We start from the raw sequence: 72,089 nt of genomic DNA, 5'->3' as shown, positions 1-72,089 counted from the left end.
AGAGGAATGGTGACTGTTTTATTGCTACTGGTAAATCTTCTAGTAAATTAGCTTTTTTCTTATTTTTCAGATACAGAAGATATGTTCGCTTAAAAATAAAAGATTTTGACAGACTAAGAGTTGATTAAACCAGAGCACAGAGTTACTAGGTTTATAAATCCTGTAGAAAGAAATAGTCTCAGATAACAGAATGATTTGAAGGTTTGTTTTTGAAAACTTTAGAAAGAACAGTAGGCTTTCTCTGGGATTCTTTATCACAATTTGAGAGAATTAGACTATGTTACTGTGAAAGAGGTTGATTGAGGCTGGTCTTACTTCCATCTTACACCACTTTACAGCATTATTTACTTGGAAAAACATCCAGTTTATTCAACTTAATTCATTAAGGGGCCTTCACACCATGGCAATCACCAGTTGCATATCAATGAGAATAATAGCTGTCATAAGTTTTCAAACGCAAAGTGTTTCATTATCGGCAAATGATAATTGTTAGGGTGTGAGGGTGTAATCATTTAAACTTGTCTTTAAGAGAATTCACACGTTTTACAATTTATACAAACTTAAATGTATGGTGAATACATTATCAATAATCACAGTATTGTATTTTGTTGGATTATTAAGTTTGTGGTGGTTTTATGGACTGAAATTTCAATTATGAGCAAAATCGTGTGCTTAGTGTTCCATTAAGGGAATTCACATAGCTTATTATTAATTTGTTATTTGTCTTAGGTTTCTGGTTGAGCAATGAAATTTAATTGTGACAGGAAAGTTTGACAATAGATATAGGAAATGTAGAATTTGACCCAGACAGAAATTGACCCAGTCTATCTGGCGTCTGCTGCGTTCATTACGTTTATTACATATTGTCAATGTATAGTCAATTGATCATTTATTTATTACAACAATATATTCAACTTAGGGTAGGGTAGATACTTTCATCTGACGTAGGATAGTGAGTATATTCAACTTGGAGACTGTTTTTTGGTCCTCGCTTTAAAAGTAATTCGACAGATTTATAGCTTGAATCAGACATGACTGTACGTGATTACATGGGTCACGTATCTTTACTCAACTTAGGGTAGGGCAGTGACTAAATTCAACATAGGATAGGCCTGGTGACTATAATCAAGTATTGTGATATTGTGACAGAATTTGGCATGTGGCGTATGATCTGCCATATCAACATGGTTGTCCAACAGCGATCAATTACAAAATAGAGGATCATCAATATAGACCGGTAAATTTCTGTTGAAAAACTCAAAATTTTTAGTCATTGTGTATAATCCCCAATTTGGCAAGTCTCTTTAGGTTAAAAAAATGTGCATTGTACTCACAGATATACAGTATCGGTACGTCTTTCTTTAAAAAGGTTCAGACAATTTTGAAGAGCAGACGTGACTGTATATTTCATAGCAGAAGACAATTTTCATGAGTTTTATTATACACAACATTTCAACAATTTACATTGTCATCATCAAAATATGTTGCTTAAGGATTAAGGATGCATTGATCATGTATATTGTATAGTATATTTAAGTCTAGGGAATGATTTGTAGTAGTGATTGTTTTCACAATATCTTTTTGGTAAATTTTTGAAAATTGTTTTTGGGACATTTTGACATATGGATCAGAATATGAATAGAAAATTGTGTTATCTTCTTGTTGGCTGGAATAAGTAAATTAGTGACTAGTTAATATAAACCCGTAGATCCGAACTTGTGATAAAATCTGACGCAAGCTTGTTTCTAGGGGTCCTATATTGGCTAGGGTATCTACAGATCATAGAACATTGTTTCTAGGGGTCCTATATTGGCTAGGATATCTACAGATCACAGAACATTGTTTCTAGGGGTCCTATATTGGCTAGGATATCTACAGATCATAGAACATTGTTTTTAGGGGTCCTATATTGGCTAGGATATCTACAGATCATAGAACATTGTTTCTAGGGGTCCTATATTGGCTAGGATATCTACAGATCATAGAATATTGTTTCTAGGGGTCCTATATTGGCTAGGATATCTACAGATCACAGAACATTGTTTCTAGGGATCCTATATTGGCTAGGATATCTACAGATCACAGAACATTGTTTCTAGGGGTCTTATATTGGCTAGGATATCTACAGATCATAGAATATTGTTTCTAGGGGTCCTATATTGGCTAGGATATCTACAGATCATAGAACATTGTTTCTAGGGATCCTATATTGGCTAGGATATATACAGATCATAGAACATTGTTTCTAGGGGTCCTATATTGGCTAGGATATCTACAGATCACAGAATATTGTTTCTAGGGATCCTATATTGGCTAGGATATCTGGCTAGGATATCTACAGATCATAGAACATTGTTTCTAGGAGTCCTATATTGGCTAGGATATCTACAGATCATAGAACATTGTTTCTAGGAGTATAGCAGTCAGACCACAGAACTTTTTCTCCTTGAAGTGATTTATTTGACATCACTTGAGGACAATCAATTGTTCAGTATTTTTGAAATGAAATATAAGAATTCATTCTGCAAAATTATTTTGTAAGGTGAAGATAAGATTGAAGAATTTTGACAGCCAATAGCAGCTTTTAACAATTTACTGATGAAATACTAATGATGTTTATTGGGTTATCTACCCTGAGCTTTTCAATCATTGAACTGTTGCATAAACGTGCCCCAAAACCCACCCACTTGGCTGTTACTCATTTTGATCAGAATTATTATCATTATCATTGTTAACCTATCTTTTCTGGATAAGCTAGATCAGGACAGAGCCTTTCAAACATTGAATCCATAAAAAATAATAATTACTGTGTATAGCTATCCTGGATTTAAACCCATGGCATCTCATTACCTTGTCTATATATCGTAGATGTGTCTGGAGATGAATATTAAAAAGGTTGATTATTCAATTTTTATACTTAATTAAGGACATCTGTGACTGTTTTTTACATTCTTATGCAATTAGCCCAGACTTATCAACACCATTTTTTGTTGATGTCTGGCACTGTCAGGTTAAAGAAAGTCATCTAGAACGTGTCAACTAAATGTAACATAACTCAGTATGTCTTACATATGACAAGTAACCTGCTCGATTTGGATTGTGGTAGTTAATGTGGAATTTGTTTTTAGTCACTCTATTTTGGTTTGAGATTGAGTTTTCTAAATTTTGATTTTGAATGTGTATTGAAAGTTTCGTGTCTAAAAAATCTTGATGTATTTACAATTATTTTGAGTATTTTGGGGAGCATATAGTGACTCAAAGATGATGGAAGTATTTTTGAATCTTTTGTGAATTCGGATTGAGGTAGTAGGTTGTATAGTTGAGAATTACACCTAGACTGGCGAACTGTACAACCTTCTAGCTTTCCCTGAGTCACAAACAACACCAGGAAGACAGCCTTAAGAAGTCCCATAAACATCAGTTGTTTTTCTGAAGTCAACAGGCATTGGAGAGGCAGCAAAACCATTTGATTGTCAAGAGTCAATACTTCTTGTCAATCTTTAACACATGGACTCACAAGAGTCAACACCTAAATATCAGTTTATTGCCTGGAGTCAATACCCAAACACAAATTGATTTGATGGTTGGTTGGTTGGTAGATGACAAGTTATTTTCCCTTTCTAGCTAAAGCTGAAGTCTAGGTAGCTGTTGTAGTTGTAGTGGGGTCTGGAACAATTGGATGGTTTGATACTGTTGGTTGGTAGTTAACAAGTTATTATCTGCTTCTATCTAAATGTGATATCACAGACTAGGTGGTTGATGGTAGATGGATCTGGAACAATTGGATGGTTTGATACTGTTGGTTTGGTAGTTGAGTCACCATTTGAACAGTATTGTATCATTTATAGACATGTCAATCTTTAATGTATTCAGTTATTAGCTGAATATCTGAATGGAAGTCAACTTATCTCTATCTATCGTTCATACTTGTTATAGTGAAGGTAAGGTTTTAAGTTTTCCACAATTATTTCAGTATTTTCAATAAACTTCAAATATAGAATTAGATTTAACATAGCCTTGTCATTCATTTTGAAAACTTTTGCTGGTAAAATTCTGAGCTTATGCACCTGATAAAGTTTTGAATACTTTTTGTGAATTATTAGTATTTGAATTTTGAGCTTATAGAGCCTGAAATAATGAGCTTTATCTACTGTACGCAACTTTTTGTGACTTATTTATCAAGTATTAAAATTTCGAGCTTTTTTGAGCTTATAGTAATTACCTTAACCTCTCATTTTGTGTCTGATGCACTTATATTGTATTAAACTTTGCCAATGTCTGAACAAAGTATTACAGAAGTCTGACATTTCATTCTGGTGTATTATTACAACATGTCATATCATAATTTCACGCCCAAGTTATTCCTTTCATAAGTTAAAATTTTAATTACGGCATCGCCCTTTTCATATTGAATTTATCTTGGTAAGAGGAATGAAATGGATGTCTGCTGCTGGGACAATATTTGCACAAGACAATGTAGTTAAGTTGTATTATGTCACGTATAGCGAAGGTTTGTAATTTGATTGGTATAAATCGCCTACCTCAAGTGGGCCTTATTGATTATTACCGTGTTGATATTTACCTAAATGTCTAGACAATTTTTTCCGTGATCGCTTTGAATACATTATCTCTATTCAAATTGTAACATTTGCATATTGAATTGAGCAACTAGTATCTTAAAGGCTGTGTCCCATTTATATGGTGATTAATTTTTGGTGAGAGATTAGGGTGGTTGAAAGGTAAAAAGTAACTGTTTTACCGAATGGACTGAAGGAACAGTAGTGAGAGTGATTGCTTGAGTCAGGATATGTTTAGTCCATTCAAAGTGTCTGAATTGTATCATAGAGTCAGTGGCTGAAATTTAAAGATGTCGTGTAGCTGTGTTTAGAGTAAAGCTAAGAGATCTAGTGTGTTTAAACTTGCCTTGATAATCATCGAGTGGTGTCGTGTAGCTAGAGTTGTGTTTAGAGTAAAGCTAAGAGATCTAGTGTGTTTAAACTTGCCTTGAGAATCATAGAGTGGTGTCATGTAGCTATAGTTGTGTTTAGAGTGAAGTAAAGCTAAGAAATCTAGTGTGTTACTTGTCTATAGAATCATTTAAGTGGTATCGTGTTGCAAGAGTTGTGTTTAGAGTAAAGCTTAGTGTTTAAAAGTGTTGGTAAGTGTGCATTAAATCATGTGTAGGAGTGTTGATTTTTACAGCCCAGCTAAAAGCGTTAAAGTTTTGAATGGGTCCCTGATGAACAGAATTATTTTGGCTCCTCTCTAGATTCTGATACTGTGTTAGAGTGCATTAGTTAATAGATGGTACTTGTATTAAGAATATGTGGTGGTGATAATCAGAATATAACCACTGATTCATTGACCAGATTTCATATAGACTACAGTCCTGGAAAATTGACAGGATGACAGAATTTAGATGCTTTTCAAAAAACTTTGACTGAGGTTAATATTTACTTCATCTTACTGGCGAATCAACATCTCTCCTCCTATTTTACAATATATTCAAAACTCTGAATTTTATCTTGCTAAGCTATTGGTGATGAAAAATGTTACATTTTTTAAAATTGTTTTGTTCAAACTTTATAATATGTGTCATTTCTAAAAAGTAAATTCTCAGTTTAGTTAGAAATTTTGATCCTTTTGAAGATTGTTTATGAAACTTGGGCAGTCTCCTGTATTTATGTTTGTTTACCAATTTTTGTAAAATGAGAGCATTTTGTCAAATCATGTAAATAGAATAGACCTTGTACAGAAATCCAAACCACAATATTAAAATTAGTATCCAACAAAATACACTACACATAGGTAAAACAAAGATATTAAGTCACATCTGAAACACAAACAATTCATTTTATTTGTAGGTAGAATAAATAGTAATAGAAACTATACAGAATAAACTTATATTGTGTTGATTATTACCTACATTACCTACAAATAAAACATCAACACAAACTGTTCACTTTATAATAAGTATTGTAAGTAGTTAACAACAAAATATCAATATGGTTTATTTAATTTTAAATTATCATTCATTCTCCCCAAATACTTTTAAAAAGACTGGTCGTGTCGTCGTTTCAGACCAGGCTGTGCGCGAGTATCTTCGCTCCTCTATTATGACAAAAGTGTTAAAATACATTAGACAAGTTATAATTCAACATCGTAGACTGTTTACTCAAGATGTGGTCAAAGGGGGGATAATCTACTCTCATTCTAGTTTTCTTGAAATTTTCTGTATTTTAGTCATTTTAGTCTTGCAAAAGTTTAAAATATTTTATAAAAAATTAGTTTTTGAATTTAGGAGATGTAATAGATATACCTAATAGATATATTGTTGTAATTGAATGTTTTTTTTAAATTGTTTAGCTTCTGATATTTATTGATATAGTCCTTCTTGTTTTTTTGATAATCCAAATAAAATTTATAACTTTTTTCTACAATAATTAATTTTACAAAAGCGGAATTTTTCTCTGAAAGAATTGTTAATTTTTGTCTGCGAAGAACTCACATGATTCAGAATCATATCATGATTTAATTTGTTCTACAAAATTTGTTAAAAATATTTTTTGAATTTAAAATTTATTTTTGTCATATTTTTAGTTTGTGAATTGATTTTTTTTTTAAAACTCCAAAAATATATTTGACCTTTGACCCTGCAATGCACACTGCACCTGTGATATGTTTGGTGCATGCATGTAATATCACTTGTAATATATATGCAATATATTAAATATTATGAGATATTAATAAATATTAATTATCTGGTTTAATTCCCACTACTGTCAGATACTGTAGAATAGTTCAATTATATAATATTCGTGACAAAAACCAAACTGGTATTTGTGTTAAGAAAAAGTAATTGATGCATGAACATTGCATAGATTGTATTGAAAGCATGTATTCAATATCATAATGTAATAATATATTTTATGATTTGAATTTTAGTCAACACTGCAAGTTCTTGTAACTTTATTTAACTATCTTAAAGAGATTGTAAAGAGATTTTTTATGTATAAATATATAATGTATCAGAGTCAATGATAGCATTGATTTGCTACATTCATATTTTCTGTGCTTTTGCAATTTCATTAAGACTAAATTTTTTATGATATTACTTTCGCAAAGGCTGCTAAGAACATCAGTGATAGTGGAAAAGCAGGAACCACAGACATCTGACTGACAATTAGAATGGTAAAATTGATGCTCTCGGTTTCCTCAATACCCATAGAAATACTTAAAAAAAACTCATTACAATCCCTTTAAGGATAACTCGTTCATGAGTAACATTATCTAATTTTCTTAACCTTTAACGCACACTTTGTTTTATCATAAAATTTGTTTACTTTGTGCCTTTGGTCAGTGCTTTTATGAGTGTATATTCTCATCACCATCTAACACAAATTAACACAATTGTGACCGATGTTGACAAAATTATCGTTCTCAATTTATTTTTTAAAGTAATAAATTTGAAGGTGAATGTAAAAAAAATTTATATTGGATAAAAAAAAAAAATAAAAAAAAAAATTGTCTAAGTTTGCTAGAAAAATATTTGAAAATGTACTTTATTTTTACTATAATCTAGTTTTCAATTTATTTTTAAATTTATAAACATTTAGGTGAATGTAAAAAAATTCATATTCAATAAAAAATAAAATTGTCTAGGTTTGCCAGAATAATATTTCAAAATGTACTTTTAATTTTATAATCTAATACTTATTCTAACACCTAGACTTATTATAGTTCAAATTGTCTCTACTTTCAGCTCGTTTTGGCAGACAATTAGTTTTATATCATTTTATCGTATTTTTACAGACATTATTTTCTACTGGTCTCAAATTATAATTCAGTAATAATAAGTCAAATTCCATTTTAATTGAATGATTTTTTTGATTAATTGATACCTGGATGTTTTAAGAGTTTAATTATAAATACAAATATCAGTTTTTGTAACTATTTTAACTTTTAAAATCTGAATCTTCAGTCTATTTAAAATTAAACCAACTCTGGGATTTGTGACACAAATAAATGTTTCCCAGAATACACATTTTGTTCACATTTCAAAATCCCAAAGTTCGGAAGGGCATGAATTAAATTGGCTGGCTGTGTCATCAAAGTGACAAACATTCAGGAGGCCCATCTTAAGACATTAAATAAAGTGGCTATACTGAAAATGAAAATTAATAAAAAATGGAACGAAAGTTTGTCTAAATCGTTAACCACTATAAGAATTTAGTCTGTTTCTATGACAATAAAATTCAGTTTCTGTGATTCTATATTTTGAAATAATCTGGAAATAAAGATATGATTTAAGGTTCATTTTTCTTCAAAGAATACCATTTTTTTAAAACTGACATATTTGATGATTAAGCAAATAAGGTTCATTAAAAATCTTCCTTCAAAAAAGTTCAATGTGGAACACTTGACAATGGCTAAATTGGCCTAATTTTTGAGTGAAAAATATTGTTTGGATTATATAGGTCATCAGGCGGCATGTGATTAATTGTAAAAAATATGAGCTCTATTTTGTACAAGGTGAATGTTGCTTTTGTTACTGTTACTCGCTGTTAGTAGCAAGCACAAGATATATAGATATACCAATTCTAAATTTATTAACTCTGGTTCATACAGTGTTATCATATATTATATAGAATCACTAGATATATAGATATACTATTTCTAACATTTATTAATTCTGGTTCATACAGTGTTATCATATATTATATAGAATCACTAGATATATAGATATACTATTTCTGATATTTATTAACTCTGTTTCTAACAGTGTTATCAAATATTATATAGAATCACTAGATATATAGATATACTATTTCTAACATTTATTAACTCTGTTTCTAACAGTGTTATCAAATATTATATAGAATCACTAGATATATAGATATACTATTTCTGACATTTATTAATTCTGTTTCTAACAGTGTTATCAAATATTATATAGAATCACTAGATATATAGATATACTATTTCTAACATTTATTAACTCTGGTTCATACAGTGTTATCAAATATTATATAGAATCACTAGATATATAGATATACTATTTCTAACATTTATTAACTCAACGTTTCACATGCTCATACAGACAGTGTTATCAAATATTATATAGAATCACTAGATATATAGATATACTATTTCTAACATTTATTAACTCTGTTTCTAACAGTGTTATCATATATTATATAGAATCACTAGATATATAGATATACTATTTCTAACATTTATTAATTCTGTTTCTAACAGTGTTATCAAATATTATATAGAATCACTAGATATATAGATATACTATTTCTAACATTTATTAATTCTGTTTCACATGCTCATACAGACAGTGTTATCAAATATTATATAGAATCACTAGATATATAGATATACTATTTCTAACATTTATTAACTCTGTTTCACATGTTCATACAGACAGTGTTATCAAATATTATATAGAATCACTAGATATTTCAACTCAGTAAAAAAAATCATGCCCAATAATAATTTTCTTGAGCCCTCTCAACTCAGTAACTCAACTCAAAAAAGTAATTTTTATCATTTTTATTTTATTTTCAAGTGGGTAAGTACGACCTCAGTCATTATCCTCTATAAAACTTTGAGTTATGTGGAATTAAAAATAGAATTAAACTTGACAAGGTTAGAGTTAATGTTCTGTTCATCTTAATGGAGATTTTATTCGACTTTTATATTTGAAACTTTTGTTTTTAAATTTTATATATTTCTTATTTTAGCATCAGATGACAAATCTACAGGTTGTTTTTTACGTGACGTTCCGTATTTAGAATAATTTATCTGTTTACATATTTTGTGTTGTATTTATTTTATCTTTATAGAGATATATGATGTAAGATGGAGTCACAAGTGAAGCCAACAGTGTTAGTTATTAACAAGAAACGAAACGAATTGAATGAAGATTTGGGCCCTACTTCTCCTGATGGGCTAATGAAGACGGTCAAAGACATGCAGCCTGTATTGAGGGAAATTTTGACAGTACAGCAGCATTAGCCTACACTTTTACGATCTAAGTAGCTTAACGTGTAGGGAGGGGATTCATAGTTCATTTCTAGCACTATTGATATATTATTTTCACTTTTTAAATAGTGCTCAATGCATCACTTGTAGAGCTATGATTTAGGTATCATCTGAATCTCTACCAAGCGTTTCTGAAGTTCTGGGATATTGTATGAACATTGTATTAACAGAATTTATGTTTTATGTCCTTTCAGATGCTTCATCTGGTCTTACGTCAAACTTCTTGCCAAGGACCTGGCTGATCTGTAGAAATCCCTCAAAGCTGGGTAAACTAAGATCACAGACATCATGGTAGAAAAGAGATTCAAACCCACAACAACCTGTTTTCCTGATGCTCCAAGAAATAAGGATCTTGACCCTCTCCCTGAGACCATAATTTTGATGCAGGACATCAAGATTATGAGCTTGGGAACCGGGTTGGGATACAAAATCATCTACCAGCTAATCAGACAAGATCTCCAGCTTCAAGACACAGTCAACTGTTACTGCAAAACTAGTCTACAAGACAAGGTTCTCTTGTCAGTTTCATTGAACAGATAGTGCTTTTCATGGAACAGGTAGTGATTTCTTTATCAGCTATCTCAAGCTGTTTGATTTGATATATAAAGAAATTGATTATGAGCAATTTGTATATCAGTTTTATGTGATTTTTCACTTTGCCATTGGTGAAGCTGACTGCATCTTCATGATTAAGGTATTATCTCTTCATCTTATACCTTGACAACAATGACACACTTTCTTGTTTAACAGTCAGTGAATTGATTATTGGATAGTACACTAGCAAATATGGCCAATCAGAGTCCTCGATTTCATGTGTAATTAATATTTAGTCTCTCTGCATTTGCTGCTTTTATAAACTACCTTCAAACAAGAAAGGTGGCCATTGCAGTCAAGGTATAAGATGAAGATGTAATACCTTGACCATGGTGAAGATGAGATGACTTAACTGTAACGATGCATTTTATTGTTGATTTTGTAAAAAATGATAATTTTAATGGTGTTTTTTTTTAGCTTCATTGACATATAATTGTGATCTTATTGTACCTCTGCTACATTTGTAGCTAAAGGGAGATAATCAGAAATAAAATTTGGCTGGGTTTAAGAAATTTCAGTCTTGTTGGAAAAGAAAAATAATAATTACTTCAATTTGCCACTGAAAAGAGATGACTTTTGTAAAGTTACTTTCGCTTCAACTTGGAAACTTATCCATTGTCCTGTTATCACTGGATTTCCCAGTGCTACTTCATTTTTATATCTATTTTATACCCCTTTATAATTTTAACAGTTTATCCACTAAATGTGCCACTGAATGTCCAACTGAAAATATCCTTTACAGTGGAAAATTTGAAAATCGTTTGTGTGACTACATTCAATTCATCATCTGATATTAAAGAAAAGATAATTTTGTTCCATTCATCTAGAAATTCTATCCACTTAATTACAAATATAATCAGATGGTATGTTACTCCCTTGACAAATTTACAATTCAAGGGAGATAACTCAATTTAAGGAGTAATATTAGAAAATTTACTGACTAAAAAAACAGACTATAGTTCAACAGTTTGGTAATGTCTGTTTTTATGGAAAGGTGATGTCCATTGTTATGGTAAGTTGATGTTATTGTGATATGCAAGTAGGAAGGTGATGTCTGTTGTAGTAGTAATTTGGTTGATACTTCGGCAGTAGTTTAGGTGATATCTAATATTATGATGTGTTGACTGTTGTCATGGTAGGAGTAAGGCTGTGTCTGTAGTAGTAAAGTGATGGCCATTGTTATGGTGGGGGCATGGTGATGACCATTGTTATGTTGGGGGCATGGTGATGGCCATTGTTATGGTGGGGGCATGTTGATGGCCATTGTAATGGTAGGGGCATGGTGATGGCCATTGTTATGGTGGGGGCATGGTGATGACCATTGTTATGTTGGGGGCATGGTGATGGCCATTGTTATGGTGGGGGCATGGTGATGGCCATTGTAATAGTAGGGGCATGGTGATGGCCATTGTAATGGTGGGGGCATGGTGATGGCCATTGTTATGGTGGGGGCATGGTGATGGCCATTCTAATGGTAGGGGCATGGTGATGGCCATTGTAATGGTAGGGGCATGGTGATGGCCATTGTAATGGTAGGGGGCATGGTGATGTCTGTTGTTATGGTGGGGGCATGGTGATGTCTGTTGTTATGGTGGGAGCATTGTGATGTCTGTTGTTATGGTAGGGGGCATGGTGATGGCCATTGTAATGGTAGGGGCTTGGTGATGGCCATTGTCATGGTAGGAGCAAGGTGATGTCTGTTGTTATGTTAGGGGCATGGTGATGTCTGTTGTTATGGTAGAGGGCATGGTGATGGCCATTGTAATGGTAGGGGCATGGTGATGGCCATTGTTATGGTGGGGGGCATGGTGATGGCCATTGTTATGGTAGGAGCAAGGTGATGTCTGTTGTTATGGTGAGGGCATGGTGATGACCATTGTAATGGTAGGAGCATGGTGATGTCTGTTGTTATGGTAGGAGCAAGGTGATGTCTGTTGTTATAGGAAGAGTAGTGGTGTTATAGTAGTAGTATGTTGATGTCTAATTTTATGGTAGCAGTAAAGTAATATCCATTGTTATGCTAGGAGCAAGGTGTTGTCAAATGTTAGGGGCATGGTGATGTAAGATGGTGCCCATTGTTATAGTAGGAGCAAGGTGATGTCTGTAGTAGTAAGATGATGTCCATTGTTATAGTAGGAATAAGGTGGTGTCTGTAGTAGTAAGATGGTGCCCATTGTTATAGTAGGAGCAAGGTGATGTCTGTAGTAGTAAGATGATGTCCATTGTTATAGTAGGAATAAGGTGGTGTCTGTAGTAGTAAGATGGTGCCCATTGTTATAGTAGGAGCAAGATGGTGCCCATTGTTATAGTAGGAGCAAGGTGATGTCTGTAGGAGTAAGATGCCCATTGATATAGTAGGAATAAGGTGATGTCTGTAGTAGTAAGATGGTACCCATTGTTATAGTAAGACCAAGGTGATGTCTGTAGTAGTAAGATGGTACCCATTGTTATAGTAGGAGCAAGGTGGTGTCTGTAGTAGTAAGATGGTGCCCATTGTTATAGTAGGAGCAAGGTGATGTCTGTAGTAGTAAGATGCCCATTGATATAGTAGGAGCAAGGTGATGTCTGTAGTAGTAAGATGCCCATTGATATAGTAGGAGCAAGGTGATGTACTAGATAAAGGTGATGTCTGATAAAAAAGTATATGCACTGATGCACTATAAACAAAACTTTCATTTTGAAAAAAAATATTTTATTTTTAAGATGTACATGAAATTTACAATATGGACGGATTAACAACATTTGATAAATTTTCTTGCTTTACAATGTAAAATAAAACTAGAAGTTCTCAGAAAGTCATCTCTGTTGACTTTCAAACCCTCTTTTAAGGTAAAAATGAATTCATATCACAGAATTGTTTAAAAAATGCTAGAAGTAAGTTACAAAGCCTTCAGAGCTTAAGACATCCTTAGGTGATGTCCGTTTTTAGCAGTGAACAACCCTGTAGCTAGAGTTAGGTGATGTCTGGTGTTTTTTTTAAACAGACAATAGTACAACAGTTGACCAACCTCTAGAATATAACCCATAATTAGATTATACAAGTGGACCACACTCTAAAATACAACCCTGAGTTAGGTGATGTCTTGTGTTTATAGATTTAGGTAATAGTACAACAGTGGACCACACTCTAGAATACAACCCTGAGTAAGGTGCTGTCTTGTGTTTCTATAAACAGAACACATAAATTTAAACAAGAGTTAGGTGATAGTAAAACAGTGGACCATCCTCTAGAATACAACCTTGAGTTTGGTGATGTCTGGTGTTTCTATAAACAGACAGTAGTACAACAATATAATCAAGAGTACTACTTGTGACCACCTTCTGGAAAACATCCAAGAGTAAAATGATGTCTGGTGTTTTTTTACCAGACAGTGTATCAGAGGATATCTTACAATCTGTTATTTCAATTAAAAATAATATTCCTCACTTTTCACAAATTTTCTAGATAAACCTTAACCTTACCTATACACAAATAGGCATATTTCACAAGAAAAACCGAAATAATTAACAGTACACAATATATATAAATCATATTTTACATTTTATCACATATCTCTATATAAAGAGATTGTAAAGAGGTTAAAAAATTGTATGTTTACAGGGGACACCTTACTACTAGCATGACATCACTCAACATTGTTAAAGCTACAAGAGACATGACCTTACTACGAGTGGACAGTTCCACTAAAACTAAGTGTTTTATGACGTCAGATTTGCCAAGATCTATCAGCTTTTGCAATAGTAACGTCATTAAACACATTCTTTTAGTGGAATTTCAAGTGCCATGGACGATCCTCTCAGAATTGGAATATTGCAAATTGATGTCTCTGATATATATACAAATTTTAGAAAACCTCTTTACATTCCCTTTAATAATTTCAAATCGGCCTCAATTACCTGTGATATCGTACACAAACTAAACTGATTAAAAGCTGTTACATTCCTCAACATGAATCTGGGATGAAATATGACTTTTAAAAAATACAAAAATATATATATATATATATTAAACACAAAAAACTCAAAGAGCACTAAGTTTGAAATCTCAAAATTTTTGAAAAAGTATCACCCTGTTTCTGAAAATGAATTTTTTTCCCAAAAAATAAGATTATCCAAAAATGTTTAATATTATATTCTGTAACAAGGTAACAATTTATCATTTGTCTCAAAATAATATAATTTGTAAATAAAAATAAAAATGTAGTTAAAAAGATGAAATGATAAATTTAACAATTTTTTTGTTTGTAGCCATGTTTTCAATTGTAACCAGTGGCAACTCAATTAGGGATACAGGGGGTTTGAACCCCAATCTATACCACCACTTCATTTCTAACAAATTGTCTTAGACCAATGGGGGCTTGCACCTATGCCCTTCCACAGAGCTGCAGCATTTTGAATCTTGATCTCAACAGTTGTCCTCCATTGAAGTAAATCAATGTGCCCCCTTTTTGTACCCTAATTTTTGGGATACTGGCACGGCCACTGATTGTAATATAATATTCAGCAACCATTTTATTTCTATTACAAACTTAACATTAATACAATTTAAACATTTGTAAATGAAAAGATTTGATTGGATTGTACACAGATACACAGAGCGATTACAACCAATCAGAGGCCTCAACAGAAATGTCTGTGAACACAAAGCCATAATGTTTACTGGTGTGGGCTCTGATAAGCTGTATTTTTGGCATACCATCCAATCAAATCACTGCATTCATACAAAAATTTGTGTATACTCATATTTTAAAATTTGTTCTGTTGGGTCAAACCAATGACACGATATAAAAAGGGGAAATAAGCCACATTAAAATAAGGTAATAAAAAACATTTCACATTAACTACCGGTTGATAATGTTCACTTACAGCCATCTTTTCACTTTTTTAGAATCAAAATATAACATCTACTTTTTGCACAATTCAATAAAAGTGTGGTAGTTTATACAAGAAGTATACAGCTATGTACATTTAATACTATTAATACTTAAGCTTAAAAATAATTATTGGCAAGGATTAATTAAAGAATCACAGAAAAGTTTTTAATAATTATATTACATCATATATTATATTTACAAAATGGAGGGACTGGTTTCACACACAATTAAGGGTGTCGGAAAATATAAAGGGCACACCCCTGAAATGGAGTTGCAATAAAATACACAACTTTGTCTGCTTCAAAATGGAGCACTTAACATAATCTAAAATGACTTCTGATGAACGAAAACAAGACCTTTTTTCCAGCAGACGTGATTCTTGATGATTACCTTATTTGGTTCCACCTACAGTAAATAAGGCTTCGTAACTTGGCAGGCCTGTTGTCAACGGGGGCAGACGACCTTGGAATACTGGAGCTCGATTGATATCAGATCCATTCTGAAAAAAAAAATGACTCTTACTTTTGTGCCATAACAAATAAGTTATTAATACAAGCTTAGTAATTAAAATTAACTTACAATAAAGTTATTAATACAAGCTTAGTAATTAAAATAAACTTACAATAAAGTTATTAATACAAGTTTAGTTATTAAAATTAACTTACAATAAAGTTATTAATACAAGCTTAGTAATTAAAATTAACTTACAATAAAGTTATTAATACAAGCTTAGTAATTAAAATAAACTTACAATAAAGTTATTAATACAAGTTTAGTTATTAAAATTAACTTACAATAAAGTTATTAATACAAGCTTAGTAATTAAAATTAACTTACAATAAAGTTATTAATACAAGCTTAGTAATTAAAATTAACTTACAATAAAGTTATTAATACAAGCTTAGTAATTAAAATTAACTTACAATAAAGTTATTAATACAAGCTTAGTAATTAAAATTAACTTACAATAAAGTTATCAATACAAGTTTAGTAATTAAAATAAACTTACAATAAAGTTATTAATACAAGTTTAGTAATTAAAATAAACTTACAATAGAGTTATTAATACAAGCTTAGTAATTAAAATTAACTTACAATAAAGTTATCAATACAAGTTTAGTAATTAAAATTAACTTACAATAAAGTTATTAGTACTAGTTGCAGGCTGAGATTTCTCGATGGGTTCACTGTGAGTCTGAGAGACGACAAAAAGCCCTGTTAAATCTGGACCAGTACCATTAACCATGTTATTGGATGTGACAGAGTAGGGGTAGTCCTGAAATTGATTTGGTTCGTTGTTTCTTTGTTCGTGTGTGCTGGCCTGTTGTTCAGGTCCATTTGTCATTGCAGCAATCTGAAAACACAACACAGTTTATTGAGGTAGGCCTATAACTGGAGTTTACTGTTCTGGAAAGACTCTGCTGTCTGGACTCTATGGTGGTTAAAGCATTCAAATTTTATGACTTTTTATATCCTGCTGTTCTGTCACCTTGGCCAATAAAATGAATGGAGTTTTACATCCTACTGTTGTGTACCTTTTAACTCTAGTTTGGTAAATTAAAGAAATGCTACAATTGAGAGGAGTTTTAGATTTTTCAAACTTTTGTTTAAATCTGTTCCAGAATACAGTTTTGTGTCCTACTGTTTTCTATGTTACTGTTCAAATGAAAATTTGAAAATTGGACATCTTATACCACACCATGAATTTAAAAACAAAATCATTCACAACTGAAGTTTGAAATAATTTGAAATAAAAACAAACCTGTGAAGTTCGAACGTGATAGGGAAAATTACCATTAGCTGCACCTGGTCGCGTTAAAACCTAACAAAATAAATAAATTAAAATAAATCAAAATAAATAATTTGAAGCCATGCTTATATAGAGTACTTTCTGTCCATGAAATACAGGGTTATTGCCCTTCTCTCATATCTTGAGTTATTTCCCTTACCTCATATCATTATTAAACAAAGATATCTACACAAATTAATTTTTTTAAAATGAAATGAAATGAGATGAATGGAGTTTTACATCCTTCTTTCTGCACCATGTGAGTTTTATCTTTGAGAGAGAAATTTTATGCCAATTGTACAGCTACACATACAAATATTGAATTCAAAACCAGTAAAAATAATTTTACTCATGAATATGCATAAAATATACTTCAGCAATAAAGATCTAAACATGCCATGCAAATTAATTGAATTGTAAAGAAGATTTCCTAACTTTTATGTGCATTTATAGATTTGCTACATTCAAATTTTCAATCAGATGTCTGTGGTTCTTACAATTCAACTATAACTTATTAGTTTATGATGGGGCTATCGCAAAAGTTCATAGATATAAGTAGCAATTTTGTGATAGAGATGTCATATATAGTCAAGTATTTCTATATCTACAGGGACCACAGACATCTGACGGAAAATTGGAATGGTGCAAATGGATGCTAGCGGTGTCCCTGACACTTATAACGAAGTTAGATAATCTCCTTACAACCCCTTTATATACAATCTTGTGGGCGCTTGAAAATGGTGAAAAAAATTATAATTCAAAGCCTTTAAACTAGCAGCCATAAAAAAAAAACTTCACTCACCAAGAAAAAGAGATGTCCAAGTAAAGCAATCAGCATTTCAACGCCATTGACTGTCTTTTCACGAACCCACAGTTCCAGAGCATGCTGAGCTACCATGATTATAATAGGACCAGCCCAAAACCTGGAAAAATTCAACGATCAGTTATTATTTGATAAAGACTGGCTTTATATGGGACAACGGCAAGTGCATCAATATCACTGTATTTTATAATGAACAGTTTGACTAATTCTATTTCTCCTCTTCTCTTTATATGTTGAGGGTAATTAATCAGCTGAATACTGGAGGCTCTCCCTAATCAATAAGCAGCGATCAGAAAACATTTTAATAAATCTTATATTTAGGATCTATAGAGTACAAGATCAAGTTCATTATGCCTATATTCCAACCCAGCATCTCCAAGTAATTGTGGACTTCTTCATAATGTCAAGGCATTTTTAACTCTGTCTAAAACCTTGACATCAATAGGCACTTTCCTTGTAGGCTATTTTTTTTTTCATTGATATTCCAATGAATGAGCCCCAACATCTCCCCCAAAAAAATGTGGAGCCGCGGTTGCTCAATAAGTTAGACGCTTGCTCGCTAACCTGAAGGTCCAGGGTTCAACCCCAGTATAGGTCGAGATTCCTTCTGATTTTTCAACCCAGTTAGTAATTCAGGCAAGAGGGGCTCACATGGAAAAAACATCTAGTCGTTCGGATGGGACAATAAACCGAGGCCCCGTGTGCTACAGGCTGTGCGCGTTAAAGATCCCTCGACAGTTGGAATTCGAAAAAGAGCAGACTAATGTCTTGGCACAATTTTCTTAATTGCAACCTGCATGGCGTTGCCCGTCTTCATTAGCCCACGTGGTGCAGAAAAGTAGGAAGTAGAACTTGTTTCATTCATTTTGTTTCCCCATGAAATGTGATAAAATTCACTCACCATATTGTATAGAAGATAAAGAAGGGATAATAGAACGCCCCTTTACTTGGAAAATTCTTCAGGGTGAAAAATATGGCATACAGGAACCACAGCCAGCCAATTAGTCTCATAGCAACCAGCCCGTATCCAGGGGGACTGTCATATAGATACAATACTTTACCAGGATCAAATAACTATAACAAAAATAGGATTTTTTTAAGCAGTTTTATATATTGCGTGGTTTATTTAAGCCAAACCTCGGGCTTATTGTTAGACACATCGCTAGATTTAAACATACATATACCAGTACTGACTTATTATTTCACCACCAGTGGCAATTCTCTAAAGAATTATGTAGAGAGGTCCAGTGGGGGCCAAAATGACCATGCCTTTTAGAACGCAATGCTGTGAAATTTGGGGGACCAGCTATAGAAAAGCCACAACACCACATGAAAAATGGCCAGTAAAGGTGCTGCTAGTGTTTAACGGGTTAAGGATAACTTGAAAACCTGAAATAAGTTGACTCACCTCTGCTTCCCAAATAAAGAGTACAGCATATACAACAATATATATACACATAAACACTGTTATTTTAATAGCACCCTGTTGACTGAGGCGACCCCTAGTTATCGTGTACCCCTTCGCCATCAATATCAACATTAATAAAAACACCAACAGACTCGCTGCACCAAATATACGAGCTGGAATAAAAATTACAAATCATGAAATAATTTAGAATCATCAAATGAAATGAAATGAGCAAAATGATATGCATGATTCTTTTATTCCAATAAAAATGCACATCATCTTGTAGTTATTTAACAATACAGTTTTCTCAGCTTGCCTATTATTTTTTAAAATACTTCTCTGTTAATGATTTTTGAAATTAGTTGCATTATGGTTGTCTCCCTTTGATTGACAAAACAAAACAAGGATGAAAAACAACCCTTTTAAAATTAAAAAATATCAACAGAATATCAAGGAAACAGGGAAAATTTCCTAAAAAAATTGTTCATTGTTTCATCAACGGAAATAAATACGAACCTGTCAGGACAGTTTTAGGTTGCGGGTATCCACTGTCACCATAGCGACCATAAGCAATACTCAATAACAACAAGTGAAACGTCCACAATCCTAGTGACACTATATACATTTTATAGGTGGTGTGGAATAACTGACGATTCTTTAGATGGACTGGAATAAAAGACAGAGAATGTGAAGGTTGATTCGATATGGCCCTTTCTCCCATTTAATGCAAATTGGGATTTGTTGACTATGAAGTCATTTTATGTTTTTCAATAAACATCATTAATGGGAGTTACCTTTCTTTGATACAGCAGCTTAGCCAGACTTGATTGTTTGGAGTGGCAAGTAATAAATCCAGAGGGGCAAGTAATATATCCAGAGGGGCAAGTAATATATCCGAAGTGGTAAGTAATATATACGAAGGGGCAAGTAATATATATGGAGGGGCAAGTAATATATCCAGAGGGGCAAGTAATATATCCGGAGGGGCAAGTAATATATCCGGAGGGGCAAGTAATATATCCAGAGGGGCAAGTAATATATCCGAAGTGGTAAGTAATATATACGAAGGGGCAAGTAATATATATGGAGGGGCAAGTAATATATCCAGAGGGGCAAGTAATATATCTGGAGGGGCAAGTAATATATCTGGAGGGGCAAGTAATATATCCGGAGGGGCAAGTAATATATCCGAAGGGGTAAGTAATATATCCAGAGGGGCAAGTAATATATCCGAAGGGGTAAGTAATATATCCGGAGGGGCAAGTAATATATCCATTGTGTATGGTTTTTATTCAATGTAATGAAATTGGTAGGTTGTCAGAATTTTTTCAGTGGGGTAATCCATTTCCCCCCTTGACCACCTGTAGCCACAGGTCTGACAAGACGATCTAGTGACGAAAAGGGGTTCAAAATGTTCAACTTACCGGCTACGACGATTGATAAAAATACCATGATTAAATAACCAAGTAAAAACGCTATATCTACTGGTAGGATATCTGAAATAATGGGATATTGATGTAATATTTTCATCACCTTAAAGTCAGCTAACCATAACATTTTTACACAAGAAACAACAAATCAACAAAACAAACAGTAATCATAGGCGTAGGGGACATATCTTTTCTGGCAGTAATCAAATAAACCTCGGGCAGACAAGTAGAGTTTTCGGGTGATGCTCTAAAAATAATTAAGTTCTCCTCTTTGTTTCTTCATCCAATACCACACAGTTTCCCTTTAAGATTGGATGTTTGTGGTTTCTGCAATTCCACTAAAAATAAGTGTTAGATGACGACACTAATTGTGAAGGGCCTTATGTGATAAAGCATATTTTGCGATAAGTGACTTCACCAAACACTTAGTTTAGTGGAATTGCACTTACCACAGACATGTGATTGAAAATTGAAATTCTGCTAATTGATATTATCAGTGCCCCTGATACACATTAAAGATTTTAAAAACCTCTTTATAATCTCTTTCAGATCATACACAGAGAAATAACTTACAAAATTCATCAGCAGAGAATTCGTAAGTGAGCAATTCATCTGGTTCACCATTGGTCAGATGCATGTTATAATCCAGCTTCAATCCATTCGGCTAAAAATAGAAACATGTGCATCTTCATAAAAGAGGTGACTAGTTAGCTGAAAGCAGACGTTAAATGGTCATCTACCAAGCTATGAAGTTGACAAGTTGACAATTCCAGTTGTAGAATGATACAGGGTGTTCTAGAAGAGTGAGATCCACCACACTAACAGATGGATAAAGTGAAGCCCACATCTATAAAAAAAAACTGAACTGAAAAGCTTAAAGCTCCTGAATATTTTAAACACAGATGTTGGAAGTCTGAGATGAGCTCTATCAAGACAAGAAATATACTGCAAGGCAAAAGGCGTTATATGTAGGGTGGGCCAAAAAGAACGTCCCAAAGTTCGACAGGTAATATCTCAGCTGTTGGTAAACTGATCTCTTTCAAAATTCTCAGAGATAGACTTCAGGATGTTGTTACAGTACTTGTACAATTTTTTTTCCATGACTTTCATATTTTCAGGGTTGGACAAGCACATCTTAAAGTCTATCTGTGAGAATTTTCAAAGAAATCAGTCTATCAACAGCTTAAACACTACACCCTATCCATCTATTATACATCAATCATATATATATAAGTAAAGACAACGAAGTAAGTCAGTGTAAAATGGATTTCAAGCTACAAAAAGAAGCAGTAGAATGTTAAATGAGTTTATTGACCACAGAACATGTAACTGCCAGTGTCTGTCCAGATGTATCAATATTTTCAGATATGACCTTTCTTTTGCCCTTCAATGAATCTATATCTATATAGATATCATTTCTTACCTGTCCAGGTTTATTCTCGCATCTAGACAGGGCAATAAACCACCAGCGTTCACGAGATGAACGAAATGTTCTTTTTCCACTACAGTTATAAAACTTGTAGCCATTTTGATCCATGAGTTTACACCCTGAACTGGAGGCTGCGTAGTCCTGTGAATCATCAAGCTGTATAACTTGGTGATTCTGTACACTCAGTTTACTATACTTCACTGAACAATTCTGAAACCAACAAAAATAGAGTTTTACATCCAACCAGTAGCTTATTTAGGGGCCATCAAGCTGTTCTGTATCTTATTGGACTGTTGAAATAAAAAGTTTTACTTCCTACTGTTCTGTATCTTATTGAACTAATGAAATGAAATGAAGTTTTTCATCCTACTGTTCTGTATCTTTTGACTTTTGAAATAAGAGTTTTTCATCCCATTGTTCTTTGTCGTATCAAGTTTTACATCCAGTTGTGCAATCTCTTTAAATAAGCCTTAATCAGTTATTTTTACTTACTGAGACAATTTCTTTGTACTGAATTAGAAAATGAAATGGAGTTTTACATCCTACTTTTCTGCACCTAATGGGCTTATGAAGACAGATAATGCCATGTACCCAATAAGAATGATGAAACATTGTTCAAAACCCAAACAGCTAAAAAATATCCCTTATCAACTATTTTCCCATTTTTGGTCTGAAAAATTGACTTACAGTATTAGTTTTATATACAGCCTGCCATTGACCTGGTTCATCATAGTACAGCAGAATTGATTCCGGGGCATATTCCTGAAAATACATAAAAAAAACGGGTAAAGTTAATAACATGGAGGCTAACAAGTCAAGCTTGGATTAGTGTTTAATTCCACTTTTGTAGGGCATTGATACTTCAAATTCCATATTCTTGAAATTTCTTCATGACCAAAAGGGACACAGGATATGTTAAACTTTCCTTTCATACCAATAATAAACCTATATTTTCATTATTTGCAAAATTACTGCTATTTGAATTTTTGGATAGGATTGAAATCAAGATTCTTCTTTTTACACAGATTTATCAAATATCTAAACGATGTAAAACCATTGTTTAGTAATTTCAATAGCGGAAGAGGGCCTAATCCTTGTTTTAAGAACTTCAATGATGGTAACTTTTTTGAAAATATTTGGATTTTAAATTTTTTTTCATCCAAACAGTCAGCTTCCTCTGTGTTTAAACATATACATTTCTATATATTTATAAAAAAATTCAATGTAATGGCTCACACTGTCACTATATGTGGGACTCGTTCCCTTTCCTTTTGACCAACAGTACAATACTCTCAGAAATAGGAATAATTTTTTATCCAAACAAATCAGTAATAGTGCTTGCAGGACACTGTGAAATTTGGGTATTCAAATCCATGTGTGTCAAGAATTATCTGCGTTTGAATGTTAAAAAGATGACTCATCTTTTCTTGAAACTGCGCCATATTTAGGAAACACATACATAGAAAAAGTGAGTAAAATTTCTAGTTTCAAATGGGCCTATATTTGAAGAGATAAGGCGATTTTCGTTCAGTTTTAGTAGTTCTGAAGATTATTTACATATATTCAAGACCCAAGTAAACCCTGAAAATGGTAAACATGACCTTGGTGAAAGAGTACCCAGTCCTATTCTACCCCAAAAAAGTTGTGTTATCATGTTACTAGGCATATATCCTGATTGAAGGTTCAAATCTCCTAATAATAATATATATCACATGATTTGGGCACAAGTCCAAAATGTTTCATAATATTTTTTATTTCAATACAATGTGTCATTATGTGGGCCTACAGGGAAAGTTCAACCCATGTCTTATAATATACCCTAACAAATACTTAAAGTCATAAACAATTCTAGTGAGTACATTCAATATATTCTTACACAGTGATAATAGTTAAATATATTTTTAAATACCACAATCACAATCTATACTTCAAAGTTATAAATTTATTCTATTTTTGAAGCTTATATGACATGCGGATGATATTTTTGTAGGTACTCTGTTTACAGACAAGATTTATGGTCAGTTGTGAACTTACTGTGTGTTGAAATCAACATGCACTTCTCACGCAGAACAACATATCTACACTAAAGTCCATCAATGTCAACCCCTAGTTATGTTTATTTATCGCAAACTTTAAATCGATTGGCTCGTAGCGAAAATAATGAAATTTTCTCCGTCATTTTTCTCAAGGTCGTCAGCGATTTGCTTGGTTGTCATAAACAGTCACACTGATACACATTTATTACAAACTAATCCTGGCCACGTATTCTCGAAACGATCTTAGTGCTAGGATTTCCTAGAATCAATGTTAAAAGATAAGAACTTGGCGCTAAGATCATTTCGAAAATACGGGGCCTGGACTGTAAAAACTCACTCAATAATCACATTCACTGCACTACTTATATATAATCTTTACCTCCTTCCCCCTTGGTAACAAATCAAATGAGGTAGACATCTGTCAGGTTGTATCAGTGAAAGTCAAGATGACAAAATCAATAAAATAACAGAAGATTAGATCACTACTGACAGCCTATGTAAATGTCAACCTATCACAAGCACATTCTTATACCTTGACTGTAATAGCCCCATTTCTTGTATCACAAAAGTAAAAGCGCAACCAAATTGTTTACGGTCTTTCAGTCAAGCACTCTGATTGGCTGTATTCTGTAGCATACAATCCAATCAAATCGCTGCATTTATGAACTGTAGGTGGCTATTGCAATCAAGGTATATGTCGGCCATATTGGATACAGAACGAGGGTCAAAACGCAAACAAACAACGCTAACGTTATGTCACTGTAGTAAAATCACCACCTTGACGTCTTTAAGGCCTACTTCTCCAATCCCACTAAATCAAAATCAATGTGCTCTTCAATACAAATTCACCAGAAAATCAATTGAAAATCATTTAAATATTTAGTTTAAGAAAACTTGTTATTTGTTTGTTATAGTTTCGGTCTAGTTGAGACAAAAGAAACATGAATAATTAGTAATAGAACTAATAGAAGTTATATAACACACACCAGGCTACGATATACTGTAACTTGAAGCCTTAAAGGGATAGGTTCCCCATTTTTTTTTATCAATCGTACCTTAGTCTCAAAAACGATAATTTTTTAGCAAAGCCAATCAGTAATAGTGTTCAGCACTCACGGTCAAAATTTTAATCTTCAAATCTATGTATGTCCAGAATTATCTACGTTTGAAAGTTTAAAAGACGAGCCATATATAGAAAAGATATCTATAGAAATAGAAAGTGAAATTGAGATATTTTTAAAGGAATTATAAGATTTTTGTACATTTCTAGTACTTCTGAAGACATTTAATATATTCAAGACTGAAATCAATTCCACAGAATTATGCATCTGTCCCCTTAAACCATTTAAACTAAGAAAGGTATTGTCAAGCAAATTGATGTTATCTTTATATTCATATAACAGTATTTAGGTCCGAGACCCATAAATACAATAAATAAAGTGCAATATTATAATGTGAGATTGAGATTTAAAAATCCCAATAAAAGCACTGGCCTAGGTCACAAAACAGAGATGTGAGGATGGAAAGATGGCAGTGTTTTTAAATCGAGTATCAATAGAATAGAATACAATGTATTACATTATTTACTATGTAGTTTTTAGTAGGGCTGGGTTTCGATTAACAAATTGAGATTGGTTATTGATGGCACATTACCGATCAATAATCAAAAAAATAATCAAAATAATTCAATTGAAAAACCCTGTAAATACTAAAGTAAAAAACATGCCAAAATTCTCAATTCATGGGTAATTTTTGCGTCACAGAATTGTATTCTTGCTTTGATCGGTTATTATAGTTTATTGTGGGTATATTATGTGCTGAGATTACTATGGTACTTGTTAACAGGTACAGTGGAGAAAACGTAATTTTGACATTTACTCGACTGTGAAATTTGATTATTTCGATCATTTTACCCAACCCTAGTTATCAGAGTCCCTGATACACGTTAACAGATAAGAAAAACTCTTTAAAATCTCTTTAAACATTGTTGATAACAGGAAATTGATTTTTAGTATAAATATCATGTTATCAAAATACTGTATTCTATATATAATAATAGCTTATCTTTAAAATAGCCCATGTTAATAACCTACACTAATTAACAATAACGACCTAATTAATTAACACATTATACTCAGAGTTTACTGGATTCAATTCACCCTTTTTCACATAACATCTTTTTATACGCCTATATTATAATGTGTTCGTATATTAACGTCGCATCTGTCCGTCGGTCGGTCCATCCACAATTGGCTTGTGAACGCAATAGAGACAACAGTTTTTATCTGATTTGAATGAAATTTGGTGTGATCATTTATATTGATGAGATCTTTGACAAGTTTAAATTTGACTGTCTTTCAATGAACATTCTAGAGTTATTGCCCTTGATTTATGAAAAACGCCTCAAAATTTGTTTGTGAACACAATAGAGAGTACAGTTTTTATCCGATTTAAACGAAATTTGGTATTTGATTTTTCGATCAACGGAATTTGAGTTGTTACCCTTGACTTAGTAAAAACGTATGAAATATGTTGGCGATAGAGGTGACAGTTTATGTCAGAATTTTATTAAATAATGTGTGTTTGTTTAACTCAACAATATCTTGCACAAATTAGATTTTTGGTATGATTTGACACAGATAGGTGACCGCCCTTGATATACTGTAAATGTGTCAGGAAAGTGGGCGTATCTTGCTAGGCAACCACTTGTAAACTATAAAGACATTTAAAGAAACACATCCCTTTTGGAAAAATAAATGTTTTATTTTGGCATAAGTTCTATTATGTCCGAAAAGCAGGCATATTGAATACAATATTACCAAACATTAATATACTTGTGTACAAAGAGATAACAAATTTCTACACAATTCCTGTTCAAAAATTGATAAATCTGTGTACAAAGGGAGAAGGAATTTCGACAAAATTCCTGTTATTTAGTAGTGTGTCATTCTCAAATAATTCCCCCCCCAAACTTTTGAAAGGGCACTGGAAGCATCATGATAAATAATCCCCCCACTCCCAATTTTTTAAGGTCACTGGCAATATCAAGAAATATATTCTTACCTTTGGATAAATAAAACTATAGGTCAGTTCTCCTCTTTTAGTCACAAAACAGAACCTGGATATAAACATCCAATTCTGAAATTATAGAAACATCAATAGTTAATATACACAAAGGTCAAAGGTTAAGTGCATCCAATGATATAGATTATCCATAACGTCACCTTCGCAAAGGTCTTATGTGATACATGAAAATTTTGGGTGTCCCTGATAAGCTTAAATAATTTAGAAATCCTCTTTACAATTACTTTAAGAATCTATTCTCTATTAATCTGTTTGTTAATTCTTTAATCCATTTGGGTCATGCTTGCATACATTGCTTGATAGCAGAAGAAGATATAGGTTTGTAATTGATAGAGATAGATGAATACGAGCTCTATCAGACATTTTATAAAATATTTAGGCAACTATAATCTTAATATAAATATTTATTACAATTTCCATAGATATTAATGTTCCTGTTGGAACCATTAGTCTTCTGATATTTTCAGATTCTGAAGAATATGGACTTTGATTTCATATATTCCAAGTATGTTATATTATTCAAACCAGCTGAACAAACAATACTCTCTCACTAGAGGTTAAGCCTGTATGCCTGTGCCTCTGCTTTCGTAACTACAGTGTTACAACCTAAAATTTGATATATTCATGAAGTACAATCGCATACTATATATTCAATCAATAATAACATGTAAGTTTATATTCAGTATTGTTATCTTAAAGACTATTCCTATCTGATTATTAGTAATTAGTGGGTAGGACTTGACGATATTACTAACTAAATATATAGTCATAACCTGTATATCTTCCAGGGGATTAGAGATTATGCAAACCTCTCTAATCTCATTGTTATTGGATTATATGATCAGGGCACATGTTCAAACTATGTTTTTCAGCAAGCCAGATGAAATGAAATGAATGGAGTTTTACGTCCTACTTTTCTGCACTATATGGGCTAATGAAGACAGTGCAATGAGGTTAAATTTTGTCAGGACAGCGGCATTAGCCTACTTTAGTTTTAATGTCCAAATTTCCAAATTAACGCACACAGTCTGTAGAACACAGGTCCTCCGTTTATTGTCCCATCGTCAGACAGATGAAGATTTTTTTTAAAAATCACGTGTCCATTACTAGATGAGCTTTTTTTCATTAGAATGGTTTCAGGTTTTTAAAATACATAATAATATCACAACCGTATTTATTAAAGAACCTTCTCATCTGTCAAAACTTATCTCCCTAGGTTATTTGTTATAATACTTATTATCCGAGAAAAAAAAAAAAATATGTGAATTTTTCTCTATTATTTTTAAGAAGATTGGAATAGCAGCATTTAAATAGTACTGTTAGTCTTAGATTATCTTTGCATTGATAAAAATATAAACATAAGCACACATAATGTCTTCAAAATTTGTTTTTACACAGGACAGTTTTCAGCCACAATGAGAAATGAGTTTCTTTTCAATGTCAACTTACAAAATATTATATTTTTATCAACACAAAAACATTCTAAGACTATCAATACTATCTTGAGGCTGATATTCCAATTCTCTTGAAAGATACCGAAAAAATTCAAAACATTTGCTCAGACAATAAGATTTAAAATACACCAAAATATTCTAAACTTTGTGTTAACCCCCACCCCACCCCCTACGAATTTGATTAAAAAAAAATTGAGAAATTGCGATTGACTTCCTTAATGGCAAAGAGGAAATAAATGAAGAGCTGTATAAAGAGCTCATAATAATAATATACGCAACAGTTCCACCATTAGTTCAATATTAATAAAAGATATAAAATCTCTCACCTCTCCTGTACTAGTAGTATCAATATTCCCCGACACATATTTCCCATCACAAAATTCCACATTTAAAATTAACAAAAACAAACTAAAAACTAGGATTTTGGTCATTTTCGTTGTTTCACTTCATTACAATATTCTACCTGTAATTAGAGAGCCGCCATGACAGGTATATAGCAGGTCACGTGATTAGTTGCTAGGAGACGTAATAAACAGTTATTGAGCTTGAGAAATATACAATGTATGATATAGGAAGTCGCGGAGCTTTCTATTGTATACTGATTAATACGATTAAACTAAAATTCACTTGAAATTTATATGGAGTTTTACGTCAGTCACCTTATTGAAAGTCTGGATTATTCAACTATAGTCCAATTTGTGGTAAATTTATCTGTAATCGCTGAAATGGAAAAACAGCATTTGTAAGAACACGTCTAACCATAGGAAATAAAATGATTGGGGTTTTGCGTCCTTCTTTCCTGCACCATGTGGGCTAATGAAAACAGGGTGCAATGAGGTCAGGACAGCGGTATTAGCCGTCTCTTTTTTGATTTCCAACTGTCGAGGCACAGTCTGTAGCACACAGGGCCTCGGTTTAGTGTACCATTCGAACGACTAGACGCCTTTTCCATGTCAGCCCTCGTAACTGCATCACTGACAGGGGGAAACCAGGTTGAAAAATCTGAAGGTATTATATCGACCTGTGCAAGGATTGAACCATGGACCTTCAGGTTAGCGAGCAATAACTACCAGATATAGTGTCAGTAAGTTTCAAACGGACCTCCGTCATTGATAACTATCAGAGACCAGATATAGTGTCAGTAACTTTCAAACTGACCCCCGTCATTGATAACTATCAGAGATCAGATATAGTGTCAGTAAGTTTCAGACTGACCTCCGTCAATAAGTACTACCAGAGACCAGATATAGAGTAAGTTTCAGACTGACCTCCGTCAATAAGAACTATCAGAGACCAGATATAGAGTCAGTAAGTTTCAAACTGACCTCCGTCAATAATAACTATCAGAGACCAGATATAGAGTCAGTAAGTTTTAAACTGACCTCCGTCAATAATAACCATCAGAGACCAGATATAGAGTAAGTTTCAGACTGACCTACGTCAATAAGAACTATCAGAGATCAGATATAGAGTAAGTTTCAGACTGACCTCTGTCAATAATATCTACCAGATAGAGTCAGTAAGTTTCAGCAGGACAGTAAATAAACGATAAGGTGCCATAATCTGAGAAACACACAGTGAAAACACTTTAATTTCAGTGCAATATTTGGGGAGTGGGGTTAAACAGATGGAATTGCCTTATCTTGTGAAATGTGAAGTTAAGGCCTTGATCAGAGATCAGACATAGAGTCAATAATTTTCAAACTCGAGTAATCCTAGTTACTACCCAACGTTTCACTAACAACAACTACAAGGTAGACAGATACTGGAGATTAATAATTAACACCGTACTCTAATTACAACCTCGTGTTTTTATTCTTTAATTATTAAATAATCTATCTTGTAATTAACATTGTTTAAAGGGATATAGACTTATGAAGAAGTCAACGGCATGCAGTGTTCAATGAGGGAAATTTTGCAAATGTCCGAGCACATTGTGCACTTCATGGTATTCCCCAACATCGTTGGCTCAAAGAGGTGAATTTGTAATTGACTGCAAGAAAATTGTATTGACCAATTGAAATATAATTTTTCTTTTTTGAAAAGCAACACTTATTTCAATTTTCAAAATCTTACAGAATGATAAGGTGAGATAATCCTAAAATCCCAAATATCAATGGGTTTGACAGTGAAACTATTGGACGGAAATGAATGAAGTTTTACGTCTTTCTTTTCTATAACATGTGGTCTAATGAAGACGGCCAACGCGATGCAGGGTACAATGTAGGAAATTTTGCCAGGACAGCGGTATTAGCCTGCTCTTTTTCGATTTCCAACTGTAGAGGTATCTTTAACGTGGGGCCTCGATTTATTGTCCCATCCGAACGACTAGACGCTTTTTCCATATCAGCCACTAGAAACTGTAATGGGGAAAGGGTTAACGTGGGGGCGTTAGAAGGGGGTTAACGTGGGGGGTAAGAAGGGGGTTAACGTGGGAGTGTAAGAAGGTTGGCCATCTTCACTGGTCAAGTAATTACTCCGTTTATACCTAATTTCTGCAAAAAGTTCCATATTACTAGTTGCTATTTACTATTATTAGTTTTTGAGACAGAGAAATTGCTTTTATTATGAAACATTTTGGACTTGTGCCCAAATCATGTGATATAAATGTTATTATTAGGAGATTTGAACCTTCAATAAGGATATATGCCTAGACACACCAAACGCATAAAATGGGCCTAATACCATGTCGATTACCAGTTGCGTATAAGAATAGCGGTCATGAGTTTCGAACGCAACTCTCATGTAACTGAATTGAGAGTTGCCTTCAGAACTCATTGACCACTTTCATTATTCACAAACATACACAACGGGTAATTTCTATGGTATGTGGACAACTTCAGATAAGAAATCAATGACCCGGACCTCGGGTCTCAAAGAACATTTATTCTACCTAAAGGGGCGCAACCTACAGTTATTTTGAGCCTGTGAAAGCATGTGAGTCCTTTTTCTTTCAGCCTTGTCTACAAGATACATTGTACATGTCGTCAACAAGTTTCAAGTTAATATAAAGGCTATCATTGAACCAGTAAGTTCCAAATTCACTACCGCTAATCACGAATATCAGTGGTCAATTGTATATATATATATATAAAAAATAACGATTTTGAGACATTTTATTTAAAGAGAAAATGAAATCTTATAAATAAAAGGTTTATATACATTTTGTTACCCACAGTTTCACAATCACAAACACGGCGTAGAGTTATATATCCATAGACGGTGTTCTTGAAACCCAGGTCCTTTGAACTGAAATAAACTGTGAACGTTCAAGATTCTGCAACAGTTGGAGATCATATAAGAAGGCTAATGTAATAGTATAATTCTCTCATTGCACACTGCAGTATGAAGTTGCTCGCCTTCATGAGCCGCATTAGGAACAGACAAGTTGGACGCATTTCACCTTTTCATCCCAATATTTTGTCAAGAGACGAGGCCGAGAATGTAAAACTGAAGTTCTGTCTTCCTAGAAAAACCTGCCAGAGTCAAAATATCTCCAATAATTAAACAGAGCAAGGAATCATCCATAATATACTAGATACTATCTCTTAAACATCAACTTTTTCGTCTCTTTCCTACATATTACAAGAATTACTTTTGGATTTTCGAAATCCCGACAATCGGCTGTTCAAATGTCAAGCTTCGCGGCAAAAGTGTTTCCCATATTTTACAAGGATAACATTTTGGTTTGTCGGAATCGAGAGGCCCGCTGTTCAACTTCATCACAAACGTCTTTCCTATTTATTTCAAAAGGTAATTTACTTTGGATCCCTTCGAAGGGTATTGTCTACTCCATCAGCCATTCCATAATCAAACCTTTTGGCACTAGCATATCAAATATTTTACTAGGGTAATACTGTCTCGGGGACTCTGTCTAATCTTTTAGCAGCGAGTTCTTGGCGGAACCTCTTGGTATTTGTTTACAAGAATAACAACTTTGTTTTAGGACTCTCTTATACATAGTGCTTTCTCAGACGACCTTTCCTTGATTATCTGAACCCTTATTAACTACTCGGCATACAGGAACGATGAGGAGCGATTCATGGGCAAAAGATTTTAAATCGTCGATGGAGATGGGAGCCTACTTCTTCTCATTATTACCACTGTTCTAGAAAAAACTGAGATCTTAAACACCCACAGCTCCCGATCTGCAGTACTCCTCTAAGACAATGTGCACGAAATTATATTCCACATTTCTGATTTCTGTTGAATCAAAATCGGTGAATTTTAGCACACAGTTGTTCGACTAGAAATTTTATCAACTTCACCCTGTTTCAAATCTGGGCAAAATTAGCGGGCACATTTTCATAGTAATATTGCTCTTTATTTTGTCTCTTGTATGATCGAGAATATTGGTCCTCGTTTTCCAGTCTTCTTTTATTGCCAGTTCCGTCCTGATAGTTTACGTTGTAGAGTTCTCCAACATTCCCGTAGGTATGGTACGAATATTGCGTTTCATTTGACACCTGCGTTACGACCTGCTTTCCGTTCTGATCGTAGGAGTAACCGTTATATTCAAACAGACTCTGTCGTCCGCTGGAGTACGTTTGATACCCATTCTGCTCGTTCCTGAAAAAACAATAGAAGGAGCTTTCAAAAGGAAAGTGAAAGTAATCTGGGGGTTCATTATGTATTGGTCATACAGAATCTACCCAGAATGCCACTGAACATTCAAAAAGAGTTGCTTCCTCTAAAAGTTGTTAATACCAACGCCCTATTTTGCGTCATTTTTTTGTTTTTTTTTATGACCGCTGTTGTTTTTCAAAAGTGAAAATATGGAAACGCTTTTTTACTGTGACCTTAGTAACTTTACTTACATTCTCATCACGACCGCCATATTGTCTCCACTTCCGGTTTGTTGATCACGTGGCCAATCTGTAGCGACTGTTCGATTTCTAGAAGACTCGTCATAAAGCTGTAAAATTCAGAACGAAATGAAAGTCAAAAACATTTCCAAGTTCAACCTTTAACTATCTTGTTCCAACAATAGACGGATGAAAATGAGTCAATGGGCAATGAATTATATAAATGCGGTATATATGCACTGTGCTAAGAAACCTGTCGAATATTGAATAAAGCTGATGCTGACAGAAAAGGTGATTCACTACAAATTTCTAAACTCTTTAGTCTTTATTTAGTCTTTATTATTTAAATGGTTCGCAGTGCGGCGCCAGCCTTCCGAGACTGGGGGTACAAATATGAAATATTCACCATTCATTGTTTCTGAAAATGACAGACGAAGCAAGTAGATTTCAAGTAGTCATAAGGTAAACGCCTACCTGTGGTGTGGTCAAATCAAACGGTGTCTGTGTTTTATTGTTATTATTCAGACTGTACTGGTTGTAACTCGTACAATTCTGGAATAGCGACCCGTTTCTGAAACAAAAATCCACAATACATTAGTATTTTAGTACAAACATCACAAATGTTGTAACTTCCGCAAAAATACCAATCAAAATGATATTTAATAGTGTACTTATAACTCGGTTTACCTCCGTCATTGATGTAGTTCTGAGGGGCTGGCACAGAAAAGGGTCCAGTCGTTCGGATGGGCCAACAAGCCGAGACCCTTTGTGCTTTGGACAGGCGTCACCCATAGCACTTCGTTAGTGTTAAAAGAGGTATCAATTCGGATTGTTCTACTTTCAAGGCAATAAAGTATATCCCAAGAGATGCCATCATTTCGACTGAGTATAGAGTTATTCTAAATACTGACCCTGAATTAGTTGAGAGATGTCGAGATCGTGACGTATCTGTTGTACAATACCCATTAGATAAATCTTCTTGAGATTCGGGAGTCATGTAACCTGAAACAATACAATGTGTCACATCAGAATTGATCCTCGTAAGATAAATCGTGAATGAATGAAAGGAAATGAAACGCTTTCAGGGAGAAATTTCCCATTCAGCTAGGCAGAAGAAACTATTGTTTTTAGTAAACCCAACAAGGTATAGAACATTTAGAATTAAAAAATTTGAAAATTGATAAAAAAAAAAACCAAAAAGAACAAGTGGAGCTTTAAAGCACTGAACGGTAGGACGTTAAATCCTGTTTTATTAACCAAAAGGGTACAGAACAAGAATTCGCAAAAGCTTATTTCAGATCATTTCATTTCAGGGCATCGTTTTAGACAATCTTCTAGAATACCTTACCTATTGTATTCAGCAAGCCTTTAGTTGAAGTAATAACAGAACACCTCTCCTGATTGGCTGGGGTGGATTTCATCATTTCAGTCGGGTCTGTTTTGATCAGTATGTTTTCTAACACTATACCTAAAAAGAAAAAAAACAATATAAAAAGAGGGTTGGAATTGAACAGGACTCTTTTTTTGTTTTTCGCACTGTAAAATTCCCCACTTACTACAAATTCCTAACGCAAAAGGTTTTGATTAACGGGGTTCAGCAGTACAGGTCCAAAAAAAATTAAACCCTCGATTCCCCAAAGGAAGACAGAAATGCCACCTTTTTGCTCTAGATTTTTGTTAATGCACTCATCCCCAGTTTGAGTACAATGAAGGATATTTTTGTCAAGAAAGGTGCAATAGCCTCTATTACTATCTATTTATACATATTTGACCCGAAATCATATGGAGATAATGGTATGCCTTGCCTTCCAAATACCCAGCACAATGAAATAATCATCTTACCCGTATCCTCCCCTTTAATAGTTCTGAGGAAATCATGTCCTTTCTCCTGACCATGAAGACTCTCGACCAGATACAAAACATAGTCATCAAACATTAGATGGAGCAGGTGAAACGAACCTAAAATATACAGAAAATCCTAATATACGGAGTTAATTGCACCTGTAATTGTGACCTTACACCAGGTGGTGTAAAAGAGATGGGTAAGATTCTGAACGTTTCAGACCAGTATCACAGGCTTTCAGAGGCTAGAAGGATGACACGTTTCAGACAAATAATGCAGATGGTACTAAGACAAAATCAAACAGAAGTATGTTTAAAGTCTAGTATTTGCAATTTGTAAGAAGTTTTCATACCAATTGCTCTACGGGGGAATGTCGAAACGTCTTTTTTTACTTCCAGTTGTCGTGACATCTTAAGTGTGCACAGAGTGCAGCATACCGGACATCAGTGAATGAAAATATAAGAGGACCATTTCAAGAGGGTGAGAGAATGTCAAAATAATCTGAGAATCCTTACCAAAACTAGGAGCACTGTGTAAAGTCATATCCCGGATCACTCTGGTACCAAAACACGACCACATTAACAGGAACTGTCGAGCTATCTTCCGCAAAGTTCCTGGCTTCTTTGAACTAGGCTGAAATAGAAAAACCAAGTCGTTGCTTAGAAGGAGTCGCCGATCAGTGTACACAGAAACCGGGTCTGTTCGACTGTTCGCCCATGCCATGTTTGCCCTGGTTTATTTCAACGTATTTCACAGATTGGCTAAATCGAAAATAGATACTGAAGCTGATACTGACTCTATTCCAGGCTGGAGTAGAGGCAGATATGGTTGCTCACAAGAATTTGTTTCGAACGCAACTCTCATGCTAATGGGTGTGAGTGCACCTTTAGGTAAAGGATCAAAAATCAAAATCTCACCTGTACTACACACTTATCCACCATATTGTCCAGCCATTCTATATAACATTCTATAGCTGATTGTTCTTCTAACAGCTTCTCAAACTCACTACATACTGAAATACACAGTAACCAATACAAATACAAAACAGCCATGCAGCATGCATCTTCAAGCTATTACGAACATAGTCTAAAACCTCGACTGCAATAGTCACCTTTCACGGAAGTGCCAATCAAAGTCTGCAAACGATATGCCATAATGTTTACATTATTTTTGTCGAGGGCTGTATGTTCCAAGTTAACGTCTGCTTCTAGCGGATGCTAATATCGCAGACTAGGTAGTGGCTGGTCAGCCTTATTGAAATTATACCAAAATTTCGTTCCGGTTTTTATAAGCTTTTATTTCTAATATAGCCACTTCAGTGAGGGTCTAAAGGCGGGTCTCTTGAACATTCGTCAAGATAACCTTTTGACCTAATCTGATGACATCTGCTTTAACCAATTAAATTCCTTCACTCTCACAAAATACCAGCACCGGAGAGGGCAAAAAATTGAATGAATACCCCTTGCCCTGGGCACTATAACTTACAATTGACAATGATCATATGGTCTTTATCAGTATACTGGTCCATAGTATACAGCGTCTGTTTAATTATACTGTTTAAATCTATATTCAACCAATCATCCAGCATCTGTGACGTAATATCCGAACTATGGATAACTGTCCGGGCGGCTTGACAGAGGTGATTTAATGAGGTCTGTCTTCGCAGCACTTGGGAGAATCTTCTTGCCACTGAAAAAGTATATCAGTATTCGATTCGTTACCATCTAGATAACAAAGGGAAGTAACCGTGATCAAACAATTATTTATCTTCTGCTACAAAATTACGTAAACTGTGATAGAATTAACCAAATATCAGGCACTTGGGACGCCCAGTAAAGACAACCAGTAATAGTTGTTGCAATGCGTAGAAAAGAAAGGGAAGTAAGTATAATCATCTTTCCTTTTTATTTTCCGGGAGAAAACGGAAACTATGCTACAATTTACCCAAAGCACAAGAAAGCGCTTTAACAATTTCTGTTGTTACTCCGTACAGTGGCGGCGCCAGCCATCCGAGACTAGGGGTACAAATAGGGGCAGACTGACTCAATGGGGGACAACTGCTGAGGCTGAATTCAAATTTTGGCTACTCTGTAGTGGTGTCCACTGATTTTGTGCATTCTGACACATATTTTGGAGAAAAAAGGTATACATTTAGATTTGTTGAAAATAAAGTGGGGTAGGCCTATAATTGGGGGCGCAAACCACTATTCTAGGGGCCCCCTGTACCCCCTCTGACTCCGTACCACATCTATATACATTACACAAGATTGATCTAATGCCCTTGGCTTAATTGATGTCCCTCAATGAATCTACTCTCAGTTTAACTTACGATCAAATTTAACACGCCTAAGAGTATCGGGAAGATTATTTAAAGCTAGCATCAACCATTCGTCTAGTTGTTTGGCAAATCGTCGGATAACTTGAGTTAAACTGAAAATATATACAAGAAAGAGAATACTTATATTTCTTTGAATAAATAATCTTCATTATCTGCTTTACTTGAACAGTAAACGTCATGTGGCATGAAAAAAGAAACATAGGTTTCTAGCAATCGTTCTCGAGATTTTCCGGTGCCGCAAACTGTGCACATTTAAAGATCGTTAGATGTTGGAAATCAGAGATAGTAAGTTAATGCTGGCAAAATGTTCCTCCTTGCACACTTCATTTCATTTCATACCTATAGTTAGCGAGAATTATGAACTGGTGTACTCTGAAATGGAAGTAGTGAGTGCCACCAGGTGGAGAATCAAAGTCTGGAACCCACCTTTCAGGAAGAGCTTGAAGAACTGTTGGCATGAGAACACTAGAAACAGCTTTATAGAGAATAGAATCACAGACACCGACTAGCATGACGATGGTACTACTGTCTAATATAGGAACTATGTGACTAGGCATACCTTGCCAAAAATGCATCAGGAAATTTTGCACCTGAAATGGACGTAGATTTTTATAAAAATCAATACAAGCAAAGTAACTTCCAGTAACCAAAAGATCTCGTCTAAACATGAAAAAATCGGGTACAATAATGGTACTGTATATATAATAGTATATCACTGTTTCTTGGATTTTCTCCTTTTCTCCACGTTAAATGTTTGGCAAAAGAGTAGGGACCCGAAAGGATCTTCTTATGATGCCCGAAAATTCTCACTGTCTAGCTAAATTTTATTCAGATGGCTGCCAAAAACGTCCACCCACTGTTTCTTCTGGTTCATTGTGACTGACAGTGGCGTAGCGAGGATTTCATTGGCTTGGGGGCAGCCGAGCAGCCCGGCGTCCTGCCCTAAAAGTTATCGCCCAAATACGCCCAAAGACGTGACTGAATATCCTTTTTTCTTACCTCGTCGAAGTTAGCTCTTATGACCGTATCTAGAATCCGCTGACAATGTGTTCTGTACATTACTAGAAACGTCGATACCTGTAATAATAACAAGATCATATCGGATTCGCTACACTTGCTAAACGCCGAAAGCAGTGGACGAGGAGTAAGATAATATGGCGTTCTTTCCCTTTGAAGTATTTCAAATCATTACAACTCATCAACAATCCTATCCTTCTTACAGATGAAATGAGTATCAGGTCAAGTCCACCTCTTTGGGTTCCTGAAGAAATAGGAAAACTGTACAAGCAAGACAATTCCGTTATTCAAAATCTCGAACAAACATGGCAAAATTCGGAGTAAATGTGTATAGCAGTGGACTCCTCCAAAGATAAGTACCATCAGATGTTTCAAAAGATTTAGTATGAATCAATGATAATGCACTAAATGATGCAACCGATACTTATATCTAATAGAGAATGGTGGTAAGAAAAAAGAAGTTCTAGAAGAATAAGCAAGCACCGAAACTTCAAAACGTACCTTTTCCTCTTCGATATTTGCAGGAATTTTAATTTCTCTGACACTGGGAAAGTCTGGTAGTAAGGTACCGAGTTTAGACCGAGGAGAATAAGCGATAACTTGTTTACTACACTCTTTCTTTCCATCTCCAGCACTAAAAATGAAGTAAACACTTTTAGAAGAAGCATTTCCCTGCCGGTATTCCTTTTCTCCTGTATCCTGATAGGTACATAGATCAATCTTGTAACCCTTTCTAATGGACACGATTCGAAAGCAAGTATAATTTCCTCATGAGGCGGATAAATTCTCCAGATCACACTCGATTCACAAAGGGGTTAATTTTAGAAATTAAATTAATAAACTTATATAATATAATGACAAACTGGTTGTTTCCGATTTCCTTTTGCTTGGGTCTGCCAGACAGTTTCTATTTCTAAACATCAACAAAACACGGTGTATCTTACCTTTGAATACCTTTAGAAGAGTACATGATATCATAGTAAGACGAAGTTTCACGAACACCAATTCCATAATAGTGATATCTGAAAGAAGGTAAAAATTACTCGAAATAAAATCGAGAAAAATACAAAATATTCCAATAGCAAAATTGACAAAATGGCGGTTTGATAAAAGAAAATAAGTATTCCTATTTATAACTAATCAGGAGAAATTGACTACAGCTCAGTCAACTACTCCATGAAGACTTTAATTTAGCTGGGAATTGAAGCCCAGAATTATTTCGTATTTCCAATATTATTCATTTCTTTATCCGATGTCATTTACACCAATAAGAGTATAAATCAATTATAAAGTTAGAGACCAAACAAATCGAGAGTAGAGAGCATCTCTGTGATAGTAAAATCTTTTGACATTTAGCAAACTAAAAATCCAACTAAGGATGATAGTGCGAATACTTTACTATCTCCGATTTCAGTTTTGGGCTCAATAAACTAATTGTGGCATAGGTCTTATTTAACACGGCACTACACCTTGGTAAAAAAAATTTGTCTTTACCTTTGGGAAAATAATAGTGTGTGTCTTGAGGCAAATCCCCTACAGTTTTGGGTTATTACCCCCAAAAGAGATGTTAGTGAGAATACTCTACTTACTTGGATTGTCCTCTGGTACCCAATCGTCTTGTGGTGATCTGAGGAAACTGTTGGCGTATTATCTGAAACGTACAAAGTACCACAGTGAGTTTTCTCTTCCAACTGATAGCTTCTCCAAACATATGCAGAGTATTCGAGTATAATACACGTACGGACTTTTGGTATAATGTTAAATGATAAAAATCCACACAAACCAGACAATTCTGTTAATCAAAACCTCAGCCAAACCATGACAAAATCGAGAGTAAAAGTTGTTTAGTAATGGACTCCTCCAAAGAGAAGTACCATCAGGTGATGGCATATCAACTCAAGATGGAAAAGAGGAGATGGGGTCGCCTTATCATTGTTCATACTAACCATCGCAGAAACAGTGGCGGCGCCAGCTTTGCAAGATTTGGGGTACAAATAGGGGCAGACTGACTCTTTTTAGAGAGTTTTCTGAAGATTTTTTTTTTTATAAAAAATGGCATTCTGACAGATATTTTGGGAAAAAAAGTATACATTTAGATTTGTTGAAAATAAAGTGTGCCCCCCACTGGCGCCGCCACTGCGCAGATGACATGTTATACTCCTTTCAAACCAAATTTGGGGCTTTCCGAATATATTCAACGGTCGTGGCTCTGGAGGGGATTAGATATGTTACTGTACCTACCTTCCCAAAACTAGCAGCGTTAATAGGGTTACTGTCGTTTCTCTCACAGAAGTCTAGGTAGTGTAGGTAGAGAGTAGAACGTGGTATACAGACACCTTCCGCTATCTCATAGTTCTCTTCTAACCTAGATATACAATTTACATAGAAACGTGGTAACCATTCACTCATAACACCTCTTTAAGCTGATCCGTAGCTAACTGAGGAGGGACTCAAGGGACTGCAATTTTTTAAATGTTTTGGGCGACACGTCTATTTGTCCTGACAGTCTCCTTAACACACACATCACTTTATACTGATTGTAGTTTGGTGATATGGGATGCAGGAAATGGAAGAGCAATAAAATCAACACAGAGTTTAAAACGTTATCCGGTGCGTATTTGTTGTAACAGGTCCTGCGACGTACACATTCAGATTCAGATTCAGATTCAAATTCAGTCAAAAATTTCCAAAGGAAGGAATTGGGTGGAGGGTTAAGATTTGGTTCAACATCTCATCCTTTGTAAGAAGGTGTTTATATTTTAGACTCGAAATACAACTCCATAAACTGCAAACAGCTTCATATACTACCCAATATCCTCGTGACATTGAAGACGATCCTAGGGGGAGAGGACAGCAATAAATCGACTCGTCGTTTAGATTGGTCAAAAATAACGAGGATCTTTTATAGATGTCTATGGTCTTAAGGAACTTTTACTAGTTCAATAAACTAATACTGCTGCAAGAGAGTAGGTTTCAGAACAAGATAACTTACCATTTTAATGTTAGTGGTGTTGAATGAGGTTTGGAGCCTCGTTTTCTCTTAGATACATCAACTACAATATACAAATAATACTTGTTCTAACCAATTTTTACTATCGTTGCAAATAAGAACAGAGCGAGACAGGCAATCCTATATACTCTGTCAAACACGATGGATTTTTAGTATAGAATCCTGTGGAAGGTCTTTGGAATTCCTTGGAGCTTGTGGGGTTTAGAAGATACAACCATCGATGGAACCAAAACAAGTGATTGAGATATAGTATACAATGTCTAAAATACAGCAAGCAATATCCATTAGATTTTTTTTTTAATTTCTTGCATCTGAGATGTTTTTAATGGAATACTGCTGTTTTTTTGGAAGCATCATTCACACAATACAGCACTCGACAACCCCTCCTAACATCACCAGCACTTCCCACATCCCTACCCTACTAGCCCTACCCCTACCCCACAGGTAATAACATCTTACCTTTCTCATCATTATCATCAGAATCTGTTTTATCTGGACTCAATGTACTGCTTGTACTCACATTACTTGATCTTCTATTGGGGTCAATACATTGATCTAGCCAGTCTGCAATTAATAAATGAATTTATGAATTAATGCCTGAATGAATGCCTGAATAAATGAACGAACGAAAGAAAGAACGAACGGATGAATGAATGGAATCTAATTGAATTAGTTAACCCAGTCATGATTGATTGGAAATATGAATGAATAATGGAAGAATAAATGAATGAAAGAATAAATGAACGAAAGAATAAATGAATGAAAGAATAATGAATAAATAAATAAATAAATAAATAAATAAATGAATGAATGAATGAATGAATGAATGAATGAATGAATGAATACCTGAATTAATGAATGAATACCTGAATGAATATTTTATGAATGAATATTGTACGTAACAAAACTCCAAATATTGATATTGGTGTTTCTATAAACCGACAATAGTTCAACAGTTGACCACTCTCTAGAATATAACCCAGAGTTAAATGATGTCTGGTGTTTCTATAAACCGACAATAGTACAACAGTTGACCACTCTCTAGAATATAACCCAGAGTTAGATGATGTGTGTTTCTATAAACAGACAATAGTACAACAGTTGACCACTCTAGAATATAACCCAGAGTTAAATGTGTGGTGTTTCTATAAACAGACAATAGTACAACAGTTGACCACTCTCTAGAATATAACCCATTGTTAGGTGATGTCTGGTGTTTCTATAAACAGACTATAGTACAACAGTGGAGCACTCTCTAGAATATAACCCAGAGTTTGGTGATGTTTGGTGTTTCTATAAACAGACAATAGTACAACAGTGGACCACTCTCTAGAATATAACCCAGAGTTTGGTGATGTTTGGTGTTTCTATAAATAGACTATATTACAGCAGTGGACCACCCTCTAAAATATAACCCAGAGTTAAATGTCTGGTGTTTCTATAAACAGATAGTAAAACAGTGGAGCACTCTCTAGAATATAACCCAGAGTTTGGTGATGTTTGGTGTTTCAATAAACAGACAATAGTACAACAGTGGACCACTCTCTAGAATATAACCCAGAGTTTGGTGATGTTTGGTGTTTCTATAAATAGACTATATTACAGCAGTGGACCACCCTCTAAAATATAACCTAGAGTTAAATGTCTGGTGTTTCTATAAACAGACAATAGTACAACACTGGACCACTCTCTAAAATATAACCCAGAGTTAGGTGATTTCTGTTGTTTCAATATACAGACAATAGTACAACAGTGGAGCACTCTCTAGAATATAACCCAGAGTTAAATGATGTTTGGTGTTTCTATAAACAGACAATAGTACAATAGAGTACCACTACTCTAGAGTAACCCAGAGTAAATTTATCGAGACGTCCACAGCTATGAAGTGTTCACTCAGCATTATTTTAACATGGTAATATTAGGAAGATCTGATTTTCAACTACCGATCAAACGATTTGCTTATGGAATAATACTTCGTTTCTCATTCCAACCTTCTAGATTTTTTCGCGTTCTCCAAATTAACGATTAAGATACTTTTTATCAAGACGTTCAAACATTGTAAGTGATACAATTGTCAAGATTTTAGTCTAGTTTTCATTAATCTAAGCATTTACCTTTATATCCTACTAAAAAAATCAGTAAAGTTGAACGTTTACTTGGCATCGCAGCATAATGCACTAAAAACACCGACCCGCATGACTAACAAAATCCCATGAAATAATCATTAGTACAAAATATTGTTTGAAAGATAAAATTGTATTTAGTTTACAATAATGAGTTTTAGATTTGGACAGAAAAAGTTAAAAGTCATGACCTGATAATTTATGAAAGAATAAAGAGCCAAATAAAGAAATAAAATCATAAAGTTTAATTCATTCAACCCATCTTTAACATCTAACCCGTAAAAAGTAGAAAAGTCGCCGAAAAACTGTAAAATTTATTGCTTCAAACTTCTATGAGTGTTTTAAGTAGCGGAGTTAATTCGCAATAATCGGCTTTGTGAGGTTTGAATGAAGGTTTATTTTTCAATGAATGATGAAGCCATATTGAACGTCGTTGCTCTTTTTCTTTACAAGAGCGGAAGTATAAAGGGATGAACTTGACGTTGCGAGTATGTAGAGTAAGAGGCGAGTATCCGGGGTGACGCCATTAGAGCGTGAAGAGATTCCGTTATATACGTGTATAAAAGAATATATTGATATGTATAAGAAAGTGTAGGTTGTATATGGAAGTTGTTAGGGTAAAAATATGTGGTCTAAGCGACCTTTAGGTATAATATAAGCTATTAATAATAATAATAAGCGTTTTGTTGTCTACAATCTTTGGTTTAGTTAATTACTTTATACCATAAACTTTTATTGTTGTGTATTTTGTTTATTTGTCAGATTATAACCGAGTCTATGTTTAAGAATAAATAATAATAGACTCGAGCATACAGCGAACTAAACAGAACAAAACAAAATGTAATATCTAAAACTAAAATAGACTTGATTATTCGGTACACTAGACAAAATCTAGTATCAAAAATATAAACAGACCATTTAGGGTTATAAGTGATTCGTATGGAACTGCGACACATATTTCCATTTATTTAAAATCAAAATTTAATGCCAGGTAAAAAAAGATATGAAGAATTGAAAATTAAATTAAAATCTAAAGTCACTGACGTTATTCAGGACAATGTAGAATTCTTTTGGTTTAATTTTTCTAATAATTCTATAATTACGACATATTGAACTGAAAAGAAAAACACGCAACCATGTGCAAAAAAAAGTTTTGCATAAAATATCAAACGGAATAATTAGATATCGTCGTTAATTTAAACAATTTATGAAATGATCTGCATTTGAAATCAAATCGCGATTGAATAATTCCATAATCCCCCAAAAACCATACCTTCCTTTTTATATAGTTTTCATCGAGATAACATCAACCTCATTAATCGCGACTGAAGCTGACAGAAGATTAATCAATAAAACACGTAACAAGTCTATACTTTATGATACAGGAGCAGTAGCCTCCAATGTTTATCCCTACCCCTCGCAGTGATGCACGCGAATTTGTTTTCGGGGCTGAACATCAAATAAACACATAAATCACCACCCCCGGAGCGATCAAAGGGGTAAAGTTTCTACCGCTATGGTCGTACCCCCAGGGCGACCATATCCCTAAATACTTCATAGTCGTTATCCCATTAGCACCCGTGACATTAGCGTTCAGTGCATGCCCTATTTGATCCTTAGCAATATAGTCAAAAACCTACAATAACTTTTTTTTACATTAGGGCGTTTCGTTCTTTTTTCGGGTATAGTCCAATCCTGAAATTTGATTAACAACTTTTGCCTATTTAGTTTTCGTAATCTTACTTTATTTATTCATTTTTTTAAAATTCTGTCTTCAATTCTGTCAGAGAAGACAGAGACTCAAATATTCAATGTTTTTTTTTAAAAAAGGAATTGATTTTCCGGTAATTTGATCTACTTTCATTTCTGTTTTATTAGTATACCATTCGAAAAATAAAAATCGTTCCTGATATTTATTGAGTTAAGTTATCAATAGGTATTTTCAGCAACATTTGTCTTTGCTTAGTGTGATTTTTCTTGAATTTTGATATCAGCATCTTTGTTTTAGTATACTTACTTCTCCCATTTGGAGTGAACATGTATCTCATAGAAATACGACAAGAAATACACGACTCGCTCAAACTTTTCCAAAAAAACAAGGAAGCACCATTTGGAAATTATTTTACCTATTCAATTATGTTTTTTAAAATGTTCGAAATACTGTCTTATATAGAGCTCACGTAGAAACACCTATTTCTTCTTAAAAATCCTAATTATTTTGTCCTCTCTTTCCATCCTGCTGGGTATTTTTAGTCGGATACAAGTATAGCTAAATAAGTAGCAAGATGGTTAGCAGAGTTAATGGCTCGATCCAAAAATAATGCAAAGTATTTGAATTATCAACTTCTTTTAAGCAATTATAAATTTGTTTTTATATATTACTGACCGGTCAGAAAATAAAGGATATGATAAACAAAGTGCGAGTTAAAGGTTAAGAAACTTACAGATGTTAATTATGAATAGGTTATCTTAAAATAGTATCATTTCCTAAAAAAAAACTAGGGTACAGTACATATATTATCAATTGTAGAGCGATATAGAAAAAAACTCTGTTAAAATAGTGCTCAATACATCAATTGTAGAGCGATATAGAAATACCACTGTTCAAATAGTGCTCAATACATCAATTGTAGAGTGATATAGAAATACCTCTGTTAAAATAGTGCTCAATACATCAATTGTAGAGCGATATAGAAATACCACTGTTCAAATAGTGCTCAATACATCAATTGTAGAGCGATATAGAAATACCACTGTTAAAATAGTGCCCAATACATCAATTGTAGAGTGATATAGAAATACCACTGTTAAAATAGTGCTCAAAACATCAATTGAAGAGCGATATAGAAATACCACTGTTCAAATAGTGCTCAATACATCAATTGTAGAGCGATATAGAAATACCACTGTTAATATAGTGCTCAATACATCAATTGTAGAGTGATATAGAAATACCACTGTTAAAATAGTGCTCAAAACATAAATTGTAGAGAGATATAGAAATACCACTGTTAAAATAGTGCTCAAAACATCAATTGTAGAGTGATATAGAAATACCACTGTTAAAATAGTGCTCAATACATCAATTATAGAGCTATATAGAAATACCACTGTTAAAATAGTGCACAGTACATTAATCGTAAAGCTATATAGAAATACCACTGTTAACATAGTGCTCAATACATCAATAGTAGAGCGATATAGAAATACCACTGTTAAAATAGTGCTCAATACATCAATTGTAGAGTGATATAGAAATACCACTGTTAAAATAGTGCTCAATACATCAATTGTAGAGTGATATAGAAATACCACTGTTAAAATAGTGCTCAAAACATCAATTGTAGAGTGATATAGATATACCACTGTTAAAATAGTGCTCAATACATCAATTGTAGAGTGATATAGAAATACCACTGTTAAAATAGTGTTCAATATATCAATTGTAGAGTGATATAGATATATCACTGTTAAAATAGTGCTCAATACATCAATTGTAGAGCTATATAGAAATACCACTGTTAAAATAGTGCTCAATACATCAATTGTAGAGCGATATAGAAATACCACTGTTAAAATAGTGCTCAATACATCAATTGTAGAGCTATATAGAAATACCACTGTTAAAATAGTGCTCAATACATCAATTGTAGAGCGATATAGAAATACCACTGTTAAAATAGTGCTCAATACATCAATTGTAGAGAGTTATAGAAATACCACTGTTAAAATAGTGCTTAATACATCAATTGTAGAGAGATATAGAAATACCACTGTTAAAATAGTGCTAAAAACATCAATTGTAGAGCGATATAGAAATACCACTGTTCAAATAGTGCTAAAAAATGTCATTTCACTTTGTAATACAAATACGATATAGGAAAAATAAGATTCTAATGATAAGGTTTTTTTTTGCAAATTTTCCTATTCAATACCGTTAAGGAAATAAAAATGAAAGATTACGCATATTCATGTTAGTTTAATCTGACGTAAAATGTTGAAACGTCTTGTTTGATCAATATAAGTAGTTTTATACATTAAATTATATTCAGTGAGCTATAGACGCTGTAAATTGTTGAAACGTCTTATTTGATCAGTATAAGGAGTTTTATACATTAAATTATATTCAGTGAACTTTAGACGATGTAAATTGTTGAAACATCGTATTCGATCAATTAAGAAAAAGTAAGTCTTAATATTCTGTGTTGCAGTGTAAAATATTGAAACGTTGTATTCAATAAAATAGTAACTAGTTCTAACAAGTAATGTTACATGTGGAAACGTTGCGTTAATGACAATTAGTAGTAGCGAATCTTAATATTCAGTGTTGCAATGTAAAATGTTGAAACGTTGTTTTCATGACGATAAAGAAGCTCGAATATTCTGTGTTGCAATGTAAAATGTTGAAACGTTGAATGTAAGAAAATAACACGTATGAATATTCTTATGTAAAATGTTGAAACGTTGTTTTCATGACGATAAAGAAGCTCGAATATTCTGTGTTGCAATGTAAAATGTTGAAACGTTGAATGTAAGAAAATAACACGTATGAATATTCTTATGTAAAATGTTGAAACGTTGAATGTATGAAAATAACACGTATGAATATTTTTATGTAAAATGTTGAAACGTTTTATGCAGACGATAAGGATGTTCAAATATTCTGTGTTGCAATGTAAAATGTTGAAACGTTGAATGTAAGAAAATAACACGTATGTATATTTTTATGTAAAATGTTGAAACCTTTTATGCAGACGATAAGGATGTTCGAATATTCAGTGTTGCGATGTAAAATTTTGAAACGTTGAATGTTGAAAAGTAAAAAGTCTTTATGATTTATTGTAAAATGTTGAAACGTTACAGAAATGGTTCGTTATGATTTTATATCACCAAATAGTTATACCATTCCAGTCACGTTTCGCAGTCTTCGTGACACTTTTCACACCCAGTGACACCACAAACGAAGAATGCAACCGGGTGATAAGTAACGAGGTGAATGTAAATTGACAGAAAAATATCCACGTACCTGTGTGTTCCATAGAAATTGCATATTGCTCCATATTACTCTTATTGTTCCGTCCGTCACGATTGCCGGGTTACGATTCCGAATGCGGAAAACTTCGTCAAAAACTGGTTGACAGTTGCCGTGTGGAGAAAATTAGCTGTCAATCTACAGGGAGAATAGAATAATTATTATGGCCTAAAGTGTTGTATATCACACTAGTCTTGTATTGAAGCCCACAACATTCAATTTACAGCCTGCCTCGACCACTAATACCACTTGTACTGGATTATGCTAATTTGTTTAGCCATCCAATCACGAGGCGTCTTTGATATTCAAATAACGGTAGTTTCTCTCTATTCGGTGGACTCGGAGATGCTTCTATATAAGATATTTTCCTCTAATAATTACACTTGTGTTTGCTCACCAAATTTCCTGCCAGGGGATACTTTAACATTAAATATCTGATGACAGTGTGAGAACCACAATAAAACGTTGAAAATAATAAATATTCTAGAAGTATATACCTATAATAATTGTCTTATTTATCTATAACTTGTGTCACTTATATTCCAATGGAGGATTATGATATATCTTAATTTTGTTTCGTATCAAAATATAGTTGCTAATTTCCCAATTATCAGTCGCTAGGAACTGGATGTTTTCCAGTATATTTAAATATTGTTTGCTAATTGCTCAGCAAATCAACTTGTGTGGCTTTACTTTTTGATTTATACATTTACTTGAACAAATTATCAACCAGACAAAATTTTATATTAGTACCTAATTTTAGCTTTATTTTGGTTTTTTTTCACTTTTTTTTGCTAATCAGCATGTATTTTTAGCGGTTGTATTCACAGTTAGATTTGTCCACGAATAACAATTATTTTTACAGTTTAATATTTCACACAAACAAATTAGCAAGTTGGGTCACGTACACTCTGATAGCTCACGAGGATGTAAATTGTTGAAACGCTGTGTTTAATCAACAGAGAACATCATAAAATAAATTATATTCTGTGAACTATAGATGATGTAAATTGTTGAAACTTCTTGTCCTATCGATTAAGGAGAAGTAAGTCTTAATATTCTGTGTTGCAATGTAAAATTCTTTTAAATAAAATAATCGCACGTTATCAATTTTTTCGAATAAGGTGAGATTAGTTGCACAAAACCTGCTGATATTTTGACTATTCAAATACTAACTGGTACTAATTGAGATTGTAATCCACGGTACACGTGGAAGATTGAAACAGCAACAATTTAACACAAACGTTATGTGTACTCGTTATAGTATGTCTCTGTTATGTGATCAGAAAAATAAATCACTAATAAAAACTGTTGTCCAATTCACACAGAAAAAACTTCTGTATTCAAAATATAAATATCTATTGATTTCTACCAATAGACAGTCACTCCTTGAAAGTTTTTCAATTCTGAATTTTCACTTAAAATATTGAGGTTGTATATTGCGATTTAACAAGGTGGTCACGAAAATAAAATGCGATGAATACCGCAAATCTATTCTAAAAAAAATATCAAATTTATTCAGAAGCAGCACATATTTTTGAATTGTGAAATTTTCTAATCTGAATCATTTTAGTACGCAATAACAGGTTTACTTGTGAAAATAATACCCCCTATTTTGAAATATGAAATCTCAAATTACGTATCGATTTTTAATCAATTTCTTATTTATTTTGAAACGAACCTGTTTTGATCCACATTATAGCTCAGTAATCCACTTTTAATATTGAGTCCTGGAACCTGTCTTATAGGGTGAGCATTGAAAACTTTAGACTTCCAGACAGTTCCTGCATGGTTTGTTTCACAAATAAAATCTAGATTTTTCAAACACAATACTTTAACCGAATAAAGGCAGAAGGACACAAACTTTCAAACTGGACATTAGTAGGCTCCTGTGGATAATTATTCCTAATTTTTGATTCCACGGTCAGTATTTTCGGGAAACAATACAGTCTCTTAAATCCATTCGAAGACCACAGAATAAACTAAGCAGCAAAAATACACATATTCATATTCCAATACGCGGCTTGTGTTATACTTTTACAGCTGAGAGAATCCGGCTTACCATTAATTGTTGATTTTTCTCTTAACAGTAATATCAATTTTTGATTTGAGGGTTTGATAAGTAATATATATCACTTACTCGTTGTGATAAACACTAGCTCACAGATACAAATACGCATTACGATGTTACGCCTCCATCCTTGAGTACATCCGAACCTCGACTCCTATATAATTTCTCATATAAAGTGTAACTGAATTTCAAGCCTACACATTCGATTTTATTGTTGGTTGAGTTTTCAAGGATGTGAAGGGGATGACAAAAACCTTATTGTCCAACTTCCCTTTCAATCTTACTCATCAATATTCCATTTATCAGTTTACACCGCCATTTTTACCGAGCCCCTTTTTTCTTTTTAAGTATCGGCGATTGAATTGAACGGATTAAAGAAGGTTGGTGTAAATGTCCAATGGACCAGGTCAACATGGTTCGAAAGAGAGTTGTCATGAATTCGGTCCTATATGCGTTCTGTTCTGCTTTAAAGATGGGTTTCCTTATATTTTAGTGTCAAATTAAGTAGACTATTTGATTAATTGGTGTTTATTATCAATTATCATGTATTCTTAATCAAATCATTATGTTCTTATTGCATATAATTAAGAGTTTTAACCTATCATAAATGTCCAAATACTTTATGACTGTTCTAGATCGGTCACTCACTGGAATTCTGCTGGTAGTTCTCTTCTAATTTAGCTAATTATGAATTAATTATGGACATGTGAGACAAACTGGTATTTTTCCAAGTCATTAGAACACATCTACTTTCTATTCATGGTATTAACATTTCCATTTCAATAAATGAAAATATGGGAACCCATCTATAAGTTTTCAAAACGTTTTGTAGCATTTTGGATCGTCTACGGGAAGAGTCGCATCAAATAAATTGGTAACAGAAGTCAAGACAAAACGTTTTTTGTAAAGGGGCTCAACACGCTCACTATAGCGAACATTTAACCGAGTTGTGCTCTGCGCTCGAAATTCATGACCACTTTCATTGTTCACAACCTTGAATGATGAGCATCGCCTTGTGGTTGTGGGTCGCGGTCTGTCAGATGTCTCTAGAAACTAACGGATTTCATATAAAAATTTTGACCAATAGGTGGATTTAATTTTCACTTCAAAATAAACCTTTCACAGACCTGAAAACCCAATGCTCAAATGACCCACCCCCTACTGGTTGTAGATCCAACATATCAATGTATCTGATAGAGCGTTCTTCGAGTAAAGTCGGGGCAAGAGGGCAGGTTACACTCGCACGTCGAAAGAGATGAATAGAATGAGTGTTTGTATTTGTATTTGTATTATCAGGTGGGAAATAAAACCAAACACCATTCATCAGATCACTATTACACAGGAAGGATTAGAGGTGGTCTCTTAGTTTTGAAATGAAATGGAGTTTTACGCCCTACTGTTTCTTATTAGGATAATCGGTGAACTAGAGTTTTATCTCCAACATGAAAACGTAAAATGGAGGTTAATACGTTATTCATTCGATAAAAACGAAATTGAACGAACGAACGAATGAATTTCAGAGTGACAGTAGATGGTCTTTTTCTGGAAGGATACAAGCACCGACTTCTGCTTTAAACCGATCTGACATTTAAGATATAACGGTTTTGACATCATGTTTTTTATAATTTTTTGTTAAATTCAAAAATAAATACAGGCGTTAATGTGATGTAGAGCACAATTTTAAGGAATTGTAAAGTGGTTTTCTTTTTATGTACAGCAATTAACATCTCTTCCTACTTTAAAAGGACAGTCGGTCGAAAAATTTAGTTGTTCAAATTAACAAAAACTACATACAAAACTAACAAGATGAGTGTCATTTACTTCTTCTGAAAGTTTTAACTAAAAATTCATTTTTAGAAGCCAAAACTATCTGGTGGATTTACGCAAACCTTTATTGTCTCTGTGAGTCTTTCGGACTTTAAGAACCTCGGTCATATTTTAATGTATTACATGATATCACCTCGCGATTATGACTGTCAACTCGGCTTCAGTTTCAGAGTTATCAAGTGCTATCTTTTAAATATTAGCAATTAAAAACCCAAACAAGAAACCTCTAATAACTGCATGGACTAAAGATGGTGGTCCCTTTGAAGAAATTTAATTAAACAGTTCAGACAATTGTCGGAAAATTTAGTATGATAATATAACAAGTCTTCAATATCGTGAAATGGACACGCATATAAATATTGAGTCTGGTACATTAGTTTCATGAAGTAATAAGCAAGTTCAGATTAATAATCGCCATTTTTATTTTCTTCATGTTGTCATTTCTTCAACCCACATCAATTCATTTACTATGGTTAAACCAATTTCCCGAAAACTTGTAAAAATCGGCAAATAATATGGAAGGTCAAAGGTGACCATTAGCTTCCATAACTTCACGTTAAAAATCCAATATTGTGACGTAATTTGCGGTTAGCGATCACGCCAGTTACTTCCCTTTCTTCTTATTGAAGAGAATCTTAATATGTTTCGATTTCACGGTCGGGTTGAGCAAGGCTACGGTGAATTTAGACTCGATTTAATTACTCCGATCGTTGACTGACCTCCGACATCAAGCTATTCACAATTCTGATTCCCGACAAATAAAAGTCGATGATAAATAGGAAATTATTGGAATAACTCAGGAAAATTAGGTTTTAAAGAATCACCGAGTGCAATGTCGAGATCAACATTGAAGGAAGTTGAAATGAATTAGAAAATCCCTATGTGGACAACAAAGAAATATTACATGTAGAAAAAAACGAGTATTGAATAACATTTTTAGCCATGTGGACTCTCTGAAAGGTATGCCAAACCTAAATATCAAATATCAAAATTACACGTGAAAATAATTCGGTGACGAACCAAAGTACCAAAAAGCATTATCATCCTCAATACTTCTTTTAAAAGGAATGCCATTGAGTAAGTAATTCGTTGAAAGGCTGTGCTAAATTATGTACATGTATTAGAGTAATAGCTAAGTCGAGTTGTATTGTCGTCATCATTAATAAGGCGATAAGTTGTCGTAGGATAAAATGTCACTACCAGTGGAACCAAAAATCAGCCCAATGTCGAATTTAACCCCTTATAAATATAACTAGCTTGAATAAGCTATCACTGAAGGATTATCGTAAGATTGAAATAACCCACATAGAGCCGATTCGAGATGAATAGAGCCACGAGATAGCTGATTGTACCAAAACAATTTCACGACAAGCTCATGAATAAAACAATGGATATTGGCCCGCTAATATTAACAATTTAACTGGTAATCAGGCAGTTGAATTATCAGACGAGCATGTCTATTCATCGTATTATTATCACCCTCTCCAGTGCTCTTAAATAATTTGCTGCGGAACTGAAAATTAATTACGTCGTTAAGTGGCCAACAAAAGATGGCGGCCGTCAAAACATGGTCTTGTCTTCAGCAAGTAACCGCATAATTTCTTTATTCCATGCTCGCTTTTTTTAATTCTTCCTTTCCTTTAACATTTTTCTGTATCTGGAATAAATAACCTCGGCCCTCAACCAAATAGTTATATCAAAAGAATCAGTCCCAAAAAATCTGAAACCTCATTCACTCAGTGATTTCGTGGTTTGACTAACGCTTTATTACCTACTGGAAGGGGTCACCCATACTTCAGCTTCCACTAGCTTTAGTTCATTTAGTGTTTGTAACTAGTTCATACGAAACTATGTGTCGTTCTTACCTGAATTCTTGTAACTAGCTCAGTTCAGTTTCTCAATACAATGCCACTGGCCTGGCAAAATTTTCCTCATTGTACCCTACAAGGCGTTGCCCGTCTTCATTAGCCCAAATAGATGTAGAAGAGTAGGGCGTTAATCTCCATTCATTTCATTTCCAATTGCTCACCTACCATAGGGACTACCCAAGTGCCCCACTACTGAAGGAGACTCCACCTTCTGATATCGATAAAGATGGGTTACCTTATTTTTTATTTAATGAAAATACTAATACTTAGGCTATATGAATAGACAGAAAAGGTGTTCTAATGATTTGGAAAAATACCAGTTTTTCTCACATGTCCATGATAAATTCATAATTAGCTTAACTTGAGGAGAATTTCCAGCAGAGTTACCGATCAAGAAAGGTGTTTTTTGTTGTTAATCCAGACTGTACATATACTTGGACATTTATGATTGGTTAAAACTCTTATATGCAACAAGAACATAATGATATGATTCAGATTCCATGATAATTCAAAAGTTTGCTGAATTTGACACTAAAAAATAAGGAAACCCATCTTTAACAGGAATTAAATTGACTTACAGAGGATCTCATAATGCAGTCGAGCGCATTGTAATAAACAAACGTCTCGGGAGATCCATTCAAGTCCATGGGCTCCACTCATCTTATTGACCCACTGAAAATAAACTCTATGTAAAGATCTATTGAACACTGTGTCACTGAATTGAAAGAGTCGGTGAGAGTTGGCAGTTCTACATTTTATTCATAGAATGTGCGAGCCCAACGGTTCCAATAACGGAAAATTACGAATCATTGTACCGAGTGTTTAAGTGTCGTCTGCTATTGAAGACCTCGCACGTGCAGAGATTCCTGTTATTAATATGCAGGTTGTAATATGGTGGTGATTTGAATATTGACTGAATGGGAAGGTCACGACTTCTGGTCGAGTTAGGATCTGTTTTCTCAATGGAAATGTTAATCATACACGAGCTTGTATTCTGATCCCCTCATCTTTCTGTCAATCAAATCCTGCTCATTCAGACATAGCCATCAGTTTCCTGGTGAGGATTTCGTATCCAAAACACACTGTCGGCATCATGAGATAAGCTCTACTATTATTATTTTCTCCTATGTAAATGTGTATTTGTAAAAATAAATTCTTGTGGAAGAAGTCTTCCACTTCACGGGCCCAGACTCATGTAGTTGAGCCACTGGAAATCAGAGGTATTATATTGACATTTTCGGCGGTGCAGGCGCGTATCTAGAAAATGCCTGAGGGTCCAAAAAAGAAAGGTCATTCTGATTAGACGAGGGCCAAATGCCTAAAGCTCCTTCAGGACGGGAGCCTGAGGGCTGTTAGAGGCCCCCATAAGCCAACGGATCTCAAATGTCTTGAGATGAAGGCTTTATTTATTCTTCAAACATTTAAATCTGCTACAGTCCTTTGGCCTATGTAGCAATAAAAAAGAGAATTAAAAACCACGCGGGGAACTCCTCCTATGTGCATATTTGGAAACGTTAGCAAAACAAATTAGAAAACGACCGAGGCACAGGAAAATGGAATTAAAAAAATCGAATGGCGTATAATTAATTAAGGTAAATGATATATGAGGTCAATCATGTCAGAATTGAAGGTCAACATGAGAAAGAAATCAAGAAAACTATTTAGGTTAACAACTTGGGATGGTTTCATTCTAGTTGCTTACCTATCTGTACCTTGATCTCTTGGAATTGATCTTTCCTGGATTATCTGCACTCATTTAAAGTCGACTGGGATAATGAGGACTCAGTACCCATTTACAGCTGGATTGACTGGAATCATAAGGAAAGATGACTTATTCAGTACCCATTTACAGCTGGGTCGACTGGAACAATGAGGAAAGATGACTTATTCAGTATTGATTTACAGCTGGGTTGACTGGAATATTGAGGAAAGATGACTTATTCAGTACTCATTTACAGCTGGGTTGACTGGAATAATGAGGAAAGATGACTTATTCAGTACTCATTTACAGCTGGGTTGACTGGAATAATGAGGAAAGATGACTTATTCAGTACCCATTTACAACTGGGTTGACTGGAATAATGATAAAAGATAACTTATTCAGTACTCATTTACAGCTGGGTTGACTGGAATAATGAGGAAAGATGACTTATTCAGTATCACTTTACAGCTGGGTTGACTGGAATAATGATAAAAGATAACTTATTCAGTACTCATTTACAGCTGGGTTGACTGGAATAATGAGGAAAGATAACTTATTCAGTACTCATTTACAGCTGGGTTGACTGGAATAATGAGGAAAGATGACTTATTCAGTACTCATTTACAGCTGGGTTGACTGGAATAATGAGGAAAGATGACTTATTCAGTACCCATTTACAACTGGGTTGACTGGAATAATGAGGAAAGATGACTTATTCAGTACTCATTTACAACTGGGTTGACTGGAATAATGATAAAAGATAACTTATTCAGTACTCATTTACAGCTGGGTTGACTGGAATAATGAGGAAAGATGACTTATTCAGTACTCATTTACAGCTGGGTTGACTGGAATAATGAGGAAAGATAACTTATTCAGTATCACTTTACAGCTGGGTTGACTGGAATAATGATAAAAGATAACTTATTCAGTACTCATTTACAGCTGGGTTGACTGGAATAATGAGGAAAGATAACTTATTCAGTACTCATTTACAGCTGGGTTGACTGGAATAATGAGGAAAGATGACTTATTCAGTATAAATTTACAGCAGGGTTGACTGGAATAATGAGGAAAGATGACTTATTCAGTATCAATTTACAGCTGGGTTGACTGGAATAATGATAAAAGATAACTTATTCAGTACTCATTTACAGCTGGGTTGACTGGAATAATGAAGAAAGATGACTTATTCAGTACCCATTTACAGCTGGAATGATAAGGAAAGATGACTTATTCACTACCCATTTACGACTGGAATAATGAGGTAAGATAACTTATTCAGTATTGATTTACAGCAGGGTTGACTGGAATAATGAGGAAAGATGACTTATTCAGTACTCATTTACAGCAGGGTTGACTGGAATAATGAGGAAAGATGACTTATTCAGTACTCATTTACAGCTGGGTTGACTGGAATAATGAGGAAAGATGACTTATTCAGTACCCATTTACAGCAGGGTTGACTGGAACAATGAGGTAAGATGACTTATTCAGTACCCATTTACAGCTGGGTTGACTGGAATAATGAGGAAAGATGACTTATTCAGTACCCATTTACAGCTGGGTTGACTGGAATAATGAGGAAAGATGACTTGTTCAATACCCATTTACAGCAGGGTTGACTGGAATAATGAGGAAAGATGACTTGTTCAATACCCATTTACAGCAGGGTTGACTGGAATAATGAGGAAAGATGACTTGTTCAATACCCATTTACAGCAGGGTTGACTGGAATAATGAGGAAAGATGACTTATTCAGTACCCATTTACAGCAGGGTTGACTGGAACAATGAGGTAAGATGACTTATTCAGTACCCATTTACAGCTGGGTTGACTGGAATAATGAGGAAAGATGACTTGTTCAATACCCATTTACAACTGGGTTGACTGGAATAGTGAGGAAAGATGACTTATTCAATGTTACCAGACTTTCATTGAAGATGATTGTGTTTAATGCTCATCATCTAGAACATGATGTTTCAACCTGGGGGCAAGTTTTGGGGGTAATGAGGCGCTTTGTTGTGGAACAGATTTTATTAGACAGTTATAATTTAAGTCATTCTATTCAGTCAGGCTATATTCTCCGACATGAAAAACATTGCAGGGAAAAGCTTAGAGAAAATCGTGAAAATAGGATGGAAAATGGGTAATACAATCAACCAAGGGTATTGAAAGTTTTAGAAGTTTTTAAGGACCTAATTAATTCAGATTAGTATTAGCTGGTAAGCAAAAGACAAGATGTCTGACGAAGTGTAGATTTTTAACGTTTGCCGCTTTGAAGTCTGAGCAGATGAGTAGCATACGACCATGACGTCAGAAATGTATCAAAAATGTTGATCACCCCTAAAATATAAATTGTCGTCTGTCATAAACAGTGATTGACAGATGGGTAAATGACCAGAAGGTCAGCACGAGGAGTCTAAATAATGAATTATTACGAAACAAAAGAGTAAATAAATCCCCTTCAATGACCCTAAGATTGATTATGGCACGTCTCGACCCCTGACACTACAATTAAATTATGAGTTGCGAAACACACATGACGTTGATTTGTACGTTTTTGTTTTAAAAAGGAAGACGACTACCGCCGAAAGAAGATAAACGAACATTACTGTGTGATCCGGCGTCTGTAACGGTCATTTCAAACGTGAGATACTATAGATAGGCCATGAGGGAACTTATTTTTTTACTATATTGTACTGCCATTGTATACACTGCAAGTAAGTAATTGTTTCTATTTAATTCTGGGTGTGGCACAATGCTTGATTATTAAATTCTAACATCGAAAGTCAGTAATTTTTTTCATATTTTAGTGGGCGTTGATCACTTTGTGTGGGTAATTTGTTCACACCTGTACTTAAATTTTCAGTTTCGAATGCTATTGCCACGTGCAAGAGTGTCATGTATATTCTCGGGGGCAGGGACATGTCATTCTACTAGTCATTGTACTATAATTTCTTAGTCCAAATGTTATTAGCACCTGCAGTGGGTATTTTTGATTATGGTGGAGAGGGGGCAGGGACATGTTAGGTTTTTTATTTCTCTGTTTCCATATTTTGAAAATACACGTCTTTGTAGAATTCATATGTCTATATTTCAGGATGTCAGGGAATGGGATTCGGAGAGCCTGTACCAAGTGTTGGAATTTCTCAAAACCAACAGGATGCTCTACTAGCTTTACTTGGTAAGCGAATTTAGATTTATTTACAAGTTGTTTGAGGAAATCGGCAAATAGGATCAAAGCATCGTCTCTTTAGTATACATTACATGTATTACATAATCATCGCGTCTCTGTTACAGCTTTTATTAGGCACCGAGACGAGGTAATGAATTTTCATGACTCCACGTGTCTCAGAAACTAGCCAATCAACACAATTCTACGTATAGTAATTTTTTGTAAATGTACACACGCACGAGACTGGTGAATTTTACATGAGTTTGGCTAACCCAAGCATAACCATCCACAGAAAGACTAGTCATTAAATGTTTCCCTCGAAGATTTCAATTGGTTGTATTCGCTATACGTACAATCCAAATAACTGGCTGCATTTACAAACCTTTGTGATACAATAAAGGTGGCTATTGTAGTCAAGGTATCAGAGGTAGTTCGTAATAGTTTTACATTGTGAATTTGAGGTGAGCTTTAAACGCGATGCCAATTTGTCCGTGTTCTTTTCAAATAGAATTGTATATATACTTGACTAAAATGATTTCAAACAACTGAAAGATGTGCGCTAATTCTGACCAATCATAAGCCTCTAGCATCACTGGAAAACTTTATTTAATGACTTGTATTAGGTATAATAAAACGATTAATCATAAATCTAATTAAAAACTCGATATCCATTGTTTTAATGCTTCGACATCTACTTACGCTTTTATGTGTACATGGGATGTTTCTATGCTCTTCCACTCTAAACCGATAACTCTATTAACCGAAATTGTCCCAGTCCAGTAGGTATACGAAACTACGTATGGTTGTTACATGCAAATAACGCACACGAACGTAGTTCACAGCCATTTTGAATCTCTACCTCGACTTATTAAGTCGAATTTAAAAAGGCAATATTTCAACAAAGCCTTCAAATCACAGTTTAAGGTGTAGAGATGGCTTTAAATGTGATTTGAAAGATGTGTTGAAATATTGCACCCCTTTTAAGAATTCGACTTATTAAGTGGAGGTTGTGATTCAAAATGGCTGTGAACTACGTTCGTGTGTGTTATTTCCATGTAAGAACTTGAACCACACGTAGTTTCGTATGACATAAATTTGGCTGTCTGTCTTACCCTAACACATGTCTTTAATTTGCCTTCCCATATTTTCAGCACCAAACCATCATCAATCAGGACCCAGACCATCCAATAACATCATGGGTCATCTTTCTGTAGGCAATAATCAAAACCCATCGTCAAACCATCAATCCAACACTCAGTCTTCTACCATAGGTAAGGTACAGCCTCAATTAATGAAGATGAAGAAAATTACTCGATGTCACTTTTTACCAGGCTTTGTCAATCGGAGAGTCTAAATTGCTAATATTGTTTATTTAGTACAATCATCATACACTTTTATTGGTAAAGAGGAGGGAATAGTACAAATTAGTTTAGCTAGAAACATTTATAAAACAGAATCTCCGAGTAGACTACAATTCAACAGTGAGTGGCATAGCGAGGTTTTCATTGTGGAGGGGACCATACCAGCACCGCGACTTTCCTTCATGGATTACCATTCACAAAACTTTCAAGATGAGTAATTTATCTCAGCATAAGATGAGCATGAAAAACAGTAAATGTAAATATATAACACCCTCAGAATTGGTAAATTTGACTATGAAGCTATTTCAAATAATGGCAAACCCAGTATTATGATTCAGAAGCCTGATTGAGTATGCCGTTATGTATGATCTACTATATTTTTATTTTCTTTTAGGACATCCTGGGTTTGATATGCACAGCCTGATAGAGATGATCTCCGGAGGACCAACCGGAAGCACAGGGCAGTCTTCCACGAAACGTGGTCCACCCTCCAATGTGCAATCAAACTTCCATGACCCAAGTCAAACATCTTCTCAAAGTGGCACTGGGTTCAACCCCCAACACCAGTCTGGAAACCAAGGTGGATATTTTGATATCGTTCCCGAACCTTCCCAAACCAGCAACTACGATCCTGCACCATCGGCTTCATCAGGCAGAAATCGGCAGGGCAGTTTCCACGATTCCACTGGATTCTCATTGCCTCAACCAAGTGGAAGCAGACACAATGGCCCCTCCCGCAATTCTCATACCCAGGACCCAATGATTGCAGCTCTAGAAAGAGCACAGAAGCAACCTTCCAATTCAGGTAAAGCTCGCTTAAAATGTTTAGACTGGAGATAGGTGATACACTGTTGCATGTAGGAAATGTCTAAAGCGAAATGGGTGGGGGCAATACCCCTTGAGACCAGCTGCAAAGGTTTCCCAGAAGTCAACGGATTTTAGTTGACCTAATATGAATTATGAGCATTTTGAGAAATAAGATTTAAATACAACACCGGTGATTCACGTCGTGTAGTGTTTACAATCAAGAGACGTTAATAACATTATGTTTCTTTCTTATTCATTTAGCAACACTTAGGGACAAAGATAATTCATTTCACCTGACGATGACAATGTAACTTGTGGGTACTATTAAACTAAGGAGTAGTGTGTCTTATAATTTTGTTTCGTTCTTTAATGTTCCTTTCTTGTTATTTTCAGGAATGAATCAAGGAAATCTGCCAGGAAACGCTTTACCAGAGATGTTCGGATCACATCCATGTAAGTAGAGCCACCATTGTCTATATTATTTTTATTATCTTGGATGTTAAAGCGATTGTAATAAGTTTTCTTAAAAGGTTTTATGACTCTTGTATATATATTACTAGCAGCATCAGTGAAAGTTTCGCCATAAAAGCTTCGTTATAGTGGAATTAAAAGAACCATAGACGTCTGACTGGAAATTGGAATAGTGCATATTGAAACTATCAGTGTCCTGGATACACATGTAAATGTTTTGAAAACCTCTTTACAAACCAAAATTAAGTGTATTCTATTGGTAGCCATAATCAAAGTTATGAAGCTTTTCTAGAAATATGTTTTTCCAATTTCCAATTCACTGTGAGTTCCATTCTGATAACTGATCAGTTCGTTAGATAGGCTTGGTATGCTCACTCTTGCGGAAATCAGCATCTCCATCATAGAATTTATTCTAGGAGCTCATCTTGTAAATTCCTGAGAGGTATATGGGAAGGAGAGGTGAACATTTAAATTTTTCAAGGATACAACTTAGTTTAATAGTTAAGGATTCTTCTTAGCACCTGGTCTTTGGACAAAACCCTTGGCATTGAGAGTCCACACAGCCAATAATGTTTGTTTCGTACAGGGCCCGCTACTTATTAACCCATTCTGAGAGTTCACACAGCTAATAATGTTTGTTTCGTACAGGGTCCACGACTTATTATCCCATTCAGAGAGTTCACACAGCTAATAATGTTTGTTTCGTACAGGGTCGCAACTTATTATCCCATTCAGAGAGTCCACACAGCTAATAATGTTTGTTTCGTACAGGGTCGCGACTTATTATACCATTCAGAGAGTTCACACAGCTAATAATGTTTGTTTCGTACAGGGTCGCGACTTATTATACCATTCAGAGAGTTCACACAGCTAATAATGTTTGTTTCGTACAGGGTCGCGACTTATTATACCATTCAGAGAGTCCACACAGCTAATAATGTTTGTTTCGTACAGGGTCGCGACTTATTATACCATTCAGAGAGTTCACACAGCTAATAATGTTTGTTTCGTACAGGGTCGCGACTTATTATACCATTCAGAGAGTTCACACAGCTAATAATGTTTGTTTCGTACAGGGTTGCAACTTATTATCCCATTCAGAGAGTCCACTCAGCTAATAATGTTTGTTTTGTAAAGGGTCCACGACTTATTATCCCATTCAGAGAGTCCACTCAGCTAATAATGTTTTGTTGATATGTTTCAGTAAGCGGTAAGACTTCAGGTAATTCAGTATTCGGATCGTTATTAAGAAATTCCCAGTCTTCCGGCCACCCTACCGGCTCAAAGCAAACCATCCATAAAAACCCAACTTCAAGTATCTTAGGTAAGACCTTGGTGTTTTATTACTTAGATCTTAAATGGAATTCGAAACTTCTCACACTGTAGTTGAAATGGTGCAAATGGATGCTACAGATATCCCCGACACACAAAAGCTACAAAACGGCTGTATTTACATCCAACGCCTATTTACTCCGACAAAAAAAAGTGGTGAACAGGGTGTTCTTTATATCTGTTCAATATCATTAATAGGCTCTTTTACAATTTCTCTTTTCATTGTTATATAGGCAGTAAGTCAGGAGCTTCGGCCACCTCGTCTACTTCCGGTTCGTTACCAAGTGGTGCCGTATCTCAAGGATCGTCCGCACCTAAAGCTTTTCGACCACCGAACGTGTTCCAGATGAAGATGCAAGCCAAGATGTATAATATGAAGGCAGCTAAAATGGCCCCAATCATGCAATTGTATGAACAAGAAGGATGTATTAATCCAATTGCTTTCCTCCCTGCCAACATCTTGGAAGGTGCAAAATCAGCCTTTTCAAATGGATGCCAAGATCCCAATACCAAAAACTACTGTAATATGGCCCAACTCAAAACACCGGGATTCACACCTGCCAGAATGAACACCCAAATTCTTCTACAGTCTATGCTAACTCCGGAATCGAAGACACGAATTGGATCTATGTTATCCAAAATGTCGCCCTCCAATATGATGAGCGGTGGAATGAGTGGTATGATGGGATTCGGCGGTGGAGAAATGATCAATGCTGAAATGTTGGACCGTGTGATGAAATTACGACAGAGGTTATTCCCCTTAGAATGTAATGAAGTTGTTTTGACGTCCATGTTTAAAATCGGCACGTGCTGTTATGGAAAGGGTATGTACACAGTTATCTCCCTTTTATCAAATTCAGTCGCGAAAATAGATCGAAACATCTTACTCTATTCCAGCCTCTGATAGATATATAGAAAGTTATCGCCTGGTGTGGGTCTGGTCTTCTGCAGCCGATAACTGTCAACACAGATTATGTTTATGAATTAGCCCTTTGGGTTTGTCGACTCGGTATCCCTTTCAGAGTGTCTGATAATACTTATGTAGTGTTTGGAGACTGTGCCCTCTATTCAGGGAGTCTACATACCTTATCCAACATTACTATAGTATTTTGACTTTAAAACTCTATATGCCTTTGAGTGAGTTTTAAAACCCTACCACTCAACCGCAACAACCAGAAATGATTTCTTTTAGGGATTAATGGATCGTGTATCTAGGCGTAGTAGGGCGATATTCGCAATAGCGGTGGTTCGGATTTAAAACCCATCACATGGTCAATAATTTGACGGTTATTTCTATAATTATTTTTCATTATTTTCTTGTATTTCAGTTCAACTCCCAGAGAGATACATCATGTCGCAGTTCCTGTCTAGATCTTTTGGTGCCAAATAATCATTTTAAAAAATGGTTCTTCAAAACACAATCAGAGGTTTAAGGAGCCTGATAACGATCACTAGTTGTTTATGGTTGCGAATAAGAATATTAGTTATAAGTTTCGAACGCAATTCCCATATTACTGAGTTGTGAGTTGCAAGTTGCGTTCGAAACTCATGGTCACTATCATTATTCGTAACCATTTGTTTTTATTACTCTTGAGAAATTAGCGATTGTTCCTACCTTTTATAAAGATATAGGAATAGCCTTAAAGGGATATAGCCGACAAGCACGACTGATAGAGTTTAGAGTTTTAGATTGATAAATTCTCTATGTAGGTAAATAAACTGTATCCTTTATACGATTGTATTGTATATAGAATTGTTATCAGTAGTGTAATTGTTAACATGTTTTGAATTTTATAATAATAAACATATATCATATTGTTGAAACGTTATCTTTACATCGTCAGTGAAGACTCGGTCTGCTTCTGGTGGTATTACGAACTGCATCTAATAGCTTGACTGCAATAGCATTGAATCAAACCTTTGTCGACAGTTTATAAAGCTAGGCTTTGATTGGCTGTGTTCACTAGCGTACAATCTAAACAAGACATTACAAGACACAAGAAAGATGGCTTTTGTAGTCAAGGTATTAGACGAAGTTCGTAATAGCTTGACACTGTAAATATTGAAAAATAAAAGTGTCTTATGAAGTGCAATCCTTTCGCAAACCACAGGTAAGACCCCATTTTAGTATAGGTCACAAGAGATGGCAGGGGGGATTCCATACAGTCCGTTTCATTGAAGATATTGCCAATTCCGACCTCACAAAACTAGTCATTTATGGCCAGGACCAATAATACCCGTTGCAAAACACTTTTACACAAACGTCCTGTGAATTTAATTTGTGCGAACTTGTCAAATCAGCAACCCATTATTGTCAACCATTGCACTAAAGAGTTTTAAAAAGTATTTGACAGGGAAAGAATAACATGGTTTTTCTACAAATTGTGTTTTATTTGATTATCCAGGATGTATGATGAATGATGATGATGATGTACAATGATAAATGATTCAAATCAATAATAAAAACCCTAATATCACCACCAATAATGAATGATATATTGACATATTGGCCCTCTCACTAGACAGGTGCCCGTTTTACCAGCTACCTTTTTTTAGAGTCAATGGTTGACCTTTGGCGAAGACACAAAACTTGAAAATCGACAATCGACTATAATCCATCAAGTATCATGTCACCAAAAATATCTTTATATACTTATAAATAGAATAAATCCCATTGCCCCCAGGCGTCACTTCCGTTTGTATATTTATGATGAGCCGAATCTACGATTGGGGCATAAACCCAGATTCTTCTTGTTAGGATCATGCTTTGCTTTTCTTTCATTTATATTTCGAACTTATGATACAACGCACTATTTAAAGGTGCCCTCATACCTTAGCGATTCCCAGTTGCGTATGGTGGCGAACAAAGCAAGTGATCGTGAGAATCGAACGCAACTCAAAACTCAGTTGTATGAGAGTTGTGTTCGAAACTTATGTCCGTTATTCTTATTCGCAACCATACACAACTGGTGATCGCTCTGATGTAAGGGCCCCTTTAACAAAACATTAGCACATATCAATTTATCAAAGAGAAGATATTCTTATCGGCTCCTACGCCTGGGAGTTTGAAAACAAATTCTATAGTCGTTCACTTCCGATTTAAAGTGTTATTCATGTCTTTAGGCCATTATTTCGGAGAATTTACTCCATTTTGCGTACATCTTTGCCGATTTGATGGAATTGGAGCTAACTGAAAAATACAAAAACACAATCTGTTAAAAAAACACAATAGAAAAACCTAATAAAGAGTGTGTAAATGACGATTTTAACACCGACTTTTTGTCCGGACATTATTCCTGAGTCTACATTATTACGACAGATGTGCTCGATCTATTCCGTTCTTACTGAAATGATAATCAAAAACGGTGGTTTGATTTACATTACAACAATAGGCGTATTTGGTTTACAGAACAGTACTATGTTCCAGAACCAACGTGTGTATTTGTATCCAAAACGTGTGCACCGTATTTGAACCTGCAAAATGGAATAAAATTTGGCTATACTCAGCTATGTGCAGCTCACAAAAACAGAGGTCCTGTGCGCCATTAAGCTTCGAAAAAGCTTCTAAACTATCGAACATCCAATTCAACATTTAAATCATTGCGTGTCCCCGAAGTCTTAATAATCCTTAGAATTATAAAATATATTTACCATAATATGGGCAGCACATTCCGATAATTCCCACTTGTAAACATTTAGTCATGGGTCTAGTGTATGGACAAATATCTTTCTGGGTGGTACAGCCCATGGGCAGGATAGCTCGTAATGGTGATTCGTTATCCAGCGATCTGTGGCAGCCCAGTCTCTTAGCAATTTTCATATCTTGTAGGGTAGCCAGGCCTCTCTGTAGGGCTGGGGATCTGTACGCCAGCATTTTTAACATTCTGCCCTTGGGACCAGCCACTAAGTTGGCCAACCCTGTCAACTGTGCCTGGTTCACTGAAAAATCGAGATTGCATAAGAATTGATAGTTTGTCTAAAAGATCATTTTAATCTATAAACATTTCGTTTAATGTTTTACACATTTGAATCCCTAAATTGAAACGGGTGAAAAAACTAAAACAAAACGAAAAAAAAAGTTCCAACAAATCGCAGCGCCACAAGAAAGGCAGGACATATTTACAATATTCATGATGCAAATCTGCAAGGGGATTTCTGAAATCATCGCCCTTTTCAAACCGCTTCAATTATATGATCCAAAATCATTTCGTGATAATAGATTTCTTAACCATCGCAAATAGTTCCCTTTATTTAAAGGACATTAAATGCTCTAAATAACACCTTTGAACCATTTCAGCAATACTTTCATTGACTTTAAACCTTGCCTTTATGCAAAATGAAAAGTTCTTTATTAATGAGATGCTTTAATGTTGTTCCAAATTTCCAGGCATCTATCTGTATCTACCTTGCAATTATCACAGGAGAAAATAAATGATACAGAATAACCCTTGGAAGTTAGGGAACTCTTAATGCCACCTTATGCTGAATCTATTAACATAATTAACACAAAAACAATTGAACTGAACTAGAGAGCTCATGGTGCCACTATACAGTTGCCGATTACATTTGAATTTTTTATTCTTATTTCATAACAAATTAGTATAAAATTTAAATATATGCATAGAGCAATCATTTCAACTCTTCAACTCAAATTGAGATGTAATGCCGTTTGAAATGAACCCTGGAAAAACAAATATCACTAGAACTACAAAATAGAGGCCAGTTCCTTACCAGCAACGAATGCTAAAAACATACACAGAAGAATCCAGATTTTAATATTGGCCATTGCGAAAGATGTTATTTCATCCCAGTCCAGATACACACCGTAACGATCTCTAGTCCGCACCGAATTGGAGACGAAGCAAATATATCCAGGCTTTTATCTCTCCACAATCGTGTCTTAATACTGGTTATTACTGACAAAAAAGCAGTCACGTGACGTTCATTTTTTCACAAAACGCAGTATTTTGTTGACAGTTAGATGATGTATTTTAGAAATTAACGAAAGACCTTTACAATCAGCGGCAGCACCCGTGGGGGGTACAAGGGAGGAAAAATGGTGTGCAGCTCCATTTGTAACCCAACTTTATTTTTGACAAATTTGAAAATGTGATTTTCATACGTTTTCACAACAATATATGTGTTAAAATACACCAAATTTATCAACCCTTCGAAACTTTCGTGGGTGAACCCTCTCAGAGACTCCTTGCGACTATGGCGCCTTCAAAGAATTGCGGTATTTTGCATTCAGTTTCAACAGTTATCCCCGATTGAGCCAGTCTGCCCCCTATTTGTACCCCCAACCTCGGGAGGCTGGTGTCGCCACTGTTCACAATCAAGTTATTCTGGTGTTTAGTCACACATAAATTACATCTTAACGACCCTCTATCATTCATACTTATACCGCTATATTTTATAAAAACTTGGGATGAAGTTGTCCGGTTCTCATGGATATGAGGTCTTACCCTGGTAATAACTGAAACTTAATCACATGGAGATTTACGACCTACTTTTCTCAATCTGATTCAATAACCTTACAATTTATTTTTCTTTTTTCTGGTTTATTTCGTCTCCGTTGTAATCTAACAAGTTTGCTACTACAGTCCTTTTTTAATGACGTTATTTCTTTAACCAATCAAAGCGTGTACGACCCGTTTCTCGATAACTATATGTATGTCGAATTGTGGGATAGCGATACCTCAGGTAGAGCAATATCGTTCGCTATCCCACAACCATTGAAAAAGAAGTGAATTTGCAGTCTCATTTTGATTAGATTGTAGGCTATATTGTAGGCTACTTTTCTGAATATGGTTGTTAGGGCAATTCAGTCTACTCATTTAACATTTCAACTGTCGAGAGATTTTTAACGTGCACAGCTTATAGCACGGTTTATTGTCCCATCCGAACGACTCTGTCCATTCTGCCCTTGGGACAAGCCACTAAGTTGGCCAACCCTGTCAACTGTGCCTGGTTCACTGAAAAATCGAGATTTTTCCATGTCAGCCCCTCTGAACTATATCACTGACAAGGGGAAACGGATTGAAAAATCCAAAGGTTTCATCTCCAGAATAAAACCCAAACCTTTAAGATAAGCTTGCGTCATAATGGGGCAGAGATCACGGTCGCTAGAAATTCCTTCATTAAATTTATGACCGTAATGAGTCTGTGCTTGACGTCACTTCCGCTTTAGTTGCCACACAGACTGTCAGGAGGCCAAAAACTGTCGCTGTTCTGTCGATTGATGACGGTCTGTACAACTATAGGAAACATGAACATGTCAACATTAGCAAACGTCAAACAACATCGCCAATCCTAAACATGCAATTGAAAGAGACAACCAACGTCAACTAATTTGCATCAAAACACGAACAAGAATAACTTAAATAACTCTATTTATAGAAACCCCAAGACTTTGATCATAGAGAAGATACTCAACACCTATAGGCTATACATGTCTTTCGTGATTTTCCTAATTTGTCAATATTGCTTCGACTATAATGATTTTGTTTTCATATGAATAAATTCCATACAAGCAAGACAATACCGTCAATCAAAATTCTCGTCCAATTTAAGGCAAAATTGAGAGTAAATGTTGTATAGTAATGGACACTTCTAAAGAGAAGTACCATCAGGTCTTTCGAAAAGATGGTCTGTTTCGTACGACATCCGCCACTACTCAAATGTAATAAGCGAAGCCAACAGTGGAATAAGGGGCAAAATGATACCTGCGGTAATTTTTGCAGCCTAGTTTTCTCTGTCAATGATTTAAGTCGAAGTGGCTGAAAACTTTTAGTCGTTCGGATGGGACAATCGGGGAGCCCGTGTGATACAGGCTGTGCAAGTTAAACGTCACTCGACAGTCACCGAATGTTCCTCTGAATTGGATTGGTTTGAAAATCGATAATCCATAATATGAGCATGACCCCCATTTGCACTATCAACTTACTGTAAAGTAGGTCGTGATTTTTGCTCAAGTCCTTGCTTCTGGTAAGGCTGGTGGGGGTTGATTTAGTACCAATTTTTCTATAACGTTACCATAGGGTGAAGTGAAGCCGACCCTCCACTCGCAAATTATTCCCCATCCCGCGCTCCCCGCCCCTGCCCCCCATCCTAGTTTAAACTCCATTCCTGACAGTGAGCCTGTTTCGTAAAGTACATGGTTAGGAATTCGACATTTATGAATTCGAGGGTCATAAAACTTTATCCTAACTAATCCAAATAACTCATCGTGTCAAATATGGATGTACTTTTTTTAATTTTCTCAAATGATTTACAAGATTTTACAATTTGAATGAAATGTGTAGTTTCTTGTTTACGTCGCGTCAAAAGCATGTCGTTTGTTACAAGAAAAATAACTGGCTGTTGCGTGAATGTCAGCTATGATCTTGAGATTCTTTGCGTTTTGACAATTACTGGTTGAATAAAAGACCAATGGATTTAGGTTTGACTTTATGGTAGGGTACAAAACTCTATTTTATAAGCTCATTAAATTTCAGACCATTGGGCGTACAACATCATGTTAATAACAAAACACTAATATATAAACTATATAGGGTACTATTCAATGTGAATATGGAATTACATAATTGAATAATGAATAATGGAAGGGAGAAAACCCTTGATAAATTGTGAAGGGATGATCTAAACAGTAAAGAACATCTCATTAATAAACTAAAATTTAAACCCCTACTTTGCAGACCATTGGGCATTCAAATACAATACATGTTTTATAAATCCCCAAATTGGTGGTTTGAAACCAGGAACATCATAAACATAGTTTCGGAAGTATACTATACTGTGATTGATCGATCGATTTGAAATATCACAAATCAGAATATCAGCTTGTCGACAGGATCATCCTTTAAAACTGTCATTGGCCAACCTTTTCTAAGGATAACCAATCAGAAATACGTACATTTCGAATTTTAGGACGACAAAGTTCAAGGTAAAACTGGCCAGTAAAACTCACGCAAGGTTCTTACATATATTGTCCGGTTAATAGCTAGTTATAATGAAATATGAATAAATTACAAACTGGACAAGGTGTTTGTTCACCTTGAAACGGGCACATACATCAGTTTAATAGGATAATCTGTTGACACTTTGGACAGTATGGTGATTATTATTCACACCTTGACCAACTTCAAATTTTACACGGCGTAGGCCGACTGAGTATGGATAATAATCTAAGATGGAGTCGTACTTTCTGATATATTCCACAGCCCTAGATACTGGAGGCGGTTGTGAAATTGGTGATCACAGAAAATTCACTCAGTAAAGCACAGTTTACGGAACGCTTAGATTCGAATGAACCCCTCTGGTATATCCTA

General features: G+C 34.6%; 4 protein-coding genes across 4 annotated transcripts; 1 reads left to right on the top strand and 3 right to left on the bottom strand.

Annotated features, from left to right (window-relative positions):
- Window positions 1-16,822: 16,822 nt before the first annotated feature.
- LOTGIDRAFT_213289 (hypothetical protein) lies at window positions 16,823-27,577 on the bottom strand (the record flags this gene model as incomplete). The annotated part of the gene is made up of 11 exons (XM_009051031.1): window positions 27,500-27,577; window positions 23,088-23,162; window positions 22,395-22,610; window positions 21,545-21,620; window positions 20,966-21,037; window positions 20,058-20,207; window positions 19,542-19,714; window positions 19,035-19,207; window positions 18,113-18,233; window positions 17,284-17,343; window positions 16,823-16,875 (listed from the first exon to the last, which is right to left on the bottom strand). Coding segments are annotated over exons 1-11 (1,236 nt in total), but the record flags the coding sequence as incomplete, so codon positions are not given.
- Window positions 27,578-35,532: 7,955 nt separating this feature from the next.
- LOTGIDRAFT_113173 (hypothetical protein) lies at window positions 35,533-42,010 on the bottom strand (the record flags this gene model as incomplete). The annotated part of the gene is made up of 12 exons (XM_009051030.1): window positions 35,533-35,738; window positions 36,138-36,255; window positions 36,540-36,634; window positions 37,108-37,311; window positions 37,952-38,052; window positions 38,387-38,550; window positions 38,960-39,037; window positions 39,479-39,611; window positions 39,922-39,999; window positions 40,567-40,628; window positions 41,219-41,342; window positions 41,970-42,010. Coding segments are annotated over 12 exons (1,404 nt in total), but the record flags the coding sequence as incomplete, so codon positions are not given.
- A 17,209-nt stretch (window positions 42,011-59,219) lies between these two features.
- LOTGIDRAFT_231010 (hypothetical protein) lies at window positions 59,220-65,580 on the top strand. Its single transcript, XM_009051029.1, has 8 exons — window positions 59,220-59,333; window positions 59,714-59,797; window positions 60,940-61,059; window positions 61,544-61,954; window positions 62,350-62,409; window positions 63,632-63,751; window positions 63,993-64,583; window positions 65,088-65,580. The coding sequence occupies exons 1-8, from the start codon at window positions 59,282-59,284 to the stop codon at window positions 65,147-65,149; spliced, it is 1,500 nt and encodes a 499-aa protein (XP_009049277.1). The 5' UTR covers window positions 59,220-59,281; the 3' UTR covers window positions 65,150-65,580.
- A 551-nt stretch (window positions 65,581-66,131) lies between these two features.
- LOTGIDRAFT_231009 (hypothetical protein) lies at window positions 66,132-68,601 on the bottom strand. Its single transcript, XM_009051028.1, has 3 exons — window positions 68,491-68,601; window positions 67,411-67,698; window positions 66,132-66,949 (listed from the first exon to the last, which is right to left on the bottom strand). Exons 1-3 carry the CDS (start codon window positions 68,543-68,545, stop codon window positions 66,879-66,881), a joined length of 414 nt encoding a protein of 137 aa, XP_009049276.1. The 5' UTR covers window positions 68,546-68,601; the 3' UTR covers window positions 66,132-66,878.
- Window positions 68,602-72,089: the final 3,488 nt, after the last annotated feature.

This window comes from Lottia gigantea, assembly GCF_000327385.1.
Source record: "Lottia gigantea unplaced genomic scaffold LOTGIsca_16, whole genome shotgun sequence".
Classification (NCBI taxonomy): Eukaryota; Metazoa; Mollusca; class Gastropoda; family Lottiidae; genus Lottia; species Lottia gigantea.
This window is presented reverse-complemented; position numbering and strand designations above follow the sequence as displayed.

What these genes read in the sequence shown, in the direction of transcription:
- LOTGIDRAFT_231010 (XM_009051029.1), top strand. Translation starts at nt 59,282, where the DNA reads ATGAGGGAACTTATTTTTTTACTATATTGTACTGCCATTGTATACACT. An exon ending in GAAGCAACCTTCCAATTCAG is followed by an intron (nt 61,955 to 62,349) that starts GTAAAGCTCGCT and finishes TGTTATTTTCAG; the next exon opens with GAATGAATCAAGGAAATCTG. An exon ending in GATGTTCGGATCACATCCAT is followed by an intron (nt 62,410 to 63,631) that starts GTAAGTAGAGCC and finishes GATATGTTTCAG; the next exon opens with TAAGCGGTAAGACTTCAGGT.
- LOTGIDRAFT_231009 (XM_009051028.1), bottom strand. Translation starts at nt 68,545, where the DNA reads ATGGCCAATATTAAAATCTGGATTCTTCTGTGTATGTTTTTAGCATTC. An exon ending in GTTTTTAGCATTCGTTGCTG is followed by an intron (nt 67,699 to 68,490) that starts GTAAGGAACTGG and finishes TCGATTTTTCAG; the next exon opens with TGAACCAGGCACAGTTGACA. An exon ending in AATGTGCTGCCCATATTATG is followed by an intron (nt 66,950 to 67,410) that starts GTAAATATATTT and finishes TGTATTTTTCAG; the next exon opens with TTAGCTCCAATTCCATCAAA.